We start from the raw sequence: 70,795 nt of genomic DNA, 5'->3' as shown, positions 1-70,795 counted from the left end.
AGGGTGCTAGGAATCGGTCCAAAAGCAACTATCCATCGACAAACCAAACGGAAAGCATAGGGAAATAGAGCTCCATAACTCGATAGGCACTTTATTTTACTCGGATTATTTCGCAAGCAATCAAAATAAATATTATAAAAAAAATTGTTGAAAAAATATGATATAACATCTGTAGCCCCTGACTCACTAGTCAACGGTGAACCAATTAATGTAGTGAGACAGAGGAAAGGAAAATATCATATAAAGAAGAAATTTAATGATGACTTAGCCTTTTTGTTATTCCCCTCGTTGAGGGCAGAGATGGCCAATGTGGGAAAAAGGTCGTCCATCAATGTCAACGAATGCACCAGTCGGCAGTGTCTGGAGCAAGCCAGCGGTGAAAGCGAAGACACCCATCAACGATGGCGGAGTCCACCAACAGTATAAGCAAAAACACGAGTCGGCGGCGACAAAGACGGTCGACGGTGAAAGCGAAGATATCCATCAATGGTGGTGTGACCATCCACCCGTGAAGACAAGGGCACCAGTCAGTGGCAGACTAGGCAAGCCATCGATGTAGACGTAGATTCCCAACAATAACGGCAAAAGTATAGTGCCGACGGAAACTTCATGTTGTAGCCCCGGGTGTGCAATCGGCGACGCGACGACATCAGGAATCGCCGGATCTTGTGGATCGGCGTAGACATGCAAGCAAAATAGCCAACACACTAGCATTAACCAATTCCCGATCAGAAATAAATTAATCTAATTGGTAACAAGAAATTAATTCTCTATAGATGCAACGGGCAGTGCTGCTCCTGGGCCCTGGCGGTTCATTATGTCACATGCATGCATGTTGATTGATCTAGACTGTGCGGCTCTGCATGCATTGCTGATGTATGGCCGTGTTTAGTTTCCCCTATTTCTAAAATTCCATCATATTATATCACATGAAAACTTTCCTACTCATATAAAATTTTAACTTTCTTTTTAAACTTTTAATTTTTTTCAAACTTTAAACTTTTTTCAGAATAAACACACCCTGTATATCGATGGTAGATGGCTGGATCACGCTAATCCAGCGACGTCAGAAGAGGTCACGTGCTGGCCGGCTGGTTGTTGGTGGTCTGGTGCAGCTGTCATCAGGACGTCCGGGACGTGGATGACGCCCGTCCTCGTGCAACGTGCAGCCGTGAGGACGGCTGTGGCAGCTCCATGACACGCGAGCGATCGCATTGACGCGCACGCGAGCGGCCGGGCAAACCACGCGTTCTGCATGCGGCGTGGGATCCTGACGAGAACGACGGATGGGCGACGCAGGCGTACGATCTCGCTAAACAAAACCCCAGGACCAAAATCCCCAATCAATCTGTTGTTAAAAATCTATATCTATATATGTATCTATAACTATATCTATATATACCTATACCTATCTCTCTTCTCTACTATTATAAAAATTGAAGATATTTTTGTCGAGTTTTTCGTACATCGTCCAAATCTTATTCGGATTCTTGAGCGTCTCGCACATATAGTAGTTCGTCTGATTCCGTCAGATACGACCCTGCATGGTGATTATCGGGACTCTGTCTCCGATTACATTAGGCCAGATGCTTCCTTTCAACGACCAGAACGGACAGAACAACAGATAAATTGGATTGAATGGAATTAAGTAAAAATCAAAGAGCAATATACATAGATCAAAATGACAATCAAATTATTTCCATGTATTTTATTTTTTTCATCTGATATTGTTCGTTCCCATCTTATCTCTACTATTATAAAAATTAAAGATGTTTTTACCGGTACTTTGGTATGTTATCCGTACTTGAGTAGATTTTTAAGTTCGTTTGCTTTTGGAAATACAAATCCGTGTTTAAGTCCGTTTTAAATTCGTTCGCTTTTGAAAATACAAAATGAGTCACATAAGAAACCTCCTTTTAAAATCTTGCATGCTAATTTGGGACGCTTTTGGAAATACGTAAGGATTCGTAACAAATCATTTAAAAAAACTTGCATGCTAACTTGAGATAAGAGTCGGACTCTTAATTGCAACTCATAATTTTCTAAAATATCCTAACGAATTTTTACAGTGATTTTTCACCCTAGCTAAACCGTATATCAATAATAATACTAAAATAGCCTTCACCCATTGCAACGCACGGGCATTTTTTCTAGTGTGTATATATATATATATATATAATTAAAAAATACATAAAGCTTCCGCTAATAATTTTCGTCCGTTTCTTCTTGTTTTTTTACTTTTTTCCGTTTTATTTTCTTTTCGCCGTCCTTTTTTTTTGGTTTTCGTTTCCTTTTTTCGTTTCCGTTTCTTATTTTTTCCGATTTTATTTTCTTTTGGCCGTCCGTCCTTTTTTTATCCGATTCCGTTTCCGCCTTTTTTTCCTTCTTATTTTATTTTCTTTTCTTTTCGCTTTTTTTCGATTTCATAAGTCTTCCGCCAATAATTTTCATCCCTTTCCTTTTTTATTTAATTAAAAAATACATAAGGCTTCGCCAATCATTTTCGTCTGTTTCTTTTTTTTTTACTTTTTTTCATTTTATTTTCTTTTCGCCGTCCGTTCTTTTTTTCTTTTCGTTTCCGTTTCTTTTTTTCGTTTTTCCGGTTTTATTTTCTTTTCGCCGTTCGTTCTTTTTTTATCCGATTCCGTTTCTGCCTTATTTTTTTTCCTTTTTTTTGTTTTATTTTATTTTCTTTTCGCTTTTTTTCGGTTGCATAAGGCTTCCTCCAATAATTTTCGTTTGTTTTCTTGTTTTTTTTTACTTTTTTCCGTTTTATTTTCTTTTCGCAGTCCGTTCTTTTTTTTCCGTTTTCGTTTCCATTTCCTTTTTTTTCGTTTTTCCGGCTTTATTTTCTTTTTGCCGTCTGTTCTTTTTTATCCGATTTCGTTTCTGCCTTTTTTTTTCCCTTTTTTGTGTTTTATTTTCTTTCCTTTTCGCTTTTTTTTCGGTTTTTCTCGTGTGCCGAACCCTAGCGCCGTCGCCATGTTGATTTGCCTCCCCATGTGTTTCCTTCTCTAATTGATTGCAAAAATTGATTCCCCACTATTCTCTCATCATTTTTCCCTCAACAATTTTGGTGATTTCGATAAAAAAAAAGGGAAAGAGGAGATCGAGTGATCAAAATCTCTCAGCATTTTTTTTGGAGATGAAGAAAGATTCAACCCGATTTGATGGAGAGGATCGGCTTCATCATCATATCATACAGTCACGGGACTATGCGAGCTCGATCGGATTAAATTTTGGAGATCGAGAAGATTACACACTACTCTCTCATCATTTTTCCTCAACAATTTTGGGGATTTTGATTAAAAAGGGAAAAAGGAGATCGAGTGGATCAAAATCCCTCAACAATTTTGGAGATCGAGAAAGATTCGACCGGATTTGATGGAGAGGATCGGCTCCATCATCATACGAACATGGGACTATGCGAGCTCGACAGGATGAAATTTTGGAGATTGAGAATATTGGACCGGATTTGATGGAGATGATCGGCTTCGTTATTGTACGGGCACGGGACTATGCGGACTATGTGAGCTCGACCGGATTAAATTTTGGAGATCGAGAAAGATTGGATAGGATTTGATGGAGATGATCGGCTCCGTCATCATACGGGCACGGGACTATGCGTGCTTGACAAGATTTGATGGAGGGGATCGGCTCCGTCATCATACGGGCACAGGACTTTGCGAGCTTGACCGGATTACCGGATTTGATGGGAGGATCGGCTACTATGCGAGCTTGACCGGATTATCGGATTTGATGGGAGGATCGGCTCCGTTATGGTACGGGCACAACATTGTTAGAGCTGGGCCTACAGTTCCACTTGTGGGTTGAGCAGAAAAGAGGTAGGCCGAGTAGAGGGAGTGTTAACAACTAAATTTGGTAATTTCACTATCGGAGATGAAGATAAAACCGAAGCAGAATCCAAGATAAAGATCGTTCCGGAAATAGAGCAAGAATCGGCTAAAGTCCGAATCGGCCGCAACCAAAATCGGCAGAGTTCGAGTCGGACAAGGTTAGCTGATTAAGCCGATTCCGACAATGTGACTCGATACACGTTGTCGGGTTGAGTTGATAAGCTTCATGTGGACTGCCATGCACGGATTAAGTCCTGCGAAGGCAATTGTATCTATTAATTAGGATATCTTATGTAATTTCCTTAGAGATGAGTTTAGGCAAAAGTCTGCCGTAAAGACTTATGATATCTTAGAGTTTGTTAGAGATAAGAGTCATGTCCGACATGGACATATTTTGTAATCTCGGGTATAAATAGCCCCCGAGCCCTATGTAATCAATAACACACGTTCAATACAATCCCGGCGCATCGCCACCCTTTACTTTCGTTTTGTTTCGACGAGTTATTGCTTTCGGGTTGAGCTGCATCGATTTCGATCTTCAACTAGAGGTAAAACTTGTTATGGTGGCTTGCGTTCTCAGGATTAGTGCTTCCATGTTTATGTAATTCGGCGAGTTATCATATGTTCTGTATAATCTCTGGCAATATTGCTATTTAACCCTCAATCGGCTAGCATCTATCGCTAGAAGGCAGCCGATCAAGTTAAATACCAACGTTGATTGAGATTATATAGGATATCTACCACCCTATGAAACAACCAACAGCCTGATTGTCTAGATATTGTCCTTCTTTTCATACTTATAGCTGCATCAGTTGAGTTTAATCTTATAAGTCGTGATTAGAATCTTAATCTCTAGCCTGCTTTTGGTTGTCGATTAGGGTAGTATCGGGGTTTCAGCCGATCTTATCTGATTTAACTCCTTCATATATTATGTGCTTGATTGACATGTTAAATCCGCCCTTTATGTTAAGATCTTGTCGTATTCATCTTTATTAAGCTTTCTGTTTGATATATTTTACTTGCTTTAATATCTTAATATAGAGTTGTATCGGAGTATTAGCCGATACATGCTAGATTTATCTGATCGGCTATGCTATAAATATTTATAATCTTCTCGTTAATATATATTTCGATCTAAGTGATTTATACTGTCTCGGCATGGTGACCGATCTATCCCAATCACTTGATTTAAGTATATATCAATAAAAGTATTATATATCATTGATATCTACAGCCGATCGAATAGATTTAGTCCTTTTATGCTTATTTTATGATTGTCGATCTATTCATATATGACATCGGCTCAAAGATAAATGATACGTCATCGGCAGCTGGCCAATCGCTATCATTTATGAATTTAACCGCGATTTCTTTGTCTTTATTTCTTGTTGATTACAAGATCAAATCAACTGGAACGCTCACGAACCTAAAAGCAAGATTTTGGACCTGCACTGAAGTTAAGCAGATCTTCCAGGCCTCGTGTTTTTTGCATCAACAGGGAGATAGCGGATAGGGCTAGGGCTGGAGCGAGAAAGAAAAAAATGAGCGTTCGGTCCAAAACCAAGGGAGTACAATGTATAGGATAAAAAAAACGTTTTTACCCCGTTGCAACGCACGGGCATTTTTTCTAGTAAATACAATAACATAACAGATTGGAGCAACAAAGTGAATTGAAGATTTGAGCCACGAAACTCATTGAGATTAATCTCAACACTTCTTCTCAACCTGATTCCATCACACTTCTTGATAGGAAACTCAGCGTTCCCCTACCAGGCACGCCAACTGTCAAAACAAGATTTTGGCAATATAAAGAGGGTAGCGCACGAGACCTAAAAGTGGATGGATGTGGAGACAAGGATTTAGACAGGTTCAGGCCCTCTCGATGAGAGGTAATACCCTACTCCTATTTGGGGATTTGATCGAGAGGTAATACCCTACTCCTGTTTGGGGATTCGAATCCGACGGGTGTATTATAGATTTGACGATCTAGTTGTAAATCCTCTCGCCCTAGATGGCCTCCTGCCCGCCTTATATAGGATAGGGGACAGGATTACGAGATAGAAAACTTAACCAATACGATATCGGTTTTCTAAATCTACTTTACAATATTATCAAACCATGACTTTCGGCCGTTCCTTAATATACAAGGAAACGTAATACCCAAGTCAAGTCATAATCCGTAAATATTCCATAGATATAAGTTATCCCCTATAATTAGTCGGATAACTATGCCGTGTGGGTATGGGGTACCAATAATCTCCACAAACCCGGATAGATAGATTTACCACCATAAACCTAATCAGTTGAGCTACGCTCACTTTGCCTTTACTCATCATCTTTCCATATTTCATGTTCTCTCAAGTTTGTTCAACAAACAGAGTTTTGGGTGCAAGATTACTAATTAAGGACGCATTTATGTATTACTTTTATCTAATATTAATTAATGATTTTCAATTATTTATGTTGGGGCCATTCACTTATATAAACTTGCTAGGTTATTTTGCATGATTGTAATATATATGTATAAAGTTTTCTTCTTTACCACTCTTTATATATGTTTTTTACCTTGGGGTTCACATGCGTACTCTTACGATTAATTCTTACAATTGACATCTTGTTTGTAGCAATAAGGTATAGTAAAACCAAATAATATTTTTCTTTTGTACGAGTTGTAGAGACACTGCTTGAAAAATGAATCGCGAACAACCTCTTCTTTTTTTACAAACGGGTAAAAAATAGCATCAATGCCTTATACAAAAAGATTTGGAAGATGTCTAACAATAGCATGCCTATGGAAATCAATTTTCATATGTGGATCTCTTAACAAACCCACTTGCAAAAATAGGTTCATTTTCGTAAACGGGCTTGTTAAGACAACCGCATATGAAAATTTAGTTGGTTTGCTGCGCGTCCACCCCTTCTCTCTTTTTCGTGTTAAGTCCTCCTCTCATTCTTCTCAGTCCACTCCATCCTCATTCCCTCCCCTCTCCTCCCTCTATATCAACCCCTCCCTCTACTTCACTCCGGCGATGAGTGGCGGATCCAGAAAAAAATAGCAGTGGGGTCTGAGTAAGCTAGATAGAGTTACAGTCCCCCCTCCCATCTGCATATAGTAAAAAATTTTAGTGGGGTCTTCGTGGGGGCTCTCATAGTTTTCACGCCAGTAGTGGGGGCTCGAGACCCCGCTGCCCCCATGCTGGATCCACCCCTATGTGAGCATCTGGCGTGTGACGATAGGAGTGACCGGTGTGGTGTGTTGGCGCTGTGAAGAAAGTGAACAACGTGGGAGGGGCGACGACGACGATGGCTACACACTGCAGGAAGGTGGCCGGGATTCGGGCGGCGGGGTTGGCCCCCGGCTTCGAGCAGTGCGGATCCTCTGGCGGCGGCATGGGGAGGTGTGGATCTGTCGTCACCAGTCTTGAGAGCGATCGCCCCTCCCCCCCTAATCCCCCACGTGGATCCAATGGCGGCGGCCTGGGGAGGGGCAGATCCACCATCGCTAGCCTCATGAGGGGCGGATCCACCTTCGGGGTGGTCAGGGACGACGGATGTGGCTCTCCCGCCTCCTCTCTGGCTTCGCCCTTCTTCCCCTCCCACCCTTCATCTGTGTGACAGATTTACCGATGATGGCAGCTTCATCTCCGCGACAGCGATAACGCTGGTGACAACTACCTGTCGGCTGCTCACTGCGATGATGGCGGGCGGGGTCAGTGGTAGGGGTAGTGCGGAGGCACCGCCACTCGAACTAGGGTTTTGCATTTTTGGAATTGTTTACTTTATTTAGGCCAGTGGCATAACTGATTGCGTGCGAAAATCACTTTTCACGTTCGGTTGTGCTGGCCGCTTGAAATATATTGATTGTAACGTACACGTGAGGGCAAGCGGCTGCTCTACCTGCTTGCGTAGACCTCTTATTATGGCTATTTGTGAAATAAATATATACTAAAACTCTTTCTGTAGGACTGAGAGAAAATATAAAAAGTTTGCTATCTATGGCTGGAAAATTAGTATAAATTAATTTCTGCTTGCATTATTCTTGTTCCTACATTTTTCATATTTTTATGAGTTTGATCGAAATTCCTCCTATCAAAATGCCAACATAGTTTTGCCCTTTCCGTAACCATATACATGCGGATGAACAGAAGGTTACCTCCGTTCAAAAATAACTTTATTTCTCAACCATCTCATGCATACCAATACGAAAGAAGATTATTTATCTTTATCAAAATATAAATCACACAATCTATATATTGTCTTCCATTTTATCTAGTCTCAATGTATTTTCTCTTCACTTACACAAACTTCAATGCAATGATTATTTGAAAGAAGATCTTATTTTAGGATAAATAAGATGATAAAAACAAATTATTTTGGGACAAATTGAGTAGCTCACATATACAAATCCTGCCCCTACCGGTACCGAGCAGATCTGGCACAATAATTTGTGCATATGATTTGGTAGCTCCCACGCCCTTCAAGGATGGTAAATGTCCTATTGCCTATTATCGTTAGGCTGCAGGGTTAGCAATTTGCTGGGACCTGTGCCGCTGTGCGGCTGTGCTTGCACCTGCAGGGTTAATTACACTGACTTTCAATCCTAGCTAGCTAATACTCCCTCCGTCCTATAATATAAGGGATTTTAGCATTTTGCTTATATTATTTGACCACTCATCTTACTAAAAATATTTGTGTAAATGTATAAAACGAAAAGTTGTGCTTAAATTACTTTGGATAATAAAGTAAGTCAAAACAAAATAAATAATAATTCCAAATTTTTTTGGATAAGGCGAATGGTTAAAAACCGGAAGTAAAATGTCAAAATCCTTTATATTAGAGGACGGAGGTAGTAGCTATCTATACAAATCAAACGCATCATATTTTAGAATAATATATAAACTGAGAGGCGAGCGTATAAGAGTAAGGATAACAATACAGCCAGTTGTTTACTGTATAAATCTTTATAGCCTATCTCTTAGCTCACTCATATAATGGTTAACTCTTCACTATAAATATATGGTGCACATGTCTGTCTCATATATTTACTTGGTTCCTGTGCCTAAGCCGGCTATAAACTTATAGCGCGCTTCTGATCTCTCTTCTCGCCTTTCTCATCCACCTCAGCATTTAGCCTTCTTATACCCTCTATTATACTTGCTCTATACGCTCTTGGCCAATATATTTGTTCGAGTTTAAGCTATGAACTTAACATGAATGCTGCTCGTATTTATGGCTAATTATTTTTAGTTGTAGATAGTGTATCTGTTGATAGATGTCATGAGATGTCTATTGTGATTTCGTTAACCTCAAGATATATAGAGGTTTATATTTGGAGGCGTACATTAGTACATATAATTGGGAGTGTTTCGAAAAATAAAATATACATAGTAGAACTTTGCCCTGCTGAGTGCGTGGTGCGATGCCTATTTATATGACCATCCCGTTCACATATTTCATCAAAAGAACATAACACTTGTAAATTATCAAACTAGCAACATGTCGTGCCATGCCGAGCAAGAGCTCAGCACGCCGGAAATGCTTCAGGGCCACATCGAGCTCCACCACCATCTGTTCGGCTACCTCAAGTCCATGGCACTCCGGTGTGCCGCCGATCTCGGTGTCCCCAGCGCCATCCACCGCCGGGGAGGCGCCGCCACGATCTCCGACATCGCCGCCGACACCGGCGTGCATCTGGCCAAGCTCCCTCACCTTCGCCGGATCATGCGCGTGCTCACCGGCGCCGGCATATTTGCCGCCAACGACGAACCATCGTCGCCGGCCGATCAGGACGGCGACGCCGCCGGCGAGACCGTGTACACGCTCACCCCGCCGTCTCGCCTCCTCGTCGGCGACCATGCCACATGCAATATGGCCCCAATGATGCGCTTCCTGGTGCGCCCAGAAGTCGCCGCCGTGTTCTTCGGCCTAGACGCGTGGCTCAGGGACGGCGACACCGGCGCGGCGACGCTCTACCAGGCGGCGCACGGCGGCGTCTCGGCGTGGGAGATGACCAAGAGGGACAGCTCGTACAGTCGGGCCCTCAACGAGGCCTGCGCCGGTGACACCAGCTTCGTCATGGACATCGCGGTGAGGGAGGGCGGCGACGTGTTCCGCGGGCTCAGCTCGCTGGTCGACGTCGGCGGCGGACATGGAGCGGCGGCGATGGCCATTGCTAGGGCGTTTCCGCACATCAAGTGTAGTGTGCTTGACCTCCCGCAAGCGATCAGCGAGGCACCCGCAGATGGCACGGTGAATTTTGTCGCTGGTAACATGTTCGAGTATATTCCTCCAGCAAATGCCGTCTTCCTCAAGGTATATATTTATTCATTAATTCATAATTATTTTCTTAAATAACAGTTGTTTTTTTCTTAACTATCTTTTAATTACTTGGGTGCATAATTAATCATTGATGAATTGCGTGTATAATTTTTAAGTATGTTCTACATTGTTGGGGAGAGGAGGATTGCATCAAGATACTTCAACAGTGCAAGAAAGCAATTCCTGCCAGAGGTGACGGAGGAAAAGTGATAATCATAAATGCGGTGGTCGGGTCTGGAGAACCACAAGACAATGCTCTCAAAGAGACGCAAGTGTTGTTTGATGTGTACATGATGGGTATAGGTGGCGGTGAGCGTGAGGAGCATGAGTGGAAAAAGATTTTTTTTGAAGCAGGATTCAGTGATTACAAAATCAAGCCCATTTTAGGTTTTATATCCGTCATTGAGGTCTACCCATGATCGAGACAGAATGATGGCAAAATCCCAAACAAATTATGATAAAAGTTCAAGCAACGTACTTAATAATATGATCCACATGTCGACAAATATAAGGATTCCCTATCTTTTTTAGTAATTAAATATATTGTAAAATAAATCGAGGCAATGTTTTTCACGATGATGACCTTCATTGTGTTATGAAACAAGATATGTGATCTAATCCATATATATAGGATGGATCGGCAACTGTGGATGTCTTACGCATGGTGGTTGTGCCGTGCCCCATGCCTTTTGTAACATCCCAGGTTTTAACTATAGTCTTAGTCACGCTAATGACTTGATCACACTGGCTGAGGGCGGTGTTGATTGAGCTACGATGCTGGTTAGGACCTATAAATATGTTGATTGTTGTTCTATTCTGGATATTAAATGGTTTTTCAATCGTTTTCTTATCATTTATTTATTAAGTCATATCCATATGCATCATTGATTTATTGTTGTTAGAATAAACTGTGGGAGCGGGATAATTTAGTCTTGGTTCATTGCCACGTTGCTAACCGTGAACTATAGTGCACATTAGTAGTCACCGAGAGATACACATATGCACAATAAAAATCATAATACAAGTTACAACACTTTATTCACAAATGATCAGTGTATATCTGCATACATGCATGCATACATCCATATTATGCTTTGCATATGTTCTGTAACATACTCATCAACTCGTAATTATTATATACAAATCAATAGAGGAACTGAGAAAATGGAAATAAAACTAGAGCAAATCATTTTAATCCCCGCAAGCAAATAGATGCACGGTTAAATCGTATAGAAGCGTAAATTTATCTACCAAAAATATATAGAGAATTGGTAACCTTGCAAAACTGACTATGAGTTCTAGAACAATTACAAATCAATCCCTAATCTCAAAGTAACCTTCAATTTTAGAGACTCTGAGGGACTTAAGTGCAAAAGTGCCAAATATTCTAGATCTGACCACTTGTCTATTAAAAACAAATTAGTGAAAATCTTCCAATTATCCCACCGAGTAAGCTCTGTTGAGCTATCACCATTCCATGAATGGAATAGCCATGCTGATAAGGGATGTTAGGTCCCGGCAACAACCGACGAGATGAAAAACTGGACCCAAAACTGACGTACAACTCACACACTTGAGTGATGAACCCTAGACCTAAGTGATGAACAGATGCAAAACTCAAAACTAAAAATTAATCTAAAACTAAACCAGCACTCGACACGATGATGCAATCTAAAATTCAACAAAGCAAAATCTAATAGAACAATGCAACGGCTCAAATTGTCTTTGTCTAGGTAAAGAATAAATATTTTTGTGTGGCAATTTTCTGGTTATGGGAAGATAAATTACCTAACGGGCAACCGCGCTCTGATACCAACTGATGAGGGATATTAGGTCCCGATTTTCCGATAGGTATTAATAAACAATCGATTTGGGCGAAGTCGCGACACAACTCGATCCTGCTTCTGAACGAACACGCTACTGAGCCCCGCAAGCGCAGCACCACGTCTCCTCTGGTTATAACCCGTGCCGAAACCCGGTTGACCTCGCCGAGAAGGCTAATCCCTGCATGTGAATCGAAGAACATAAGCAAGAATAAGATAGGTTGCAACACAATTGCATATGAATGATCAAGCACTCGAATTTGGGTTTCCACAAACCGATCTAGCGGTGAAACTGTTCTTAACAGATTAATCTAAGCAAAACCCAACTCTAAACGATGACGGCTACTGATTAAGTATGATTAGGGACGTCCTAGGGTTGCCCTAGGGCGCACACCCTTATAGGCTAAGCCCACGACACAATTACAAGGCCCAAAACCCAAATCAGATTCGGACTGGATGAGATACGTTGCTTGTTTTGCAGATTCCCGGCAGCTCGGTAGGAATTTTGACGTGGGACCAAAACCATCTGAAAGTAGATGATGAGGACACAACTAGCTCGGATATAACCATGACTATCTTATGTATTAATCAACCAAAGGTGCATATGTTCTATATAAGATTTACTTGTTATATATTTGAACAAACATTGCTACACAATAAGTTTTGTGTGTTTTTGTTTGCAGAGGTACTTGCTTGGGCGAAAGAAAAAAAGACCGAGCTTAAGGAATGCATGGATGATTGAAGAAGTTGATTAGGGACCAAACCAAGACCTTCTCCAAGTCTTCTTTCATCTCACCACGTCACTTTTGGTCCATAGAAGACAAGAGATAAAGTTCTACACGTTTTGGATTCGAATTCAGGCCTCTTGACAGCATCAACTTCAAACGGACCTAACCGCTGATTTAGAAGGAATTTCGGGGCCCATGAGTACTTGTTGGAAAGCTTATGGAGTCTGATGAGGACACAACTAGCTCGGATATAACCATGACTACCTTATGTATTAATCAACCAAAGGTGCATATGTTCTATATTAGATTTTGCTTTGTTGAATTTTAGATTGCATCGTCGTGTCGAGTGCTGGTTTAGTTTTAGATTTAATTTTTAGGTTTGAGTATTGCATCTGTTCATCACTTAGGTCTAGGGTTTATCACTCAAGTGTGTGAGTTGTACGTCAGTTTTGGGTCCAGTTTTTCATCTCGTCGGTTGTTGCCGGGACCTTGAAAAATTGAATCGTCTCGTCGTCAGGTTTTCGTTTTTGTGATTTAGAGAAATTTTTATCCAACGGTTTTGGAGTTGCTCGATTTCTAGAACTCCTGCCGTACTGTGTGCGCGTGAGGGGAGTACTGTGCGCCTGAGGAGACTCCGGATCACGTCAGATCTATCCGTGACTGTCCGTATTTTTCTCTATCTAGAATTGTTAAGTAGCGGATTTGAGATATTTTTATAAAAACGAAACCTACATGATGTGAGCATTCCATTTTTGAGGTGATCTAATTTTAGTTTTGCACTTTGCATTTGAATCCCTGTAATATTCATATTTACATTTGAGTCCCTGTTCGAGGTCAGTGGTTAGTTCTTGTTGAAAAAAATAGTAAAAAAAGAAAAGGTCGAAAGGTGCAAAGAAAAAGAAAGAAAAAGACGCACCAAGAAAAAAGAAAAAAGGCAGAAAAGTGCTTAAAAAAAGCTGCACCAAGAAAGAAAAAGAGAAAAAAAAAACATCATTCATCCTTTAAGTATGTTTTGAGAGTGCAGAGTTGTCCATTGATTCATATCTAGTCCTTTGTGTTGTCAGGTACTTTCTTGAGCTAGAGTTGAGTCTAGAATAGGCCAGCACATTGACTAGTACTTTAAACTATTATTCAACTTTGCTTTTTCTGATTAGCACAATTGCGTCCCTTTGCTACTATATATTGTGCCTCCCAAGCTCCACATATATAATTCTGGTCAGCACTGCTTTGATCATTGCAATCACCACATCACGTCCTTCAAGGTGTCACGAACTAGCCACCGGTTGTACCGTCCTTACCATTGCTGGTAAGACACTTGTAAGAGCTTGGTAAGGTGCTCCATTTGCTTGAGTTGTTGAGAGGCATCACTACACCGCGTGGCAGATTATTAGGGATAACATTTACTGTTTGTTGTTGTTTTTTGTTTGCAATGATAGGTATGAGTGGCGCTGCCAACAAGGTATCAATAATTGCGTGCCCGATGATCCTTATGCTAAGGTTAAGTTTAAAAGACCATCTTTTTCGGGTTATTATGATGCTGAGAAATATTTTGAATGGGAGATGATAGTAGAGCAAAAATTTAGTAGCCACCTTGTGCCTGAGCAACATCGAGTTCGTCAAGTTACTAGTGAGTCTAAAGATTTTGCTTATATTTGGTTGGCTGGGTTAGTTGCAGAGGGAGCTTTACCTACTAATTAGGAAGAACTTAAGGTAGCTGTGCGCGATAGATTTGTTCCACCATCTTATCTTAGAGAATTAAGCAAGAAACTGATGCGTTTAGAACAAGGGAATAAATCTGTACAGGATTACTATGGTGAGCTACAAAAGGGATTGACGCGATGTAGCAATGGTGGAGGGAACCGAAGATTCTATTTGTCATTTTTACTCGGAATTGAGGTGCGAAATTCAGGACATAGTTGATAATAAGGAATTTAAAACTGTCAACCAGTTGTTTCAGTTTGCTATGCTTGCAGAGAAGTAATTGCAGGGGGTGATCAACAGGTTAAGAACAAGGCGAGCACACACACGCCGCGGGCGAAGCCATCTTAGAGGCTACCCGAGCCTATCTCTTTCTGGGCGCCTCCACCAACGAGCAAGCGACCAGTTGCATCCGGAGTTTTTACAGCGCCAAAACCACCTCCCCCACGACTTGCAAATTCAGGTAAAGGTTCTTCGCAGGTATCCACCAAGAGTGCCTCATCTGTCGCTTCGACGGGACGCACGCCCAGGATTCAAGCATGCATTCTTCCTGCATGAGGTAGGTGAGTCACTAGTCAAAATCTCCCCAAAATAAACCCAACCATGTCTTCCCTTCACACCATGCCACCAGAAACAAGCATAGGGGACAGCCATGGCGCAGCAGCCTCAGCCACAACAGCAATAGCAGCAAGCAATTCATCTGGAAAACCACTTCAAAAGAGAGAAATAGCAGAGCAGTAGCTAGTAATCCGGCACCACAGTTACACCATATCTCAATAGCAGCAGCCATAGAAAAACAACCAGGGTGAGTGAGTAGAAGGAAAAGAAAGGGGATGCATGTGTTTCAAGAAGAGCAAGGGGTTTCAATTTAAGGAGGAGAAACAAGTAGCAGAATCCAGAAGAGCAGCAGTAAACAAGAGGAGGAGAGCAACACCCTGACCAATTTCAGAAGAAGCTGTAGAACCAGAGAGTCACATGATCATCAGTCTTCCACAACCACAGTAGGACCATCAAACAAGGTAATCTGGAAAAAAAATTAGAATGCGAGAGAAATCACATCATGGCATGATTCTTGGTTGATGCATATATTAGTATGTTTAGGAGTTGTGTGCATGCAATTAGTTATATCCACTAAACCTGAAAAAAATGAACTTAGTAGATGGCAGCCGTGTTGATATGTGCATATACTGGTACTAGGTGGCGTTATATTACTGAATATGCATCCTTAGTTCAATAAGCAAGACATAGTTTTTATGAGTAGTTGGACAGGATAGTATCATCTTAAATTTAGTGTATTCTCAGAAGTATAATTCAAGTACAGATCAGTCATCTCATTTCATAATTAGCAACAATAATTATCCCAGATAAGTTATAAGTGCATTTTAGTTAAGGGTTTATATATGTGCATAGTTCTTGAAATCAGGATTCAGGATAGACCCTATAGTATGAACCTTGATTACATAAATAATTAGAACTAGTTATAACTTGACTGAATTTAACCTTAAGAATATAGTAGAAGTTCAGGAGGCACTGGTATTTCAGAATAAAATATAGAAGATCATGTAGCAGCAGGTTTTAGTAAAAATAATAAAATTGAGCAATTAAGGATACCAAACAGAAAACCATATAGGTTTTTGCAGTAAATAATCTAGGGAGGATGTTAGAGCATAGTATTTGAATCATGTGTGTATATATATTTAGTTGACCAATAGTTTAATTCCTGTCCTCATCAACCATTGTAATAAAGTAATTTATAAATTGAGTTATTAATAACTAAAGCATATTGAGACGATAAACAGCACATAAGAGGTAGTAGCAGTAGATCATATATAGGAATAAATTACCATCTATTTGGAGTCATGATAATGTTTCATCAGATTTCACCATGATTATCAATGGAATTTAATAAAGGATAAACCAATGCATGCATGTAGAGTAGTTATTAACTGAAAGCAATACTGAACCGCTAGACCTTATGGGCAAGTATGTGCATAAGTATAACTTCAATTCTTCAGTTTAAGTGCAAATTTAGTAGTAGCTCATGAAATTATTTGAAAGCTGTATGATATCCATAGAGACCTGATCATGTTAGTATTTTAACCATTTCAGTATTTCAGTTATATATTTTTATATGCAAGCATATATAAGGACATAATCAAATTAGTGTGATTTTAATTTCAGTAATAAAATTCATAGGTCTATTCATGTTAGCATTCATTCATCATGAACATACAGGCATCATCCATGTTAGCAATCCAATTTCTCTAGAACTCTAGATCTAGTAAATACAACCCTGAGTATAACACCATCAAGTGAATCATTAGGACGACAAATTCACAAACATCACCAGTACATCACAGTTTACATAACAACACCATACAAGAGAGGGCACCACACTAGTATATCACAAATAGGAATCAGATACGGGAGGATGGAATAGGTTGCTCACCTATGGGGGAAAGGGATGCAGCCACCGGAGTTGCGTGCGCTGTGTTTCCACCGGCCATCTCCACGGCGGCTGCAGCAGCAAGAGACCGGTGGCTGGGATTAGCTTAGGGGCAGAGAAGCGAGGAGCCAAGAAACCGATTCAGGCCGGCGACGGTTGCGGGGCGGCGGCTAGAAGGGTCGCCGGAGTGGGGCGTGGCAGCAGGCGCAGGGGAGAGCGACGGCACTGCCTGGGAAGCAGCGGCGCTGGGTGGAGCGTGAGGGAGAGGAAGAGAACGAGAAAAAAAAAAAAGAAGAGGAAGAAGGTGGGTTATGTTTTGTTGGGCTTTTGCTTACGGGCTGCATATGGGCGGAAATTAAAGAAATTGAGTAGTAGAACTTGGAATACAAAGGAAACCATTATAGAATACTTAAATTAGTTTAAAATCTTCGAAATAAATTCTTGTGTATCTTGATAAATTATTGCAGTCACTGTTTATTCATTTTATCATATTGGTAACTTAGTTTATGGAGCCTCAATTTAAGTACATACAAATACAACTTTTAGTTTACATTTAAAACTAGATCTTTTAGTTCACATTTAAAGTTTGTTATACAAATCACAATTTTTACCAATTAAATCATACAAATATATTTAACCATATTCTACACAATAAGCTATCTAGATGGGTCATGGAGTGAGAATCAATAACCATTATTATCATAGACCAAGCATATTAGGTTTAAACATCTCATATGCATCACATTAGCATTGATGTTCTTATAATTAGCTTAATTTTGTTACACTATTTCAGTTGGGCATTTATCTCAGATTTCTTGGAGTTTCTCTATTGATTTATTCGTTCTTCGATTGTGGGTATCTCAGGCAAGTCCAACACCTTTGACCAACTCTTGTTATATTTTCGTAATTGTAATCTATATGTATCACATTGCATTAAATTATACTTTCTATGATTAAAATAAATATGCTGATGGATTGGATTGACTGGTGGAGCAGTCGGTCATACTACAGATGTATTCTGAGCTTGCCATGGTGGTGGGGGTTCAGTTGCATATATTTATCATCATAAGGTTAAATAACAACTGTTATATGGCATTCAAGCGCCATAGCGATCGTGTCGACCATATGACCTGGAATGGGACAGGCTGGCTTAGTAGTTCTTTCTTAATTGATGTGCTCGAGTGTGTCCCGATCTTTCGATGAGAGGGATAAGTCGATTGGATGGAGTGACGTTGGCGATCCGACTACAACTATCCAGGGATGTTGCACCTTAGCAATCGTTACACCAACTCCAGAGGCGGTCGTGAATCTCGACAGATGCACGATCAGCCCAACCACGAGGGTATTTGTTCCTGCAAGCAATCGAGAACCAGCAAGAACAAGATGAACAAGCAACTAAATTTGCAAATCAAAGATGTTGGATTGAATCAACAGAAGTAACAAGTGGGGTTCAGTAACAAGCAATCCGGCGATCCAATCGATCACGGGATCAACTCGGCAAAGTAGCGACGCTATACTTTGATCTAAACAAAACCCGATTATTCTTGGCGGCGGAGAAAGCTATAAGAAGAGGAAGAGGACGACCACAGGGGTGCTGGGGTCGTTCTCTAACCCTAGAATGCGTCCCTAATAGACCCAACTTGATACACGGCCCATTGGGCCTAAAGAGGTGGCGCAGCATCGTGCACAGAAAAGGACTCGGTAGTAAAATGAAGATTGCAGATACTCCAGAACTGATATGGATATGAGGCTGGATCCATTTGAATGTAGACTTGACAAGCTTTCCATGAAGTACTTGCACGCCCAAATCAGAGTTCGCATGGAGTCATGGCGGCTGTCAGAAGTTGGTGCTGTGCTGCAGTCCGAATCCATCCCACGCTAATCCTCTCCCCATTTGATCCTCTCCATTGTTCCTGAGTAAAACAAGAGTGCACGTGTCTCCAGGGTATAAATAAGAATCATATGAATTCAAGAATGAACGCACCTGATAGTTGAGTTGACGTGCACGAGCGCGGGTAATAGGACCATGAAGTTGTATTTGTGGAGGCGTGGATGTATCGTTGGTGTTGATGTCCTCATCATTAATGGCTTTATCCTGCGGGCTTAAGGACTTCCAGGAATCCCGTGAGCGTAGGCTAGCGATGAGGGTTGCCGTTGTTGCGGAATCCGATTAGATGATGTGGATCGCCGTTGTTGCGGGATCCGATGATTTGCCCTTGTTGTGGGAATCACCTGCAGAGATAATTGTCAGATGGGATTGATGAAAAGCTTGTGACCTTAGCCTTGCCGGCATACACCATGAAGTGTGCTTAGGCGTTGGCGTAGTGGCGGTGTAACGCGGGTGTTAAAAAAGTTTAAGGCGTCTATGGGTACAACGACACACCTCTGCAGAGTGTATGAATAGTGATATGTCACTCTCTGTTTCGGGTAGAAACTGCGAACGCGACAGGAAAGGAACCTATCGGAGGTTCTAATACCTGTGGTGCCTTATATGCAGTAGATTTTTTTTAAATTACTTAATATGAGCTTTTACTACACTATTTTATGAACATGCATAAAATTCCTTGTTGGATTATGGGATTTGGAGATATATTATTCCTTGTAGTGTTGAGCTAACAATTAGGTGAAGAGAAGATTCTACAAAATTGATCAAGTGTTGCATATCTCTACATCAACTTAATGTTGAAGGTGATGAAGATCTAGAAGAGCAAGGTACTGTTAGTGTTATTATTTTGGTAAAAACAAATTTCTTATGGTTTTTATTTAATGGGTTTCGCTAAAATTGTTTCTGCTATGCTACTCTGGTGTGCCCATTTCTTGTTAAGTTGGTTCTTACTAAGGAATGAGCCGTAGACCGGTATTCTACCTCGGAAGTGGAATACGAGGGTCGCTTCAGCAAGCGAGGGTATGCGGCTGCCGATACTTCGCCGGTTTTCGCCGCCACAATCGTCCATCCCAACAGGGCAAGGGGAGGAGGACAATGGAGGGGAGGGGAGGGGAGGAAAGGAGACGAGTTGATGTGGGAGAGGAGAAGAATGACGCCATGGGGGAGAGATAGGCAACTGATTAGATCGTGGGATGGAGGGCTGAGAGAACTTAAGGAAACATATCTAGATGAATCAATTTGATGGGCCCCACATGGCTAGAAATACAATTTTTGTGGGACAGGGCTTTGGAGCTAGAAATGCAATTTTTTTGGGACAGAGAGAGTAGCCAATACCCCCTTACGATGCCCTCCTGGTGTTTCGAGAGACCATCCCTGGTTGCCGAGTTCCTTACGACAATCCGTCATGGCCATCCAACCGGGGCTAAATACGGAGGAGTATCCTCCCAAGGAAAGTAACTTAGGACTATATACTAACGTGGAGGAATACCCATGCTAAGCTGTTACCATCAGCGGCCCACCTCTACTATCCCGCAGCATAGAACCCCAAATAATGATATTCAATAGTCTAAGCACCTCGCTTATGCTACCAAATACTACTCTACTATCATCATCATGACATAGAGCAATCATATAAATGAACATTATACCCATACCATTGCATCTCCGAGTAAGCTAGCTAGATAATTATATCTCGAATAATATATCGAAAAGCTGGTACTCGAATGATCAGAATGAAGTAAAGTACCGTAAATATATTGAGAAGAATATTCTATAAATATTACAAGTCTTACAAAAGAAGGAAAAGCTACTAGAGCTATACTCGAACTCTTCCGAAGACTCTAAGGACTGAAGACTCGATTCTATTTCTATTCCACTATACTCTAGAGACTATAGTAAACTTGAGAGAATATGAGAAGCTCTTGCTTGAGTGTGTGATGGAGTGGAGGATGAGAGAGCTTTATATAGCCTCCCAGTGATGGTTGTTGTGGTTGGAATGGTCAGAAATGCCCTCCAACCGTTATTGGGGAGTGATCCAAGCCATCCAGAAGAAACCCTACATCCAACGGCGCTTGGGAGGGTTCGGCAGAACCATGGGCTGGGCTTTTCTGGCCCATTTTCGGCAGGTGGCCTCCTCTTTTGCTCCTTTCTGTAGACTTATGAATTTTGGGCTATTTTGGTCGTGTCAATTTGGTGTTCTCAACCCACTTGTCTGCAAGTCTGATTCTCGACAGCATCTGATTGATCGATTGTATGTTCTGCTGCCGATTCTCCTCTATTTTGTATTTATTCTCTGCAAGAGGTTAGAATCTTAGTGCTAGTGGAATATAACTTATTCTAACATAAATATGCATTTCAAGCATAACTAGTTTTCCTTTATTTTAGTAGTATTGGCGGGTGAAACTGATCGATAACGACTGTCAACACCAATCCGGTACACTCGGTCAATCGTAGGATAGGAGGTATGCCTTATCTGTAACCTTGCCGTCATTGACACGTTGGCCCAATGAACCATGGGCCCACCTGTCAGTGACAAAGGTACGGTGCCTTTAAAGGCAGAGTATCTCAATTTGTTGCCAATTGGCTAGACCGGTGCTCCTTGCATTCAACTCTGAACATTATTCGTTCCAAAAAGCATGCTGCTAACATGCATGAGTATTATGACTGGGTGATACTTCCTTCCTCAAAATAAGTGCAGCTATATAGTTCAAATTTAAATTACAAAGCTGTATTTATTTTGGGATGGAGGGAGTATCAATTAATGTCCCATACTCCAATTAGAACCAGTCAAACCAATGCAATAATGTTAACAGATCGAATGTTGTGATGCGGCCACTATGCTGTTCGGTGCTAGCCTACGGCCCCATTAGGTAGTGTTCTGTGAAGTGCAACTCAACCCTGAGAATATTGTCAATTACTTATAAAAGGTCACTAATTGTGGGTGTTGAGGAGTCTCCCATATCAACATGGTTGCTCTTCACCGCATGACAGTTCTGATCTCCTCTTGAGCGATCGACCTATGGTGAATACAACAGAGATATGGACATGTAAATATATAACATGGCAGTGCCATGCATAGAACAGGCAGTAATCAGTACAATCAAGTAGCTCCAACTGATAGGTAAGTGTGGCATAACATCAAACACAGAAGAAAGTACTAATTAAGCTACTAGATCTCTTATTACACTCACAAGTACTGTGCACTTGCGCGCGTGCACACACACATACACCAGAAACAACATACATAGATTAGCTTACTGGGTTGCTTCTTTCACGGATGGCACTGGCACCCATATAATGCTTCCTCTACCGAAGAAGTGGCAGGCAGTGGTCTCTCCTGGCTTCACATCCATAAAATGGAAGAATGGGTGGCTAGTGTCCCAGTCCGACGTGTTTTGGTGGCACACAGCCAATAATCCATCAATGAGCGGTCGACCAGATTCACCGCTGACCAGTGACACCTGATATAACCTGGTTTGCTTGGGCGTGTGACAGAAGAACACCTTGTAGGGGTATAGCATGTCATGGCAAGCTAGCATACTCTGGGAGTTGGGCACCGGTGTAGCAGAGGCCCCGATGTACCTTAGCGACGGCACACCTTCCATTGGAGCTCCAGGGGTCAAGGCCCGGACAAGCTTTGTGCCTAGCGAGGACACAACGACATCAAGCAATGACTCGATCGACGTAACGCATTTAGCCTTCTCGCCATGGACCATTCCTGTGTGCTCACAGGCCTGCAATGTCGCTGCAATGCCATCGGCCATGGTGGCTGACACAGGCGAAAACATGGTGAGGATGTCAGTGATGTTCTTCATGGAGAATGGGATGTGCTTTGAATTGTTCCGGTGTAGAAAAATGGAGCTTTGTCTCGCGGACAGAATACGAGTGATGAGAACTGATCCAGGTGCTAGATTGTCCTCGAAGAAGTACAAATCTTTTGCTCCTTCCGGAAAATGAACATGACCATGTCCGTGGCTGTGAATATACTTATGCTCCTCTCCTAAGCAATTTGTGTTGAGGTAAAAATTAGTTAATTATAATGAAGTCAACAATAGCTGGTATAAAATTTAGATTGCTATAACCCATTGCCTTCGTACAACAACAATAACCACTACCAAACTTTAGAGTTATCCTGAGGTTGATTATATTTTATATTGGTCTAGCAAGCGAACTACAGAAAAATGTATTTTTTATGGGTTTACTTAAAATAAAAAAAATCATGGATGGGCCATAAATCTATCATATAGAACTCCCAAAGCTAAGCTCTAAACCCTAATTTCCCCTCCCTCTCACATCCACCCACGAAAATACTTTTTTGACAGTCAAATTTATTTTCCTAACCTTTTTGCACCCACTGTTAGCTCTCAAGTTTGGTAGTGAACATATAAGTTTGTTATTAATGTGTAAACTACCAGGATTATGAATATACATACTCACCTATCTTATGGTCATCCTCATCGTTGGTTTGGTCTTTGTTGTACAAGTAAAACTCCCCCCTTTTTTCATCATTCCAATCATTGGCTTGGTCTTTGTTATACAAGTAAAACCTGTCCATCCTATGGTCAACCTCATCGTTGGCATGGCCTTTCTTGTATAAATAAAATTTTTCCATATTTTGGTCATCCTTGTAATTGGCCTTGCCTTCATGATACAAGTAAAACTTCTCCATCTTTTGGTCATCCCAATCATTGGCTTGGTCTTTATTGTATAAGTAAATTTTTTCCATCTTTTGGTCATCCCCGTCTTTAGCTTGGCCTTTGTTATACAAGTAAAACTTTTCCATTGTTTGATCATCCTCTTCATTGGCATGGCCTTTGTTATACAAGTAAAACTTTTCCATTGTTTGATCATCTCCTTCATTGGCATGGCCTTTGTTATACAAGTAAAACCTCTCCATCTTTTAGTCATCCCAATCATTGACCTGGTCTTTATTGTACAAGTAAAATTTTCCCATCTTTTGGTCATCCCCGTCTTTAGCCTGGCCTTTGTTATACAAGTAAAACTTTTCCATCGTTTGATCATCTCCTTCATTGGCATGGCCTTCGTTATACAAGTAAATGTTTTTCCTCTTTTGGTCGTCTCTGTCGTTGGTCTTGCCTTCATGGTACAAGTAAAACTTTTCCATCTTTTGGTCATCCCAATCATTGGCCTAGTCTTTATTGTACAAGTAAAATTTTTCCATCATTTGGTCATCTCTGTCTTTAGCTTGGTCTTTGCTATACAAGTAAAACTTTTTCATAGTCTGATCATCCCCTTCATTGGCATGGCCTTTGTTATACAAGTAAAACTTTTCCATTTTTTGGTCAATTCCATTAATTGTATGCCCTTTGTTGTACAAGTAAAGCTTCATCTTTCGATCATGCCCATAGTTGGCGTTACCTTTGTTGTACAAGTAAAACTTCCTCATCCTTTGGTCAGCATAGTTGTTGGTCTGGGCTTTGTTGTACACGTAAAACTTTCCCATATTTTGGTCATCCTTGTCGTTGGGTTGGCCTATGTTGTACAAGAAAAACTAATTCATGAACAGATCCTTTTATGAGCAAATTAAATCTTGACATGGAAAATAAATTGTAGTAAAAGGATTAATACTTACCTTGAGCAAATGCATTCAAAGAAAAAAAAGGTTTCGCAATAGCGGTGTGTTGTGCTGTTATTAAGACTATGATTATCTAAAATTTCAAATACGGTTGATATAACTGAAGCACAACCAAAATATGGTATTTTTGGATGGAATCTTTCGTGTCAGCCTATAGGCTTTCCAATTCTTCAAATTTCTTCTTTGGTTAAATGTGAAAGATTAATGAGAGGGGAAATTAATTGTAGGTTACCAAACTAAATATTCCATATCAAATATGGCTTCTTTTTTTTTTCTTGTTTCTTACTTATCCTTAATCATTTTCTCTTTATTTGTGACATTATTTGTGACAGTTGTTCAATACTTATGTGGGTGGAATTTCTTAGGGGGCGCTTACATCTAGGTTCGAAGATTATCATAAGGGAGATTTTTTTTTCCACCCATTGCAATTATGTTTTCTCTTCCAACTCTCTTTTACCATCCTTTCGGTACGTAGTGTGCATTTCTGTTTTCCCATGGCCATTAACTTTGATGCAAAAAAATCCATTATATTTATACCCTTGTAATGCTTGAAAATGTTCTAACATAGAATAGCACTTGAAATTAAAAAAAAACAGTAACAAAATACCAATAAAACCAAATACTAGCCACTAAAAGATATTGTTATAAAACTATAAAACTGGAAATTCTATTATTATTATTGCTTTTTAAAAATGAACAATAGAATCATTTGGTTCTTAAATGTTTTGCAAAATAGGTTATACAGGGGAATTTTATTCATTTACTTTCAGAAGTTTCATAGCTATGCAATACTTACGTGGATATGCAAATTATTTTTTATTTAAATATTTTATTTTAATGTTGCGCATAAAACCATTCTCACTAACTCAAAATTTTTAACCATAAATTTGTATACAACCTTCAAAAACATAAAATATATAAAACTTCTAACCACCGATTTTGGAATTTCTAACAATCTTTAGTCCCATAAAGGTATAATGGTCTTTTTGGGAGCTAAGCTTTTGGTCAACTGACGTCAACCAATGATATTATAGGTAAAAGATAAATTAAAGGAGTGCTAACAGAGTAGTGGTAAATGAGATCAGCACAAAATTTTGATGGCGAAAAATAGAATACTGTTGCAGCGAGAGCTAAATTAAAATTTTTCTATATAAATAACGATCTAATTAATGGTAGCCTTTGAGACAAGAAGAAATATTTATACCTTGGAGCGGCCCCAACATGTCAAGAACTGCTTGGGACATTGGAGTGTTGGGGAGGGTTGCCTCCCAGTATGCCTTCACCTCCGCTGGATTTGCGATTGCTCCTTCCAACGACGAACCCGTAGTACGACCATCTTCTCCAGCCACCACGGCTACCTGAATCTGAATATTCTTAAATGTTAATACTCTTTCTACTGCATGAGTGAGTGGTCACGTCATTTATTAGCAGTAATATTCCTGCATAGCATCATCTCGAACTATATAGTTAGTTCTTGTATTGTGTTAATTAACTACTTGGAGTTTGTTTATACGTATGGATATGTCAAGCTATATATATATATATATATCTATGTATATATTATATATAGATATATATGTATATATATATATATGTATATGTACATATACATGTACACATATATGTATATATGTATGTTTATATACATATATATCTATATATACATACATATATACATACATATATATATATGCATGTATATATATGTATATGTATATGTATATGTATATATATATGTATATATATATATGTATATGCATGTATATATATATATATATATGTACATATATATGTACATGTACATGTGTGTGTGTGTATATATATATATATATATATATATATATATATATATATATATATATATATATATATATATATATTAGTCTGTGTGTGAGATTAATGTCAGACATTAATTACAGACAATTCGGAGAACCGTATTTTCTGACGACGATATATTACTGATGGAGAAATCGTTTTTACTCCCGGTTTATAACCCCTGTAATCCCTGTTTTCTAACCGGGACTACGAATCCGAGACTAAAGATCCCTATCTTTAGTCCCTATTCAAATACCCTAAAGAGGTCAGCAACAGTCCTGGTTAGTTTTCTTTTCTTTTTTTACTTGTTTTTATTGCTACTTACTACTTAATCCCTAACTGATTTTCTCCCAAATCGAGTGAGATGCATATGTCCAAATCAAAGTAACATCCCAAATACCACAAATCTAATACATCACAGATTATACATCTCAGATCCATGCAATGAATCACATATTCTCAAAAAAGAAATTATACATCTCAATTCATACAATGAATCACAAATTCTTAAAAAAAATAAAGAAAGAAAGTGCAGCCACCGGCCAGTTCAGCCGCTGCCGCCTCCCCCCATCCCCTCCTTCCCGGCTGCCGCCGCGCCACCGCTTCGCCGCGCCGGCCGCCGGCCGGCCCGCCCTCCTCCTCCTCCTGCGCTCGCTCAGCCATGCGAGATAATTAAGGATGTGAAGGAAGGAAAGAGCTTAAGGCTAAGAGGAAGGAAAGAGATAAGGATAAGAGAGAAAAAGAGAGAGGAGTTTGTGTGGACGAGAGAAGAGGATAAGTACTAGGGGATTATATAGTGTGTTTTGATCTTTAGTCCCTGTTAGTAACACCAACCGGGACTAAAGTTCGGATCTTTAGTCCCGGTTTATATTATCAACCAGGAGTAAAGATCCCGGAGGGTCCTGACAGCCCCTAACAGCATGTGAACCGTGTGAACCGGGACTAAAAAAGATCCCGGTTCGTGTTACCAACCGGGACTAAAGATTATATAGTCCCGTTCTGCTTATAAACCGGGACTAAAAACCATCTTTAGTTCCGGTTTTTATTGTAACCGGGACTATTGTGGTTTTTGGCTGACCGGATAAAGATGATAGTAGTGTATTCTTTCCTACTGTATATATCCAAGTGAGTGAGTGAATTTAAGACTCACCAGAAGGAACAAGATTAGTGGCAGGGGGCCACCGGTTGCTTTCATTTTCGCTAACAGCAAGCTCTAGATAGGTAGTCTTCTTCTATCTTGTTGCTTTTGTTCTCGGTTTGGCCAGCGCTGGGAGTATTTATAGAGGATTACCCCAGGGAGGCAGGCAAGCATGGTGGTCGCGGTGCGCATACAGATGCACGAGAATACGACAGCAGTGACCATCAAGCACATTCATTATCTTTTATCTTTAGCGAGTGATTGCGGAGAAAGAGCTAATTAATCTCAGCTAGTAAGGCTACTTGTGCTAAAATATGTTTATTTAGGTTCTAAGTTTTAGATTCGGCTTGGGTGCTCGTATTTATGGTTAATTACTTTTCTAAATAGTGTTAAACGATGTGTTATTTAATAATAAGGACGTCTATGGTGACTACATTAATTTTAAGATTTGTGTGCTGGCTGAGTTTTAATTTGGAAATGTGCTTATAAGGGTTGGGCGTATGTTCATATATATATGGGTGATTGTGCATACGTGTATAAAAGTGCGTAGGTCTGAGCTATGTTTCGGGAAAAAAAATCCACCCCTGCTATTTTTTTCTGAGTACACCCTAGCTAGTTTATATCACCCTAGCTAGTTTATATTCTGATTCTGATCATCAGGCGTGGAGTGTGTTTTTTGAATACCAATTTATATAGTTATGTCACAGATAATTTTGATTCTGAGTCCTTGTTGCCATTTTTTTTGAAAACGGAAAGATCAGTACGTGAGATAATAAAGAATATAATTATTAAATATGTATGGCTGTTGACTTTAGTTAGGGAAATGTCTTAAGGAGAGATAAAGTACAGTGAGGGATTGTTGCGAAGAAGGCTAAATGAGAGGTAGATTATAATTTGTTGAATGTAAAAGCCAGTGAAACAATTAAATGATCAATATAATATTATGATTGGTTGGGATTTTGGGGTAGTCAAAAAAGTAACTATATTTTAAACATAAAGCAAAATGTAGTTATAAGTCGAAACAAAGAGAACAATTATAATATATTTTATTATTAAAGATACTTTAAACATTTTAAAAATTATTTCATATTTCAAACAACTTCTTTTAACAGTTTGAAAAACGTTCAAACAGAAATCGACGAAGTAGCCAAATCAATCTCCAAACCAAAAACCTTAGATTAACATGTTGTCCCTCCGTTCCGTATTACTCCCTCCATCCAAAATGATCATCATATATGTTTATATATCAAAACTCCATACACACATTCTCCCACAATACATGCATCTATTAAAACACCATGCCAATTACACTCCAGCATGCACACATTCTCCCATGCTGCATTAATTATATTTCGATGAAATGCGTGATCATGATTAATTTAAGGAATTTTTTATTCCATTATATAATGATCAATTTAGGGAGGAGGAGTACTTATTGTTAGAATAAATGGGCTAGGCCCGATTTTTCTATTAAAATCTCAAGGGCCAATAATAAATGTTAAAGATAATAATACCACCCTGGGAATTAAAAGTGGAGTATCTCAATTTAAATAGAGAGTTATTGGAGGCTCCCTGTTGACCGGTTGAGATGGGGATCGGAAAGCCACACGCGCGTGCGTGCGCACCGAGCCGAGCCACGAGGGCGAGGCGTGCCGTGCGTTGCGTTTGCGTCTCTCTCTCGAGATCCTTTTGCAACGGCTCAGAATCCAACCCCGCGAGATTACCTCTGTAACGGGCAGGCGATTGAATACTCATTGATCACATCGTTACTGCGGCAACGGGAGCAGATCCTTCTCCTGCGGGCAGGCGATTGAATACTCATTGATCGCATCGTTGCTGCGGCAACGGGAGCGGATCCTTCTCCTGCGCTATTAGGACGACACAGAGACCCCCGATCAGATCTCTCACGCATTCTTCCTATCGTTGTTCTTCCACTGTTGTGCCTGTGCTGCTTCTGTTCTCCCCGGTTTTGATCACTTGCGCGCACGAGTGATCGGAACAAGCAGGGCCTCCGAAACCACACCTTTGCCTGAGATCTGCACCGGGTAGGCGGGTGATCAGGTTTTTAGGGAGTGCTTCTGCACGACTGCTCTCTCTTCCTCACCGTCGGTTCTGTTCGGTCTACGCCGCGGTGATGTCTACTGGTGGCAGCGTCAACGGAGGTGCGCCAGGAGCAGGAGACGCACCGATCGACAACACCAACGGAGGCAATTCTGCCTCACAATCCAACAGAGGGGCTTTTACAAGGTATAACATTCTACTGCTACCTCTGTTTTTGTTACATCTATTAGTCGCAATGTTATTGCGTTGTCTCAAATGATGTTGATGCTTATTTTATCTTAAGCATGCTCCTGGTTATGTTTAATTTTATTACTAGATCACCACACACGGTTCATGTCATGTTTATTATCTTAATATTTTGAATTAAAATATACCGATATATGACCATATTTTCAACGCTTATATGTCTTTTTTTTTTGCGAGGACTTATATGTCATTTTGGCTCTGTTACGAGTCAAACCACATTAAATTTAATCAAATTTAACGGGTGGAGTAGCAAATATGTTTAGCAAAAGTACATGTTTCGTAAAATTATTTTGGCCACGAGATCGAATGGTACGATTGAAACGTTGGAACTAGCTAGATTAATTTACATTTGAGATCAAGGTCCGACGTCACGTGATGATTTCATCCAAACAACTCCTTGAACAAGTGATATGACTAATATATAGACAATAACTAGTCCGACATTATCAATTGCTGGCCCGGCCTGATTTCCATGCCAGCCGCAATTAACAAGTCCAACATTATCTGTCTGCTATTATTGCAGGCGGCAGGCCCGGCTTTTCTGCAGTTACTGGCAGCAATTAGCCCTTGTTTAGTTCTCAACTTTTTCTTCAAATTTTTAACTTTTTCATCACATCAAAACTTTCCTACACACAAACTTTCAATTTTTTCGTCACATCGTTCCAATTTCAATCAAACTTCCAATTTCAATGTTAACTAAACACACTCATGCATGAGTCCATAAAAAAAGTACTGAAAACGATATACAGCAAACTGTAGCAATAATACTGCTGTCCCATAAAATAAAATTTATATCAGCAATTAAAATTTGTCGTAAAATACTACAATTTCTTCTTCACGTATCTCCTATCCTCAACTAATCATAATTATTCACATTTAATTTCGTCCTTCTAACCCATCTCAATTTATCACAATCGATCATCCTTAATTTAATTCCGCTTCGTTTTCTAATATTCATGAGATTCTTTAAAATGCTTATATATTAACTTTTGCTAACAGATTAGTTGCCGGTCATGCCACATTAGCTGGAAAATATGAAGGAAAATATGTAGTGCAAAGCTAAAACTGCCATAGGATATAAAAGTAATAGTTTTTATGTTATGAGTAAAAGATATACTCTGACGTGAACGAATCTGAGACACTCATATTAATCTCTCTAAACACCGTAGAATCGGTGAGAAATTAGCCATGCCACGTGAGCCATATTTTTCAAAAAAAAATCCTCATATTTTGTGAAATAACACACATGCCCAAATTCGCGTGTACTGTCCGATCTCAATGAGGCAGGGATCCAGCTGTACGCGTGTCCCAGCGTGGCAGCTGTTTCCTCAGCGTAGGATCGGGGATACTAGAATGAGAGGCTCAGATTTTCTCTACCGATGCCTCGAAGAAAAAACCCTAGCGCTGCTCCTCCCTTGCCCTTGCGGCCCACGCCCGACGCGGCCTCTCCCTCGCGCAATCTAGCGGCGGATGCACCGTCTTCTTCTCGGTGCGCCGCCTCCGTCCCTCCTCCCCTCCTGGTGCGCCGCTCTCCCTCCCCTCCACGCTGTGCTTCCTTCCCTCCTCCAGTCTGTGCCTCTTCTTTCCCATAGTTGAGAATCAGCGAGTCATGGTGGAATCGACGCGACCTGAAGGTGTTTGTCCTGCATCTCAGCCCTTGCCCCGGTATGGATTTGCTGCCGCCGCAAGTTGCCGGCATTGATGTATTACCATTGTAGCCTGACGGCCTTGCGTTGTGTTGGGTTACTGTTCCTCCGTCATCATCGTCCAAAACACCATCGACGTCTAGTTAGGTTGCCTAATTTTCTCCTGTTCAATTTATCTTTGGCTAATTGGCTCCTGTTGGTTTTGCTGTCTTGGGGTAAGGAGAAGAAGAAATAATTGGGGTTACACCAGTAAATTTTTTTTCTTTATTAACAGATACCTTCTAGATGTTTGGTAAAATTCTTAGAAGCAAATCTAAATTTATTCTCAAAATACATCGTTCCTGCAACTTTGTTAATTATAGTGTCCTATTTTTTTATTTCTGTTAACTTGTGCGTATATAACTTCTCACTAATAATGATATAATATTAAAGATGACACATCTATGTCATTTATCAGAGATGTACAGGTTAAAGATTTGCACATGGACTTAGCTTCATAATGAAATCCAACATTGGTACATGTATGTGCCAATTGTTTATGTAATCTTAACAAATTTGGTCTACAGGAAATATGCTTCAAAAAAAATCTTATTTTTATTATTCTCGGTTACACTGATTCAAGAATGTAGATATGAAGTATATGGCATGGTAGTACATGGCAGTTGTGGTTTTCTTTCCCAAGATATATACTTCAGAATATACAAAGTTAGTTGGAGAGTACAAGTTTTAATGTTCTGCTTCGCTGCCCTTTTCCTTTAGATGTTAATAGTGAATTCTGTAGTACACTATTCCTTCATTGTTTACCAGGGAGTAATATTTGGTGAACAAGTCGGCGAGTTTTCCTGCAGCCACCATGTGCTTTTAGCAATGGTATTTTCCTGCAGCCACCTTTATATGCTTCTGTTTGGAGGTATGGATATTTTCTTATTGTCTTCTCTGGATGATATATATGGTCTTAAGAATTCTTATCGGATTTTTTAGTTGTAGTTTCATGACAGCATATTATGTTTATGCTATGAGTAGGTTTTGCCTCAATTTCCTTCCCTATGCAACAAATCATATTTTATTTGTTAATTTGTTATGCTCTATATTTGTACATAGCGGAAATACATATGCATTGATGATATCCTTTTTCTACAATCTTATATTGGCAATAGTGCTGCATACATCATGAAAAATTATCTGTAGACCTGACAACTTGGCGTATTACCACTAAATTTGGATTATGCAATTCATTTTCTAAGACAGACGAAAGGGTCGTTAGGACTAGACTGATGATTGTGCTGATTTTATGGTAATGATATGATTTCATGGTGTAAGTATGTTAGCCTCATATGTGGAGACTCCATTATTCTACGAATCATATTATAACGACTAAAATGGGTCAATGTTGGGTCTATAAGTCAAGACAAATCACAAATTATGTTGCACAACTAGCGAAAAAAATCTCTCCATTGAAGATCTCAATATTGGTAAGAAATTTACTAAACCACAATTACTAAATTTCTAAATCAGTTCAGACTCTATATATAACAAGCTAACAATTTAGATAAAGACATGCCATATGTTCCAACAGGGACGCACTGGAATGTTATTTTTCTTCTGTACAAGCGTTATTCCTGTTTTTTCTCTTTCCAGCTCTGTTTGGTTTTGGAATTTTCTAATGACCCATCCTTCAGGATTGATTGTTTTCTTTGCAAATATGCCTACAGAGTTTTCATTATAAGCTGACTTTAAGATATGATGTCATTATTATTTTTTGTTTAATTGATTAAATGTTTATGTTTGCCCCTTCTTGGAAGAAATAGATATTTCAATATGGTTTTTTTGACGAGTGTTTTCTCCTACCTGTCATATATACTCATCAGGTAGCAATATATGGATGACATCCAAACATGCGCTTAAACATGATTATGTAAGAGTTACCTTAGTATTCATAGTATTCAGTGGCAAGGAGGTACCACTTCATGTACTAAATTGTTGCAAGTACATTATGTGATGTGGTGTTGTTTTTATTGAGCTAAGCACTAAAATTTTCTTTGCGGTGCAGTGCTATATATGTGAAAAGATTGAATTAGTTTATGATGAAGATATCTATGAAAAAATATTGTAATTCTCTAATCACCTAATGATTGCCGTTGACATTGTTTCTTCTATAATCTATACCCCAACATTATGTAAGCACCATTGTCCTCTGATTGCTACTTTTATGTAAATGTGCATGTTTGTACAGACAATTGTCTGAGCAAACAGATTATATTTGCATTTAAATATTGGTGATATATATTCAAAATGTGTATTCATATGTAGGTATGCTTCTCACATAATGCTTTTATATAATGTGTAGATATAATGCTTAAAAGTTGCAACTATATATATACGTTGTTGTTTTGATTATGATATCATGGCTTCAAACATTTATTCCCACGCACTCAGCGTAGCGCGTGACTCTTTCTAGTTCTTTTTATATTAGATAGTTTTCAGGTTTGCACTATCTAACAAATGACAAAGTATATTTTTTTATATGCGTTGGTTATATGTTTTTTCCGTTGGTAGTGATATAAGGTTGGAGAGAGTATATATTAATTAGAATCCAATGTCAATTAGGCTTGTAAGGAATTTTAGATAGATATGGCATATCCTAGTACAATGAATCGACAGGTTAGGATATATCACATCTATCCAAAATCACATGTATTATGGGACGGAGGGAGTATATCCTTACGAGGCTGCACTGTAGCACCATGATAGTAGTGTGGCTGTGTTTAATTCAACACCACAATTGAAAATTTGGTTGAAATTGGAACGATGTGACGAAAAAATTGAAAGTTTGTGTGGGTAGAAAAGTTTTGATGTAATGGAAAAGTTAAAAGTTTGAAGAAAAATTTTGCAACTAAACACGGCCGTACTACCAAATGAATTCCCGTCGCTGCAGCAGAGGATCACATCGGGAAACGCCGTCGCTGCCTTGCCGCCCATGCCGCAATGTTAGCATCAGATAGACTAGTGTTGTCTGGTGCAGGTGGCAGGACGACCTCAATCAGATTGACAACGGGCTAAAAACGTCGCCATAGCCTCCTCCAAATTAGAAAAAGAAATTGAAAACGTCGCCGTAGCTAGCAAGCACTACCAGGCAACCTTTGGCCACGACGTACGAACTGCTAATGGAAATGACCAATAATTGCAGACTGCTGTTGCACGTCACAATGGCTCGCCCGGCAGGCCAACCCACGCCACCCCGCTTAGGCTGTGTTCTTGGGCGAGTGATGGGCACCAAACCTCTCGCATTGATGGATTCATGCACGATTAATTAAGTATTAATTAGAAAACTAAAAAATGGATTAGCATGGTTTTCTACAAGGCGGACTCTTAGATAAAAACATTGTGATTGTTAACGGTGTTAGGTAAAATATAAAGAGAAGGTAGTGCTAGTAAAGCATTTTCTTGGAGAACTAGTTTGAGTGTCCGTGCGATACAACGGTGAAGAAAAATATGGTATTCAGTAAATAATCATGGTAGCTAGACCCTTCCAATAATCGCTGACTGTTGCTAGTCACGATTGAGATACCGCTGGCCACAAGCATTATGTCCATTCGAACCATTTTCCTGTTATTATGCTTAGAATAAGGCAAATTTTGCTAAGAACATCGTGACTTTGTGGTTTTAGATGTAGGACACAGTAAAAGTTGATCTTTGGGGAATACCCTCTCAAAATGTGGATATTTAATTTGCTGCTAGTCACCACGACCATTAAAATATTTATTTGCAGTTGAATAGTGAAGGGAAATACATGGAATGTCCGAAGTAACCCTGGCCCTACCGGTCAGATTGTTCTTCTTTGTCCCCTTTCATCACTCTTTCATAACTGCAGCGATATGGACACAGCAGGCGTGAACATGCATCATATCGGATGATCGAGGCGAGGGGCGCTGAGCGCGACTAGTACCGCTTGGCACAGTGCAGCGGCACGGCGCGGCCACCCGCTGGGTAGATCCGCGCGGTTGCGCGACGAGAACAACGGCAATTAATGAGGCAGAAGAGGAGGACGGACAGTATGGCGTACGTGGACGGCAACTGGGTTTTCTTCTCTGTTGATTTGAGGGGGCAACGTACGTGACGATGTGGCTAGCTCGGCAAGATTAGGATTCAATCCGTTGCTAGGCCTTCTACCCTCGTGTTTTGCTTAGGCTTAAACAAGACTAGGAGAAAAATCTTTGTAGTTACAAAACCCTTTTCTTAATTTATTTTTGATGGATTTTTTTCAGGCTAAAGAAGACTCCTCTGTGTCTAGTGTCGACGCTGCACAAGAAAAGGGGAGGAAAGGGAGGAAGAAGAAAAATCTAACCGGTGAGGCCAGGGGTACTTTGGACCTTCCACGTATTTTCCTCCACTGTTCAGCTGAAAATAAATATTTTAATGGCTGTGGTGTCTAGCAGCCAATATCCACATTTTGCGACTGTATTTTCTCAAAGATCAACTTTTATCGTGTGCTACAGCTAAAATAACAAAGTCACGATGTCTTCTAGTAAATTTGTCTTAGAATAATGTTTGTGCTGCCATATATGTCTGCAGCTCCTAGCCCTCTTCCATTTGTCCGTATAGGGATATGACAAAGCTCCGTAACAAAATATCAACTAAATAATCAATGCAGCAAATTAAACTGTGGAAGAGATTAATCATCACCTATAACCAAACATGTTTGATCAATTCGTTTCCATCATCTATAAAAAAATAGTACTACAAAATTTCAAATGTTGTCTTGCTGAATCCACACCTGCGCTAAAGGAACCTGTAGTGAATCCGATCCAAAGGAGCCATGTGTTCTGTACCAAATATGCTGAATTTTGGTTGTAATTCTTTTTTTCTGAAAACAATGCTTTATTTATTGCTCTACCTGCCTTAAAAGAGTACATTTTTTCTCTAAACCTTCATGTTCATTACCAGAGTTTCAGCTAACCTGTAACAATGCAAACATTGTAAACATTGTTATTATAGTACCATAATACCGTATTCAAAATGATTGTGATAGATGTTAGGAATATGACTTACTGTGATCCAAAAATAAGCTAAGACTGTTGTTGAATCTCTTAGTTAAAAAAACTAAGCCAGACATTAACCGATCATCCTTCTTCTCCCATTCTTGCAACAATAAAATGAGCAGGGGATCTTAAAAATTTCAGCAAGCTTGTTTATTTTTTTGTATTGAGACTCTAACACAGGATTTCCGCCCGCGTCCCTCTCCCCAGGCGACACCATGCACCGACAGCCCCGCCTCCTCCTCCCCTCCACCTGGCCGCCGCCCGAGCAGCCACCAGCAAAGCCGCGCGGCGGCAAGGACGATGGTGGCGGGGCCTCCTCTCTTCACTCGAGAAGCGCAGCGGGGCACTGGTGAGACCCAAGTGAAGTGCCGCCTCGGCGACTGAGGCGGCGACGGCGGTGCCCGCTAGATCCGCGCCGCTCCGGCCAGATCTGGCGGGGTGGCGGCTGGTGGTGAGGAAGGCGACGGTGGCGGAGGTGGCGACGGCGACGGTGATGGCGAGCTATGTCGGATGTTGAGGACCGTCGGCGGTGGGGATGGATATGGCGCTCTGGGGATGGAGGTGGTGGTGAGGCTGGCGATGGCGGGCCGGATCCAGGCGCGCCGGAGGCGAATCCGGCCCCTCCCCCCCCTCCCCCCCCCCCCCCCCCGCGGGCGGATCTGGTGTGGGGAGAGCCCCACGTCCTCGCTGGTGGCGGTCGTGGCGGCTGGTGGCGGTCGTGGAGCCCTGCTATAAGCGGTGGCCGTGGAGGCCAGATCCGTGCCGGTGGGGAGTGAAGGAGGCGACGGCGGCGCCTAGTGATGGCCGTGGCGGCGAGGTGCTTGGCGGCGACGGTGGCGGTGTCCCCCAGATCCGCGCCACCTCGGCCGAATCTGGAGGGTGGCCGGCGGTGGTGGTCGTGGCAGCTGGCGGTGTCGGCTGGTGACGGCGGCGGAGGGCATGGCGGCGGCGTCGGGGCGGTTGCTGGCTGCTTTGGCGGCGGAGGGCGACGAGGCAGCGGCTGCATTGGCGGTGGCGACGATTTGCGAAGGCGGCGGCTGGCATTGGTGACTGGTGACAACGACAGCAGTGACGGCGACTGGCTTGCAGTGGCCATGACTGAGGAGGCGACAACGATGTCGGTGGATGCGACTGTGGCTGGCGACGTCGTGCAGACGGTCGCCGGAGACAGCAAGTGGAGGCGGGGAAGGAGTCGGGTGCGAGGTGAGGATGGCGATGGTGAGGTGGCTGGCCGTTCGGCAGCAGCGGCTGTGGTGGCGGTGACCGTGACTGCGGTGGGACGAGGCATGGCGGCCTCGGACGGCTAGCCGAGGGTGTGGCAGACGGCTGCGTCTGGCCGGCGCGACATGATTTGGAGGAGGGGTCAGAGACTGGCTTGGCACAGCTAGGCGCAGCGGAGGCTAGCTCAGCGCGAGAGGCGCGGGCGGCGGAAATGGAAGCCGGCTTAGCACGAGAGGCGCGGCCGATGGAAGGAGGCCGGATTGGCGCGAGAGGCGCGTCCGATGGAGGAGGCTGGCTTGGCGCGAAAGGCGCGGCTGGCGGTGGAGGAGGTGACCTCGGTGCAAGGTGGAGCTGTCGGTGGGTGTGGCGCGGTCTTCGGCGCACGAAGGTTGGCCGGCGGGGGGCGCTGGTGCAGGGTCCCACATGTCGGCAGAGGTTGAGTGGTGGTGGAGCATCGGTGCGTCAGCCGTGGATTTGCAAGTGGTGAGCGGCAGGTGAAAACCCAGCCCGGCCTTGGCCGGACCGACAACGATGGTCATTCCCCCTCCTGAGAGCGTTGTCGTGCTGTCTCACCCCTCAAGGGTGGTTGCCGGGCGAAAGCCCGCTCTTGGCTCTTTTGAGCCCCAACGGACGGCGGCGGCGGTTTTCCGTCGCTTCTCTTCTTGAAGACGTCATTTTGGCATACCCTAGGTGGGGCGATCTCGTCTGTGTTCCTTTGTTGGTCTAGCGGCGGCCGGTCTGGTGCTAGCCTTCTCCCGGGCTTGTGTGTTAGCGTTGTCGGTGTGTGGGTGGTGGTATATTTTTTTTCCCTTTTCCTGGTTACGATCCTCCAGGGTTGTAATCTTGTAATTTTTTCCTGCTCTATCAATAGAACTTCGCACTGTCTCGTGCAAGTCGTTCAAAAAAAATTCAGCAACAGGTTCTCACTACTTACCATGGGAGTAGATGGAGCAGTACCAAATTTAATTTATATGGCAGAGTGCTCAGCTGGCAACATGAGTAACATTATTACTCTCACGAATTTACATGGATTTTACCCGTTCAACAACCTTCTAAATGAAGAACCAATTTGTGTGGAAGAGTATTGTTATTAAAGAGGACATTAGGACAACCAAAGTTGTAGCTGCTAACAGGAAAGCGAATTACCTGTACATGGTAAAGGAACGCATACCTGCGTAAAAAAAAAGATCGATTAACAATAGAATACAAATCTTTTTGACGTGGCTATCGAAGATTGAGAAAATCAAAGTCATGTTTCATGTGATAATTGCAATGCAAGCACCAATTCTAGGTAACAAACAATTCGGGTGCCATATGGGCTTCGTTTCAATAGGCGATTCCCAATCGCACGTGCCAAAGAATTTTGTCACCTGACCATAACCTTTTGACAAATCATTCAGCCTCAGAGACCATTCCAAATTTTAGACATTTGTGATTTTTATACCACCCACCAGTATGGCCATGCCAAATGACATTCCACGGGATAAAGGTAGTTACCCGATACGACACGACTTAAACTCAGACATGAGCATCCATGACAATTTAAAAAGGGACTGTCTATAGATCATTTGACAAAAACCCCCTTACAAATCTTGCAAATTTTGGACCACCCGATTGCTTTAAGATTTGTGCAGGCAACCAAACCCTAAAAATCCTCTATCCTCTCCCGATTCCTCACGCCACCGCTCCTCAGCGCTCCCCCCTACCTCCGCCACCGCCGCCGCCGCCCGGCCTCGCCAGCTGGCTGAAAGGTGTCAACGGTGCCGGCGAGCCCCCCCTCCCCGGCTGGCCCCCTCCCCCTCCCTCTCCTCTCCTTTTCCTCAAGCCAGCGGCGGCGAGCTGTCTGTCGTCTTCCCCGTCGCTGGCGGCGGGGCGCCACCATCGGCCATCTCCTCCTACCACTCTTTCCGCTTTGCCCCCGCCGCCTACACCAGCCTATCGCCCGCTCCCGACCCCGCGGCTTCGGCGCCGTCGCCGCCTCCTCGCCGCCCACCCAATCCGCCGAGCTGCCGCCTCCCACGGCTATCCCTCTAAAGCCGGCGAACTTCCCCCTCTTCCCCCTCCCCTCCCCCCTACCACCCCCACCCCACCCCGGGACCCTAATTCATCGGCCCTCTGCCGGAGTTTGGGTTCGTTGGCGCCGGAGAAGAAGAGGTGGTCGCCAGAGTTGGAGAAGAAGAGCACGAATCGTGAAGCACATTCAATGATCCAAAATTTGCAAGATTTGAGGTTGTATTTTCTGTCAACAGAAGTTTAGCATTTCCGATTTAAAAACTCTGCAATCCATTTTCAGCAACGGGGCTGTGACGGGAGAGAGCGGGCGAGCGAGAGGAGCGCGGGGCGTTGTGGTCTTGTGGAGGAATAGATGCAGAGGAACAAACGCAGAGGAGCGCAGACCATTGGATGTCGTGGGAGGATCTTTCGAGCAATCTTACCCCTTTAGCATGCGGCGGCGGCAGGCACGACGGCGATGGCAACCTAGAGCGGCCGGCGACGCCGATGACGGTGCGGAGGCTGATGTGAGGAGGGCGGCGCAGGGGAGTGGGCTGATGGGGAGTCGACGACGACGTCTAGGGCAGTCGGTGACGTCGACAATAGCGCTGATGCTGACAGGGAGGAGTACGGAGCAGGAGGAGTCGGCGGCGGCGGCGGCGAGATGAAACCGCCCGTGCGATGGGAGGAGACCGAGCGCGATGCGCGATGGGGAGGAAATTGACGTGTTGTGCACGATGGGTGGTCTAGGCCGTTGGATACGGCGATCCAATGGCTGTGATTACGCGTGTTTGTCTGATGCGTCTGGTGTGTCAGGGTTCAAGATCACCACTACGTTTTTTTTAGTATAGATAGTTTGGGTTCAATTTTTCATGCCCTATTTGATTCGTTTTCTTGCAGACATGGAGTGTTCATGCCCTAATTGTGCATGGTCTAGAATGGATAGAAATACTGAGTTGCTACCATTATGTGTTTCAGATTGTCTTGAACCACCAGTGATTGGTTGGGCCTCATGCTTGGGGAGTTTTGTGTATATGGACTGAGTTTACCTATGGCTGGGTTGGGTAGATTTCAGGTTTTCAGTTTATATCTTCTCCATGTGTGTACATTGTGATCGAACCTTTAGTGTTGGAACCTAAATGATTTTTCTCTACACTTAGCATTACGTTGAATACTTCCTAATCAGATTAATTACTTCTGTTCAAAGGGAAATTTCCTCATCTATTGGAGAGTTCAAGAAAAAAGTTGCTACTCAAACTGATGAAGAGGAAAGCTAATTTGCTTGCATCACTTTAGCAGGGGTAAGAGCATCCCCAGCAGCTCCTCTATCTGGTCCTCCATCCTTAATTTGGCGCATAGGAGCCAAAAAATCACCTCCAGCAGATGCGCCATCCAGTCATCCAAAAGTAGAGCATGCGCCAAAACAGGAGAGAAAGGGCAAATATAGCGTGTCTCTCTCCTCACACCATATCACAACGACCGTGCTCCCGCCTCCATCCGGAGTTCCGCGACCTCTCCTCCGCAGCCTGCGCCGCCCTCGATCCGCAGCCGGCGTCGTCGCCGCTCGGGCCGCCTGGCGCGGCTCGCCGCCGCCGCCTTCCGTCGTCGCCCTCGTCGGTCCCGCCTGCCTCCTCCACCCCTAGGCCGCCCGCCTCCTCCCCGGCCGCCGCGTGCTTCCTCCCTGCCCAGATGCGCCCTCGCCGGTCATCCACCGCCGCCCCTCAGCTCGCCCAGATGTGCCCTCACTGTAGAGAAGTAGTACTCTAGTAGAGAAATAGTTGAGTAGTGAAGTTGTAGTTGAGTAGAAGTAGTACTAATAGAGAAATAGTTTACTTGCATTGCTTTTATATTCATTAAGCACATAAAAAATGCTTCACTCATTTTAAATATATATCAATTAAAAATTACCCATTAAAAATATATCCGTTAAAATTTACTCATTCAAAATATTATCGTGATAAATAACACCATTAAAATTAAGTCATTCAAAATATATCTCTTCAAATACAAATATAAAGTTAGTTAGAAGATATTACTAAAATATAGGATGATGGGATATGGATAATAGGATATAGATGATCTGTTGCAGTGGAACGAGATATGGATGAGGAATCTTTTTTGGATGATAATCCATATGGGTATTTGGAGGATCAAATATAGATGAGCTGCTGGGATGCTCTAATTAAGTTGTTTCACATTCTCTAAGAAAATGCTTTACTCGCACTACCTTCTCTTTATATTTTACCTAACACCGTTAACAATCACAATGTTTTTATCCAAGAGTCCGCCTTTTCGATCTGGTCTTTTACGCAGATCAGAAGGGGTAGTAACAAACTCTCTTATTTGATCGAACTTTACATTACTTATAGGCTTATAACAAACATAATATACACAACGTACAAGCGATGGACTCGATGGTAAACTTGGTAACATCAACTATCAGCGGAAGATGTTTGATCAAGTTGGCGGCGTCCTAGAGCCGAGTGCTCTTGAAAGCTCTCTGATAATGGACTTCTCCTTGGCATCTTTATCTCCTTCGAAATGCCATTTTCGGGACATCTCTTCAGCCTAGTTTCAGAATGTGTGGGACAACAAAACTAAAAGAGTTAAGAAGGCCAAAAGTACACTGAGAGATAGATAGAAGAGTAAGTATGTAGGAAGAAAAGAAAAGCACAGAATTTCTCTTACCCAGCTTCTCAATGGAGCTATTTGTTCTTTGATCATGTCGGCTCGTGGTTGCACAGCATCTCTTCCTTTAGTTCTGACATCATCTACCTAAAAAGATATGTCAATGCATAATGTTAGTAGAAGAACATAATTTAGTATGTGCGGTTGGTGTACGTATTGGAGTGTAAATTATCATCTACACCAACATCACAAAGGAAAGTTAATTGCCATCTTCATTGAACTGAAGAACCTATTTTTTATCTTTAAGGTCACCCCTATATCTACCTTGGATGTAAAAAGTTTTAATCACTCAAGCATATGGCAGAGAAAAAATAAGGGCACTAGGAGCATAGCAATTATTATATGAATAATGACAAATATAACTGCAGTATACAGCTATAAATTTAACATCAATCATGAAGTACAAAAAAGATAGATGGTAAACATGCACGCATGCTCTAGCCTTAATATTCCAATTTACAATTTGAATTAATTTATTCCAATTAATTGTTTGCTTAAAGCCAGTTCGTTGACTTACTGAATGCAACTGCAGCTTATCTGCTGTGTATAATAGGACAGCCGTTGATCCTCCAAACACCAATATAGTTGCAGCAATAAATGCCTTTCCAACTGTAAAAATCTAATAATTAGAACAAAACCGAAAACACATTATAACTCAATGTTTTTTAGCAAGAAAGTATACTCTGCGAGTATCCAGCGATTACAGCCTTCAACTTTTCAGGGTCCATGGGAGGTGGGTGCCTATCACGCCGTCGCTCATTGGCCGTTGAGGCAGAGTAGTTTGGCTGCTCATTTGGAAGCTGCCATCTGCAAACAAAAACCACTTAAGAACAGTGAAAAGAAAATACATAACCAAGTTCAGCTTTGCTGTATATGCTTAACAATACATGAATTAATTTCTAGGAGCCTGAGAGCATAGACGCTCAGGTAGCAATTATAAACAGGAAAGTGTTAGACGCTACAAACATCATATGAATATTTTTCTTTTACAAGTCCTGAAGCTGTGGTGAGAAGATCAGGTTTGCTACATCACCAAATTATAATGAATTATTAGGCTGATAGAAGTTTATAGTTCACTTACAGACATACATGTAGTACATTATGTCCATGTAATCAATATCATCCTTAACTGAACTTAAATGAATGCTTCTCCACATATGCAGAGCAAAAAACATGAGGACTGTACAGGCAAATGAGATGTAGCAAGATGATCTATGCCTTTGATCACTTGGTGTTGAGCCAGCAAGAGTGGGGTAGAAGCGATGCCAGAGCGTGCAGCGTGGTCAGGCCATGATCTGGGATACTGTTTTGTTTCCCTCCTATTTTGAATCAGCTATGTATTTTCCCATGGAGAGATGGAAGTGGAGGCAACATGGATGACTCTCTATGAAATGCTCTATGCAAAGTAGATATCTTGATTAAGCATCTATACGGTGACAGTTGTCCAGTATACAGACATGGTGGGTCTGCATTCTATAGCAAGTTTGAAGAAAAGAAAAAGGCATTCTGTCAGAGGGATGTCTGTATGTGGTGACCTCTGGGGATAAAACTTACTTCTGGGATCATGTCTGCCTTTTTTTCCCAATTTGTCGAAAGAACTGCTAATAAAAGTACGTTAGTTAAAATACTAATTTCAAATTAAGATCTAACTAAAAGAGGAACTCAAATTATAGCAATACATTTTGTATCAAGCATTTTTTCTAGCAATTGTGTATTTCTTCCGTTTTATAATGTAAGTCATTCTAGCATTGCCCACATTCATATATATGTTAATGAATCTAAACATATGTGTGTCTAGATTCATTAACATCTATATGAATGTGGATAATGCTAGAAAGTCTTACATTATGAAACGGAGGGAGTAGCATATTTTGGGAAGTGTTCTATCGGTTTAAACATACTGTTATTCTCACAAGAAAAAAAATTTTCAAAAATATGTTTAATCGATTAATCAGCTAATCAAGTTGAGAAAACATGTCAAAAAATCAATTGATCCGGTTCTGCATTATGAACTAGCCCCGCCGAAAATCATACATAGCTCAAAGCATAAATTGGCAAAAAAACCACACTACAGAAATGTTTTCATCTACCTCCAAGCATAAAAGCTCCTAACTTTTCCTGGTTCAGACCTACTAAAAAATTACTTCCTCGATCAAAAGAGCACATTGAATTCACTAAAAAAACCAATCATATCAGCATATGCACGCACACGGCAATTTGCTTCTCGTGTATGAATGATCATGATCAGATACAGATTAATCCAATTAAGCGCATCGACATACACTAAAAAAAAATACTTTGTCGATCAAAAGGCGCACATTGAATTCACTAAAAAAAATCGCCAATAGGCATATGCACGCACGCACGCGGCAATTTGCTTCTCGTGTATGAATGATCATGATCACATACAGATTAATCCAATTAAGCGCATCGACATACACTAAAAAAATTTACTTTGTCGATCAAAAGACGCACATTGAATTCACTAAAAAAAATCGCAAGTAGGCATATGCACGCACGCACGCACAATTTGCTTTTCTCGTGTATGAACGATCATGATCAGATACAGATTGATCCAATTAAGCGCATGGACATACACAAAAAGGCCTCAAGAATTCAAAACTAAAGGAACAGCATAATTAGAGCAGAAGAACCAATCGGGTAAAAATATTACTACTACCTTTTGGGGCCGAAGGTCGCCTGAGGGAGAGAGACGTAGGAGCGGAGCGGGTTGAGCGCGTCGGGGGACAAGCCGGCAGCCTCGGCGCCGCCCCGCGGGACGGCCCAGCGGGAGGACGCGGAGAGCGAGGGCTCACCCGGAGGCGGCGTCGCCTTGATGGGCACGGCGTGGCGGAGGATCTCCGGGAGCACGTCGGGCGACGGCGACGTCGACCCGGGGGCGGGGGCGGGGGCGGGGGCGGAGGCGGGGAGCTTCTCCGCGAGGCGGCCGGCGGCGTGCTTGGACTCCTGGAGGAAGTAGGCGCCCTCCTTGGCGGCGAGGCGGCCGGCTAGGAAGCTCATAGGCGGCGGCGGCGGCGGCGGCGCAATTGATCGAACAGGTGGTGTGCAGGGAGGTTTGAGACTCGGGACGGGGTTCTCTTTTGTAGGTGTGTCGTCCGTACGCAAGGAGTGACGTGGATGGCTGCATAGCTACATGCAAATCCATACCCATAATACTAGGAGTTTGCATTACAAAAATCCATCTACAGTAGAGTTGTTTTCGAGAGCTCAAGCTTCCAAATTCTCATGAAATTTGTCGATTTGAGATTTTTTTTTCACCGAAGGAAATTTGAGAATTTTTAAAATTTTTAGTTCAAATATAAATTTAAACCTCAGTTTATTAGTCTTAAATGTGAATAATATGACTAAACCCAAATCTCCACAAGGCATGGACAGTGTTGTAAACAGCCATATGAAGTTTCATGTTATTCAGATGTAAACCTTTTTTTTTTTTGAGAGGATTCAGATGTAAACCTTGTATAGTGGTTTTTCTGTTTATTTTGTTATCTATAACAGATTTATGTATTTTATTAAATCCATTCTATAAATGGAATATAAAATGGTATATATGACATTAAGTAATCTAATATTTGACAGTCTTATAATCAATAATCAGCAGAGCTGCAGAGGGCGTCACCAAATATACATATAGTATGTGCTGTATTTTTTTACTACTAGACGCTGAGATGTTGAGATTTCCATCTTTTTGTGTGTCCCCGTTCCCAAAATGGTTCCTGATCCTAAAGTCAAAAGTAAGAACAAATTCTTGGGAAGGAAGTTGCTTAAATCTAAACACCCTTGTACAAGGTATAGCAAAAAGCAGTGGCAAATTCTCTGCCTTGGTCAACAAGTCCTGCCATATCAGTCAACTACAGCTGCATTACAAAATCTCAACAGGAGGATCAGAGCGACCAACTTCTGAAGTGACAATTGCTTGTACTAAAACTACTGGCATGCATAAACACTCCTGCTAGTCTGATCTATATACCACTTGCTGCAAATGGGAATTTGCTACCCCCTTTACAAGTAACAAGAGAAGAACAAGGGCATATGCAATACAAAATAGCCCTGATAGTGAACAATTTGTTTTGTCAACACTGTCAGTTGATTCTTACTTCTGAAGTTTACTCATTAGAGCAATTTTGCCATGCACTGTTTACAGAAATTTTTAACACAGAGACAGGAATCTTCCTGATACGGGCACCATGCCAAAAACATAATGCTACAAATGGATGTTTCCCAATGGTCTCATGGATAAATACAACATATAAAGAACAAGATAAGTGTTCCTCTTGCTGTTCATTTTAACTTCCTCAATTTGTATAAACTTACAAGTTACAACAATGTTATGTACGGCTCGTATAATACAAGACTACTCAATCTTTTGCCACTTGACTCATCAAATGACTGAAAGAAACCATATTGAAGATCACATACTCAATTTGCCAAAAACCTGCATCCTGAGTTGTCAAATGATACAAACAAGACAGCCTTCAAAACTAGAATGGTGCTGCTAACATTGCTCGGTAAAATGAAATTGTTTCTTTTTGTGACAGATGCTGATGATGTACTCCCAGTAACCGCATTGTTCAATTTAGCTGTATCAAAAAATCTGGCAGCACTGCAGCTTGGATGCACACTTACCTTGGTACCATCACATAGGAGATAAGAAAGTGCCATGGTATTGAAATCCAAAACAAATTTGTCTGATCAGGAAGCCAGGAAATGCTAGTTGATCATATTAAACTGTGCTAGAGCCATCATCAGAAAGTGCAACTGTTTCTGCTAGCAGTGAGAGCCAATCACCCCCTTTGCAATTTGATTCCAAATGGTACTTTAGGGAAAAGAGGAACAAACCCATCTGTCTGCCAAAGCACCAAACATTGTCTTCTAAAATTGCTATAGGCACAAGACAGTTCCTAAATATCTCAGTTCTCTGTTCTGCACATACAATCAAGACATCGAGGATGTCTGAATATACTCCTTGCAACTGGTCTCTCATGGACTTGCTTAGTTTGCTGTATGAGTTTTCTTGCTCTAGTTTCAAATTCATTCCACTCCATTGTGGCATTCTTCAGAAGTATGCTGGCTAGCCGGCGCTTGTTTGGTCTAATTGTAGGAAGGTCCCCACCACCATAGTACATGCGATATCCTTGGACAAGGGAAGAGAACTGGCTACCTGGGTCAGTCATGGCAAAGGCATCGGCAGCTGCACATGCAATAAAGTCCAAGGCTGCTAACTGCAAATGGTATGAGAGCACAAAAAATTATCAACTGTAACCAGATTTAAGAGATACTCCCTCCGTCCCAAAAAAAAGCCAACCTAGACATGGATGGGACATTACATAGTACAACGAATCTGGACATTACATAGTACAACGAATCTGGACATGAGCATGTCCAGATTCGTTGTACTATGTAATGTCCCATCCGTGCCTAGGTTGGTTTTTTTTTGGGGTGGAGGGAGTACTCGGGTAAATTCTGAAATTGTTGTATTCCTGTTATGTCCAGTTTCAATTCTTGTATTTGGATTTTATTACCTGAATCACCTTTTTGGGGGATATGAGTATTTCCTAGTAAGCATTGCACATGGACATTCTATTGTTCTCATAAGTTCTTTGTTCACAACGTCAGTTCTCAAATGTTCTTCTGTTATTTGACTGCATAGATTTGATCTATTAACAAACTAACAAGCTGCCTGAATTTTCTATTTTTTTCTGATTTTTACATACCCGGGCCTTATGAGTCAACCAAGCACTTCTTTCACTTAATTATAGCTTATATTCATGTATGGTTGTATCAATGCCGTCTATGTCTCTATGCATCTTTTATACGTATATTACATGCAAGGGGCCAAACGATATATCTTAAAAAATATTACCTGGGATGAAAAGTTTCTGAATGGTTCAAGTTCCGAGGAAGACAAAAGAGTTTCTTTAGATACTAAAGCAGGGTATAGACGGCTTATGGCTGCCATCCTATGTCTCCCACCATAAATTTCAGCACCTGCAATGTATACATTTGTGCTGTGCTTGAAACCAATAGCAGCAAGCATAAGCACAGCCTCTTCAGGTGCAAGGGGGCATTTTCCTTCAGATCGCAAGAAAGCAGCTGAGGGCAACCTAACATAATAGTGAGACTTTCAGATATAGATACTGTTTGAAAGGGCAAGCAATAGATTAATAAGCTGGAATTGAACACCATATACTTTTTGCCACTCAATAGGGTTAGGACCAACATATCAGTAAGATATCTGTGTGGCAGAAATACAATTTGAAATGGCAAAGGGAATCAAGATTCAAAATCAGAGGTAAAGGATAATTTTCCTATTTAATAAAAGTAACCTGGTTTGGCATGAAAGATTTTTCAAAGTTGGAGAGGAAGAGATAATTTTTACATTCATCTGTATGCAAGGCAGCAAAATAGTAAACAGAATAATTAAACGGCATACATACTTTGTCGTCTTCCTTAGTTCTGTCAAGGCTGGAAAGTGAATTTGACGATACATCTCTAATTCCTCTTCCTCATCTTTTCCACCACCAAAGTAACACATAGAATATGCAACCATATCGATCTCGAACCTGAGATGAACTGCTAGATATTTCGATGTTTCATTCTTGTTCCCCTTGAGAACAGATTTGCTAGCAAAATGGCCTAAAAGATTATCCTCCAAAGGTGATGGATGGGGTCTATGACCATGCAACCTCTCTACAAGTAATGCACCAGTTTCTTGTATTTTGTGTACGAAATGAAGAGCATGAAAATTACATCTGCAACGCAGTCTCTGTAGAAAAGTAGATGAACATATACAGTCAGAGCATGCAATTAACTTTGAAGTTCCAAAGTCCTATTCTTGCGTGTTATATGTACTTCAATGATGCTGCTAACTTGATATGTAAACAATAGAAAATACACAGCTTGGAAAATTAACTAATAAATCCTAGCTTATTTTTTCATCTTGTAAACATGTCAGATAATTATGTTTATGCGGTGTCATAAAAATCTTTAACAAAAACTAGGAACAGTACAGGGCCAAAACACTCCCATATATGACTTGGAAGCTATGAAAAAGGTCAATTATATGTACTGTCGAATTCCACTGCTGTGTAAAAGTATTGTGCAACCTAGAGTGAAAAAAGAAATCAAATGGAACTAACAGAATTTGATATTCAGATGGCTTTGCAGCTAAAACGATAGCAATCAAAAAATAGTAATACCTGAAGTTCAAAAGGTATTGGATCAAAAGACAAACGGTTACCAAATCCTACTAAGTGGACAACTCTATTCTTCAATAAAATTGGTAGTATCTTTTTTACATATAAGCTTGGCTTTGCCTCTTTCATAACATCGGTATCATTAACCTACAGAATAATACGAGTTAGATAATAAATAATGAGGGTCAAAATCATAGCTCTACCATTCTAGAGCTTTTCACTAAACTAAAATAACTTACAAGGCTACCAATCGCCTCCAAGTCTAATGATTGCAGCTCCACAGGAAGCTCCTTCACAATCCGAATATCAGATTTCAAATAATTGATAAAATAATCCTCCTGATATATATCGCCAAACTGGCTAAGGAATAGAATTCAATTTGTCAAATTATTCAATCATGGGTACAAGCTACCAGAGCATAAGAAATGAGATAAAGTTGTTAGGCAGATAAATAATGAAATGTACCTTTTGTCCAGCCAAACATTACTGTACAAGAATTTGGGAATGACAAGAGTTGCATTGAGCAATCGAGATATTGTAACAGCATTACAGATCTGTTGTTAGATAAAATGGAAATGAGACTAATTAAATAAGAATACATAATAGTTCACAGAAAATCCAAAAACTGGATTGTAGTTTCGTTCAAGACTGTTCAAATCAACCAATCAAGCCAACAAAATTGAGAGGTATTTAAAATTACACAAAAAAAATTCTGCTAATTTTAGCACTACAATGAAAATCAATTACTCTAAGCTTGCATTTACTATCAAATATTTACTCATTAAAAAATCTTGAATTGATTTATGCCATTTTTTCCAATAAAGTTATTGAATTTCTTGGCAAGTTGCTTTGGCGCTATATGCCAATTCTTTTATAAATTCTGTACAAGCTCAGTTCTGAATATTACTGTACAGTTTCTGAACAAGTCATACTTCATGATTTTTGTGGAAGAGAATTGCACTGAACGTGTGATTGCTTAAAATAAATGATGACACAGGTAATAAATAACCTTCTTTTGTTAAAATTTAAACATATGATATAATTATTCTTTCCATCAAGGGACTACTTACCGCCACCCTTTGCTGGTTTATTCCACCATTTGCACTAATCATGATGTATCCATTGGTCCCCTCTTCAATTTACAAAAAGGAGGCAAGTCAGAATAACAAAGAAGTGAATCAAAAAGTGTAGAAACAAAATATCAACATTAGCATGAGAGTAAACTATAACAATAGAACCAAGCAACATAAACTGTATTACCTGATGGCTCCCAAGTCCTTTTGTCAGAACAAGGTCGCCACATAGTAGCATTTATTGGCTCTTTCCACAAATCCTGGGGTTCTGGCCTCGTCTCTGCCTAGGCGATTAGCATCATCCATTACAATCATCATAATTCAGTGAATATGTGAACCAATTTTGAAATGCAGCAAAAATTTAGCTGCACATTTATGATGTTACCTCTGCCAATGCATGGGCAGCTAAAGCAAGTAGCCGAGTGAGCATGACCTGATGAGGTCTCTTCCCCTTTCCAGCACCACTGACTTCTTCCTTCAGATATTTGAACAGCGAAAATCATGTCACCGTTCCAAAACAGCAAAAATCATGCCACTTCAATTCACACTATATCTATCAACTTATATCAACTTATATGTTCATGCTCTTCACAAAAAGGCGAACAATCAAGCAATGTTAACTTTGAATTACTATGTTTATGTAGCTTGATACACATATAGGGCACTAGCACTATATCTATTTTTCACGATTTTTTGGTACCTCATACACCTGAAATAGCTCCACAAGGCAAGCTACATTGCGAAATTCCACACCCGCACACGACCTTAGTTAATCTGAGCAGCTGAAATTGCTAAGCTACCGAGCCGTCACGCTTCCACTCCCACTAGACTACCACTACCGCTAAAAGGGAAGCGACGCCCTTACCAGAGTGGACAGCGACGCGTTGGCGGCGGGCGAGTGGCGGCGGCGGAGGCGGAAGTGCGGGCGCGCGGCGGGGTCCTGGAGGCGGGAGAACATCCACCAGTTCATGACGAAGAAGAAGGCCACCAGCGCGCCCCACCCCAGCAGCCCCCGCGGGCGCCGCAGCCCCCTCCGCCGCCGCCTCCCCCGCAGCACGGAGGTGGCCGCCGCCGCTCCCGCTCCCACCCCCGCCGCCGCATGCGACGACGGGAGCAGCGGCAGCGCCGCCGCCGCCGACGACGAGGAGGAGTCGGGCATATCCCTCCAGGCGCCGGATTTGGATCTCGAGTGGGTGGGTGGGTGGATTCGCGGAGAGGCGACGATGCGGCGGGGTGTGGTTTGATCGGCGTGCGGCGCTTGATTTGAGATGCGGGGTTGTGATTAAGGCAGGTTTATTAGTAGTACTATAGTTTAGTGATGGAGATTTGGAATGTTGTGAATTTTTTGTCTGCTTTTCTTCTCAGCCTGCAGATCGGAGGGAGGGGTTCGTGCGTGGCAGCGAAGGAAGGAAGCTGCGGCCGGTCACGTGCGTCCAGCCAGCGTGCGCATCAGTGCTGTTCTTTTTAGCTGAAAATTGTTTTTTTTACTCTCGGCTGCTCCGTCCGTACTTGTAAAGAAGGTCGTTTAGGACATTGTTTAAGTTAAATCTTAGAAATATAAATCATGAATAAACTCCCGAGTTTTTAAGTTTAAAAATATAAAAATTATATGAATAGATTTATCTTGAAAAATACTTTTATAAAAGTATACACATATCACTTTTCAATAAATATTTTTATAGAAACAAGAAGTCAAAATTGTATTTTGGAGACCGTGTCGTTGTCCTAAACGACTTCCTTTATCAATACGGAGGGAGTATTTATTATACTAGAGTAGACAAAAACCCAATGCAAGCACCGATAGCTCTTCTCTCTGTACACGATCCTCTTCAGTACCGCACCTGCACTAGCAGCGGCTTATTGGTGGACCTCATCCCACATGTCAGCAGCAGCTACTACAGGTACAGTACTACAGACAATCCCTACTGCTCTTCTCTACCACTATTTTACTCATAGTTCTCTTTACAGAATTAGTCGATCAATGTTGATGAAATCGGTTGATTCACACTACGTATTCTGTTCATACAATTTCTTGATTCCACATATGGTTACCAATAGGATGGATGAACCCATCTACGACCGCGCCACCCCACATCCATTCAAGATTTGAGATATTGATCATCGTCTCGCAATCTATTAATCTTCCTACGTCTCATCTTTGTGACTATGCTACCTGCCTCACCTCGTATAGTGCAATGTTGTGGTGAGATGGTAAACTACGGGCTGTGCATGTCATGCAGGACGCGGGCATGGATGTGCCTCTCTCCTCAACCTGAGCTAAAGTTGCCAAGCTAAGGGAGAGTGGGGTGGGCCAACACCCTCCCATCCGATTTGGCCAAGAACCTCCTCCCCCCACCCTTCTCTCTCCATGGTGTATACAACCATCAAGCCTATTGGGAAATAGAACATGCCCAACTGTCCAATGTCCACACACGAGAGATATCAGATAGAGGCAACGTAGCTGACACCTCACCTTCTTCGTTAAGCATTGTCTGATAGATCGTCCCATCGCTTCAGCTTCGCATCACATAGTAGCTAGCAGTAACCATCGGCGACAACACACGCTACAAGTGGGGAGCATCTACATGACTCCACCCTTCGATCGGCGATAGCGTTTTTCTCACCATCAAGCACGTTAGATCGGACACATCATCGGCTAGAGTCTAGAGGTGACTTCTCTCTCCATTCTCCCTCAATACAACAAAATATCATAAATGCTTGACCTTTAGTTTTCTCATTTATTTTACAAATCTGACAATCAGTAATCCCTAATCTAAACAAATAGACAATGTAGGCATTGATTGTTATGGGATTTGTCCATTTGCCTTGTAGCTCCCCATCCCCCTCCTCCAAAAAAAAACCTAGATCCCAGCTTCGCCCTTGTGTGCCGGTACATCTTCTTATATATTAATCTTTTTTAACATAGTTTATTAGTTAACTACCACTCTTATTTTATAAAGTTATATATTTTTATATTGATAGATTTACTGTTATGTTTTGATATATAGTGATAAAACCGCTGCTCTGTTCTCAGATAAGAGGTACTATCTGAGAAGTTCTTGTGTGCCATGATATTCAAACAAGCCTAGGCCCTCAAATGCACAAGTCTTTTAAGTCTTTAACTAAACCGAGGCAACAGTCTTCATCTTGGATACATGTATTGAGTTCATATTCAAGGAAGTTGACTACGCTAGGTGTATCATATGTGAGAGCTCCATACCACTAAGACAACGCCCGACGAAGACTAGATTGGATCATCCCAAAAATTAATTGTACTTGTGTGATACTGATATATAAAGGTAACATCGGCTTCGGTCAACAAGAGTAGAGCTATTACCTGTCAGTTAAGAGCCTAAACCTGTATGAAAATTCGTCTCTCTTGTTTTTTTTACCTCAATCTCGCATATACCATGGCACCAACGATCCTCATAAATAAGGAGTGGATTCTAAACTCTCGAGGGAATATAACACCATTTGTTAACATAAGTTTTTTGTCTTTGACAACGCACTCTCTTCTTCTAATCATAGGTAGATAAACATGTTATATTATCTTTATTGAACATCTTCATGCAATATGTATTTTAGAACTGCTTCCGCCAGACCGTCATGTTGTGCTGAGCAGAGCACACCTTAACTACATGCCAGGATTCTCTACTATAATATTATTAACAGTCGCTGGTATATTGGTCTGTTAGTGTTATAGTGATAGAGGATGTGAACCTCCTGAACTACACGCATTCTTGATCATTCTGAAAACATGAACAGTACACCTAAGTGAAGCTCACCATGAAAAGCGTGTAATTTACACACACAAAAACACAGTAACAAAGGCCCCAACTTCCAAGTTCCAACGAATGCTAAATAAAATCTGATCTCTACGTGATGAGATGAATGCTAGTAGTACTTGCACAAGTGTGTGAAGACGACGAAGCTGACGCAGCTGAGGAGCGCCAAGAACCAGTAGTACTTGTCCAGCCGCGCCTCCCGGGGATCATCGGAGAACCACCCGTGATCGTGCCCGCCGCCGCCGCCCGCCGTCGCCATCTCGAGCGCGGTGATGAGGAACGCGCCGACGAAGCTGCCGACGCCGAAGACGCTGAGGTAGAGCGCGATGCCGACGGTCCTCATGGCGCTGGGGACCTGGGTGTAGAAGAACTCCTGCATGCCCACCACCGTGAACACGTCGGAGACGCCGAGGAGCACGTACTGCGGGAGGAGCCAGAATATGCTCAGGCGGCCGCCGGACGAGGACGACGCGGCGGCGCGGAGGCGGCGCGCCTCGACGAGCGCGGCGACCGCCATGGCGACGATGGAGAGCACCATCCCGACGCCGATCCGCTGGAGCACCGTGATCCCCTTGCCGTGGCCGGCGACGAGGCCGGCGAGCGGCACCACCACCGTGTCGTAGAGCGGCATGAGGAGGATGATGGAGACGGTGATGGAGCTCTGCAGCATCGCCGGGGGGATCACGAACACGGCGCCGACGCGGTGGTCCATCAGCATCCCCTGCTTGGTGAAGAACGTCATCGGCTGCTGGAAGATGACGGCGAACATGAGCAGCATCGTCCAGATTGGGAGCAGCCTCACTATGATCTTGGCTACACTTGGTGCTGCAGCCTCTCCCATGGCCGCCTCCTGCTTCTGATCAGCCAGCTTCAGTGGCTTCTCCTGCAACCTGCATTTCAAAAATTCGCCTCTCATCCACAATTCTACAACCAAATTCCTAGTACTTGTTCCGAATAATATCAGAATTCAGGTGATTTCTGCAACCTGCATTTCAAAATTTCACATCTCTCATCCATAATTCTACAACCAAATTCCAAGTAAATGTTCCAAATAAGAGCAATTTTACAGTCCTTCAGCAGGGACCATAAAGTACCATTTTTTCTTTTGCAAATTTGATACCTCTTATTATCTAGGTACTATGAGGTATCAAATCCATAATATCTCCTCAAGGACTGTAAAATTGCTCTCTAAGCAAAATCAGAATTCAGGTGATTTTAAAGTTTATCGAAACAGAACAAAAATCTTACTCTAGCTCAGATACGATGTCAGTGTCATCGTCGCCGTCTCTGGATGGCAGGGTGATCTTTCTGGCGCCAGTGACACTTGCGAGAAGCGATTTCAGGGCTTTGAGGACGCTGTCACGACAGGGCTTGCGATGAACAGCTCTGGGTTGCCTCTGCTTGTAGAGGGGGGTGCAGCAGAAGAAGGCGGCGACTGAGACGGCCATGACGGCGGCCGGGACGGCGAAGCCGAGGCCCCAGCCGACGGTGTCCTGGACGTACGACATTGTCGTGTTCCCCAGCAGGCTGCCGCTGCAGATGCCGAAGTACCACCACTGGAAGAAGAGGCTCTTCACCTTGCTCCTCTGCTCTTCTGTTGCTGGTGTTGCGCCATTGTCGCCGCCGTCGTCGTCGTCGCCGATGTCGAGCTGGTCGGCGCCGAAGGCTTGCAGCGAAGGGTTGTAGCCGCCTTGGCCGATGGAGATGAGGTAGAGCGGGAAGAAGAGCGTGGAGCATGTCATCCGTGTGTGTAGCAGTGCCCATAAAGTTAGGCCTATTAGCCCCTGGTGATTGAACAGTAATACAGTATCAGTAAGATGAGTTACTACAGTAAAAGTCACTAAGTTGTTTTCTTTCTTCAAGTGTTTATTACCAGGATATGTTTTGTAATTGAATGGCTGATTCTTTTTACTGAGTATATGTCATAGTGTTGGTTGTTACACGTTACTACTACTGAGTTACTACTGAATTGTTCTTTAATTGTGATGTCTCTGTCCTGGATCATCAGAAGCTACAGCAACTGTCTGCATTTGCAAAATAGCTCCTGTCCTGAAGCAATTTTGTTCCATGCTACTAGTAAGCAGTAACTAAAAATGAATCAATTATTGTACCCCACATTGGTGCAACCTCCTCCATCTCGTCCTAATTGGCTCTTACTCCAATAATTTGTACAAAATAAGGTTTCCTGACTACAACTACAAGGTGCAGAAATGGACAGATTGATTCATATTTCCTAATCCAACCAAAGTCTCTGACTATTATAAAACAACCCCAAAATAGGCTAAAATCAAACAACACAAGAATTTAAGTCAAGAACACATGACCAATACAGCAAACTGGACAAGGGACGAGAAGAAGATGAGATTGAAACTTATTGGCTGTGTGCCTGTCCGTAGATACCGAAGATGTAAACCATTTCCCTTATTAAAAAAGTCAAATGGAGGATGAGAAGAAGAGATTGAAATTAATTGGCTGTGCGCCTATCCGTAGAGACCGGAGACGTAAACCATTTCCATTATATAAAAAAAAATTCAAACAAAGGATGAGGAGAAGAAGAGAAAGATTATCGGAATAGCTTACGACGACATAGAGGAGGGAGGAGGCGGTGATGGTGGAGTAGCGGTCCCAGTAGGAGTCGGCGAGGACGGCGGTGAGGAGCGGCAGCATGGACGTCACCCCGCTCCACGCGCTGACGCTCTTCGCCGCCGCCGACGTGCTCATCTCCACCACCTCCGTCAGGTACGTCACCAGGTTCGACGCCACCCCCTTGTACGCGAACCTCTCCACGCTCGCCACCACTGCACCACCATACACGAGCTCAGCCTCACCATGGATCACCATGAAACATCGAGCTCGATCGCTTGCATTATTATTACCTATGATCATCACGCATGGCCTGCTCAGCCTCGCCGTCTGCGGCGCCGTCGCTGTCACCGGCGGCGGTGGCTTCTTCCCCGACATGACGGATCAGAGAATCACAATTTGTGGCGGCTCGACTTTGGCTTTTTCTTCTTCCTCTTTACCTACTTATAGACTAGAGAGGTCGTCGTCGTCGTCTTCTCCACCGATGGCGATGAACCGAGATGGCTTCAGGTAGCTTTGAGCATGCATCATTACACAGCGCGCACTGGGGGGAGATGCAAGCCAATGCAAAAGCCATCAGCTCTCTCTCGAGATTCAGAGTTTCGATCTACAGCCACTGACTAGGAAGTGGAATCCACCACAAACAACACCCAGTGACTAAGCTCTCTCTCTCCATCCTGACCCTTTTTATGGAATAAAAATGCCTTCTCTTTTTCTTCTCAGGGAGAGACGATGGATGGGCATTTGTGGATGTTGTCATATGGTGGCATCTCCACAAGAGAGACGTACAAAAAAGGGTGAGGAAAGGCCTTGGTAGCTTGCAAGTGCAGAACACCCCCCAATAACTTTTAAGGTGAATGCAACTGATCGTATAAATTGAACACATGAAAATGTCTGAACTTTGATGTTGTATTCAGGTTCTTGTCGAAACAATGAATTGACCGATGTCCCGGAGCGTGAATTGACCGATGTCCCGGAGCTTTTGTTTACACCATAAAATTAGATCTTGAGATGCACTTGATATTTGATAGTACAGTGATAAGATATGTGTGGTTTCAACCACGATATCTCATGTTCAATTTTCAGCATGCACATATTTTTTTCTTAATCATTTCATAACTTAGGTTTCTTCTTAATTGTCCTCATTTTAATTTGATCCGGGTTTTACAATTCCATTTTGCACATTTCTACCCGAAGGTTGGTGGGGAATGGGGGATTTTGGGACAAAAAATTAAACAAATTTTGACAAAACTTTTTTAAAGATAAAATTTTCAGGTGAAATAGTTCTGTGCTAAGGGATCTGAAATTCCCAAATATTCGTAAATTTCCAATAGAAATTCAACCCCTGGTGATGGTTTGATCTGAACCTTGTTTTTTCTTCAGCTTTCCCGGTGTATTTTCCTCAAATGTACCAAGAGATAGTGTTCATTCAGTGAAATGGATCGCTAGGAGTAAGTTTCTCACTTCAATTGACAGTTTTGGTACCTCAATGGACTGCTTACTTGCGTAGTGCTCTGAATGTGACTGCTGTAAAAGAGGCAAAGCAACGGAAACTAAAGGCAAAGTGAGCACTACGTGTCTAGACAACTGAAGCTAAAATGGATGCATCGCTTTCCTGTTTAATCAGGCAACATAAGGTTACCAGGGATCTGAAATTATACACATAATATAATGTAGCAACAAACTGGCCAAATTCCAACATATTACATGAAGTAGCTGACTATCTGAATCGCATGGAAAAGGAATAATTGCAACATGGATTCACTTTTGTAGAGATCTAGACTTCAAGATTAGGAGAAACATAAGATAAATATAGGTAATTTGCAATGCCGTCCTATTGTGGAACATCTTTTCGATCAGAGTTTGTCTTCTTTTTTTTTTTTTTTGGCTAAAGGAGCACTACGCATGAATAGCTTTTCCATTTATTTAAAAAAGAAACGGAGATGGTGATATGTAAATTGATACAACATGTGTGTTCTCAGAAATAAAGATACATTCGTACTACCAATTATTATTATTATTGACAAACATAAAATGATTAAATTTTAAAACTTAATTTTGGAATTGACTTTAGGTATTTTCACAGTATCTTTTCAGCAATGCTTTTAAGTCTCTAAGGACATATATATATATATATATATATATATATATATATATATATATATATATATATATATATATATATATATATATATATATATATATATATATATATATATATATATATATATATATATATATATAGTAAATTTGTTTGGTGCTCCATGGTGCCCGGGCACCATTGTTGAAATTGAGTATATACCCAATTCAAATGAGTATGAAACTTTTTCAATTACTTAGATATTAACATTAACTACTTTACTAACTAGTTCAAAACAAGTTTGAACTGAATTTGAACTTGTTTTTGTTAGATTTTGATTCTAGGTATATAACATCCATACATATAATTAGTTAGGTATGTAATCATGGATTGTGAAATAAAGTTAAATTTGAGTTGTTTTGTTGATAGGTATAGGTATGAATCGAATTATTATAACTAGGTATATACTCACAATTTGAAAATTTTGAAAAATTTGAGTGATTTTGTGCATTTGATACCATGGTGCCCGGGCACCATGGTGCCCCATATGAGTGTCCTATATAGTAAATTTGTTTGGTGCTCCATGGTGCCCGGGCACCATTGTTGAAATTGAGTATATACCCAATTCAAATGAGTATGAAACTTTTTCAATTACTTAGATATTAACATTAACTACATATGTATATGTATACATATGTGTGTGTGTATATATATATATACATATATGTATATATAGTAAAATTGTTTGGTGCACCATGGTATATACACACACACACACACACACACACACACACACACACATATATACACATATATATATGTGTATATATGTATATATATATACACATATATATGTATATATATGTATATATGTATATACATACATATGTATACCTATATGTATATGTATATATATAGGTATATATATGTATATATATACATATATATATATATATATTCATATATATATATATATATACATATACATATATATATATATATATATATATATATATATATGTATATATATAAAAGTTTAAGTCTTACCGAAAATTATTTTTTCTCTAATAAACCGTTACGACAGCTCTTGGTCAATCAATGGGGTTGTTGGCAGTTTTGCAATTCTTATTTAAAATTAAGTGGAAGGCTGAAATTTTTCCATTGTTATATATTCGCACTTTCATATTGCTTGTGCATTTTCAGAGGGGGTTCACTTTTCCAATTTTACGAGAGCAGACCATATGCTTCCTCAACCTTAACGAAAACGACAGAAATTTATCAAAACTTAGTTACTCGACGAACAGACGATCCCTATCTAATACCGAGATAAGTCCACATACGGTCAAAAAGTAATGGTATTTTTTGTGGGTAAAAGAACTCCATAACACATGAACTCGTACCTAATTATTGTTCCATTATCCTGGATCAAATTGCCAATGTATTCCAAGTGGTCAATTAATTAATTACTTTAGATGGGCAAAGGAGTCACATGAGGATAAGAGCAGGGAGGACAGAAAATCTCATTGATCTCTAGCTTTTCTACTGTTGACGATGATCGATGAGATCCCTTAGGCTATTGTTGCTTGCCGATGTGGAGGTCACTTCACTGATGGATCATCCTGCTTTTGATCAGTGTGTTGTTGCCTTTTCATTCCCTGGAGTACTCTGCATGAGTGTGTATGTGGTTGGTGGCAAATTTCAGCCACAGATGGCACATTGTTTCGGCAGAAGCGTTTTCTTACCGTGCTATAATAATTGAAGCAACTTGACATACTTTTAGAAGAACTTTTATTCTACATTTTTACTAGTTTGGGATACACAAAAGTGGAGAAAAAGAAGAAGTTTCTGCTTTGAGCCAAAACAGAGTTTTTCTATCTTTCCAGAATTACTAATGATAATTCATGTTCTGTTAAAGAAATTCGACCGCCAGTATACCATTAATCTTGACAATTTTTTTATTAAAAAACCCCATGAACACTCCAACAAGCGTGTAGAGAAAATGGTCGCTCCTTTCCAGTACGAGAAGTTACAATGATCTCTAAGGTACAGGTAGTAACGTCAGCCCCGACCGGTCTACATCAACAGTTCAACACAGATCCAACGGCCTTCCAACCTCGAGCACGGATTTTAACACAGATCCAACGCACAAAAATCTGACTAAAATCTAAGCAGAAATATGGCGACACAATTATAGCAAAATTGCTATGGCACCAAAAACGTAAACTTTTGATGCTATATAACTAATTTTGCCTAAATCAATTCAAGCCTTTCATCTTTTTCAATCTAATGAATTATGTCTATTTATATTAGCACATACCATTAGTAGTATAACTCTTTTTTACTAGACCAACAACTTAAATCACTGGGCACAGGTGTTCTGGTATTTTGTGAACTTCCTCTCATGTGGCCACTCCCCCACGGGCGACTCGCGTTGCGGCGATGCCGTCGCTCGTCTCCCCATCCTTCCTCCTCCGCCTCGCCGCTCCCCGAGCGGCCGCACGGCAAGCCGCGCGGCCATAAGGACAGCGGCGGCGGGGCTTCGTTCTCCCCCCGCTCGGGCAGTAGGGGAACTTGCTCGGGACGGCGGGGACCATCCTGCCACCCGGTTGGATCTAGGGAGAGGTAACCGGCGGCAGGGCTGAGCTACGGGGTAGCGGCGACTGGTGGTGGTGGCGGCTGGGACTGGAGGTGGTGGCGGCAGTGGAGGAGGTCGCCAGATCCGTGCCCCGGCTGGAGCTGGCGGAGTGGTGGATGGCGGCGGGGTTGAGTGGTAGTGGCGGTGTCTAGTGGTGTCAATGGTGGCGAACCCAAGCCATGGCGGGCAGCCAATGCTGCGTGGCACGCTGGCTAGGCCGTGCAACAATGATGGCGACAGTGGAGGAGAGCCTCCCTACCGGTGCTGGACGTGGCGGCTTGGTCCATGTGGTGGGTGTTTGGCCTCTTCCTAGGCAAGATCCGGTTTCCCTTCACTGGATTTGGGGTGAGAGCATCGTGCTTCGGTGGACATTCCAGTGCCGCAATGTTTTGACGGCGGGTGCACTATGATGAAGGGTGTCATTGGCATGGTGCGGAGGGTGGAAGGGCAACGGCGAAACGGTCTGGTGGCCCGAGGTGACGCAGGCAACGAGATCGTGAAGGAGTCAACGGTTGCTCTATCAGGGGGGGGGGGGGAGCTACGGTCTTTCGGCGGGCCCCGTTTCCAGGTCTTTGCCCTCTTGCGTCAAGCGGGCTAGTGTGGGGGAGAGGGGGATCCATTCTTCTCTCTCGCTCTCTCCCCATCCAATCCGACAACGTGGATGGAGCTGACGCGTGTTGGGGGTCGAGCTCCCCCATGATAGTCGACCGGCGGCATGGCGGTGGTGCGGTGGCCATGTGTCGAAAGCTTTCGGTGGTGGCGGCAGCGGAGCGTGCAGGAGTTTATCTTTTGGGAGGGGTGAAAATTTGAGCGAAAGCTTTGCCTTCAGGCCAGCAACAACGACGCCTGCGGGCGCCGTCTTCCTCCTAGGGTGTTGCCGCATTTTCTTGCCTCTCCCAGGTTCATTCTTCAAGTGAAAACCATTTCCCGGCTCCCCGGGGTAGGCGGCGGCGGCGCTCTTTGTGTCGTTCCCTTCTTGGAGGCGTCGTCTCGAAGATATCCTATTTCACTCTTGCAGCGGGTGTTGTTGTATACGCGCGTTATCATTGTTTTTTTTTCCGGACTATGGTCTTCCAGAACTATAGACTTACATTTTCTCCTACTATATCAATACATGAAACTCGTATTATCGTGCTTTTCGTTAAAAAAAGTTTAAATCATTTCTAATGATGATGATGATAATGGTAGTAAAATACTATTAAGTAGAGACCACTATAAAGATATCCCTTCTATAGGGCCGGTCCTGACTTTCCATGCCCCGGTGTGAAATTGAATATAGAGGCACTTATTATTATATAATAATAATTAATAGATACATATACTTTATACATATATGAATTATTTCCGTAAATATTTAAATTGTATTTAGAAATAATATTTATATAGAAAATATTTTTTTTTCTTTTCTTGCTACCCGATACATACTTTCTTAGACAATATAGCCTAATAATTGAAGAAAAAAATAACATTATTATAGTGGTTTAACTCATATAAATTACACTACAAACTTATAAATTTAAAATCTTACTGGTTAGTTGATCGCAAATGTCGAGATACGCACAACAAATGAGTCAGGAAACACACACTAGTGCGGCTTTCGTTCCTTCATCGGTTCGTCCAACTATCCGTACAACTGAATTAACCTAACATATGAACATCAGTACACGGCAAAAGCAACATATGAGACTACAGACAAATGAATCAATGATGTATTGATATTGCACTCACCTGAACAGAAACCTGATGATCAGTCAATCAGTCATCAGACAGACAGTGACCGTCCTGCCGGCGGCAAGCAAAGCAAGATTGCAAGGAGCAGCGCTGCAGCGGCTGCGGCGCCTGCACCACCTCGTGCCATCGTGCGGTGCGCCGATGCAGATCAGCGAAAAGCCGGAAATTAACCAGCCGCGGAGACGCGCAGAATTGCGTCGGCGCCGATGTGGCCGGCAGCCCTGGGGATTGCGCGCGATTTCGCCGTGAGGACGAGAGGAGAGGACGTGGGCCGCAGGCGGCAGGCGGCAGGCGTCAATCTCGCGCGGGCCAGGCCTAATGGGCGCCGGGGTGGGGCCCTTGCGATTTGGGGGCCTGAGCGGTGCGGCCGGCCCTGCCTAACACTTCTACGAGAAAGTTGCATATCGATGTTGCTGAAAAGAACGAGACCTGAACGTAGTGGCTTGTTTTCAACCTGTATTCAATATATAATCCTTCCGTACCAAAATATAATAACTTTTAGCACTAAAAATTTATCTTAAAATATAACAACTTCTTTATCAACATTTCCTTCATAACCAATTATAGCCCTCCGCCATTCACTTTTCCTACACACCTCCACTTCTCAACCAAACACAATATTTTCCTATTTAATTTTACCTACTTTCTTAATAACCGTGTCCAACTTTAAAACTTCTTATATTTTGGTGCAAGGTGGCTGCACTGTAGAGCACATCTAGAGCCGTTTTCTTGTGGTTGCACTGCTCTATTGTGTTTTGGATGCTCTAGGCCATGTTTGGCGAGCTTTAAATTCTGAGAACGCTATTGGCGAGAATTCGGAGAAACAGAAAATAAATAGCTTATGACTTCTAGTTTAATTCTTAGATTCTACAACTATAATCTCTCATAATCGTGATGAAAAACTGGTTGTTCGGGAAACTTTTGATTTTGAGAGAAGTTTCGAAACTGAAGTGATCAGAAACTTCCAAACAGATCCCTATTATATATTTGTGGAGTTCTTGGGGGAACATTTGGTACTCTCTTTTCATCACCTTATATATGCAGCCATCAATGGATGTGTTGCCAATAGGCAGTTCTTTCAGTACAAGAGTGTCATTTATTTCTTAAAATAAAATGAAAATCTGTGGACAAATTTATGTCTTTCGAACATATAGGCTCCTTGGCACTGCCTTTTGTAGTGCAACAGTGTTGGGGCGGAGTCGGAGCTGATGTGCCGATGTGGCCAATTGGGCAATGATAACCTTCAATGCCTTTGTTTTCCGTCTTGCAGAGGTGATCGATAGTTGAGAGTGCTCTATGTGAAAACCTTACCTGGTCTTGGACTGGTGTTAGTGATGTCGACACTGCGCCGTCTTCCTCCTTGGGGGCGTCACTAAAGGACTCTTTCTTTCTTAAGGTGAAAACCTAATCCAGTGTCCCTTCTTGGAGGCTTCATACTTTTTGTGCTCCACGGTGGAGTTGTTTAGATTTTTGAGGCAGTTGTTCGTTACAGAGAAAGTTGGAGCTGCTCATCCGTTTGGGATGAGTTTTGTGGGTCTCCTTAGTGGTGCTCCCACGGGTTTCTTTGGTTTCGCTCTCCCGTATGGTTTGTTGCCGGTTTTTCTTTAATTAACCATGTAATTGCAAGGTTTTCAGGCCCTGTTTCCTCATAAACTGGACCAACTCTTCTTCTTCTTAAATTTAAGGCCCCATTTGATTCAAAAAAAATTCATACGAATTTTAGTGGATCTCATTCCTATAGGAATTTTTTCCTATATAACCCTTTGAAACAAATGAATGGATCTTATAGAATCCTATGAAATTTCTATGGAATGCCTAATGCCATGCAAGTTTTGGAGGAATTCTAACATGAGGTAGAACCTTATGAAAACTTTCCTTTGAGTCTTTGTGTTTCCTTTAGTTCCCGCGTTTTTCCTATGGTCCAATCAAATAGTCATTCTTGTGTATTTTTTCTATATTTTGTAATACTCTGTTTTACACCTATATCCCTATCAAAATCCTGTATTTTTTCTATTCTTATATTTTTTCAATCCTGCGATTCAAAAGGGCCTAGAACAAAAACTCCATGTCCTCCTCCTCGAGGATTACCTTAAAAAAACACAGAAGACATGAACCACATTGCAAGGAAACAGCAGAGCAACAAAGCAAAACACGGCAAGATGACTTGACGAATGGACTTGCGACGACGATAGGCTCAGCTCTTCGAGAAGATGTAGCGAGAAACCAGTACGTGCAATTAATTTGTCCACGCGTGTCCAACACGGTCAGGAAAGAATTATGGGTAGTAGTGTCAAGCATTCGATCGATCTCGCACGCAAAGTCATCAGTGTCAAGCATTAGGCATCTCCCGTTCAAGTCTAGTTCTTTTCTGATAAAGATGAAAATGAAGATTAAGTTTTTTATGTAAAATAAGGTGGTATTAACATATGATTGGCTGAGTTTTAATTATTATAAACTTGAAAAATAAATTAATACGATATCTTAGAAGAATTTTCATATATAAAATTTTCGCACGAAACACATTGTTTAACCGTTTGAAAAATGTGCCACGAGAATATAAAATGTGCCACGAGAATCTTAATCTCTATTCAACTCTTGTTGGAGAAAAGAACGGAACCTCAAAAGCCCCATCAGATGAAGATGAAGATTTTTTTAGTGCACGTAAAATAAGACAAACCATTAGCGTACAATTAGTCAATGATTAATTATTACATACTTAATAATGTATTTATTTGATATTTTTAAAACAATTTTATATAGAAAGTTTTTGCACTGTTTAATAGTTTGAACACTGCACTAATGGAAATTCCTCGAAAAAAAGAAAGTGTTCTAACGAAAATCAAAACTAAAATCTGCATCTTAATTAAAAAAAAAACTGGACCATAATATGTATGATCATGACGTGTACTGCGTGACCGTTGGTGCAGAATCGTTTCCATCTTCAAACGGGAATATGGAAATTTAAAGGGAACTTACGTTTTGGAGTGCGCCTTTTGTACTTGTCCTGTGAGATAACCCAACTAAGGCCCTGTTTTTTCAGCTTGGAATTATTATAATCTAGATTATTAGAAGTAAGGACAACTTATTAAGTAGCTTATTATAATCTGGAGACCAGCTTATTATAATCTGATAAGCTCATTTAGGTGAGCTTTTTCCAGATTATTGGGTGAAAAATTACCCACCATACCACCCCACTCCCTCTTTAGACTTGCAAACCCAATAATCTAGGTTCTAATAATCTAGGAAAGAAATAAATAACCGCTTATTCTACTACAGATTACAACAATCTAGCTTATAGTAATCTGACTCAATAATCTAGATTATAATAATCCCAAGCTGAAAGAAACTGGGCCTAAATGGATGACTGGATTATATTGATTATCTGACTACAAAGTGAATGCCTCTTTTATTCAAAAGAAAGTTGTATGAATTTTGAAGGATTTTATTCCTATAGAAATTTTTTTTAGGTAGCATTTTGAATCAAAGGAATGGATAGAAATAAATACTATAAAATTCCTATGGAATGTCTCTTACCATTCAAATTTTGGAGGAAATTTAATATGATGTAGATTGTAGAACCTCATGAAAATTTTTCTTTTGAAATTTATCTCTCTTCTAATTCCTTTATTTTTCCGCAGTCTAATCAAATTGTCATTCTTATGTTTTTATTGTGTTTTGCAATTCTTTATTTTACACTTTTATTCTAATTTATAGTCCTATGTTTTTACTACTCCTACGTTTTTTCAGTCCTATGTTTAATTTCAAAGGGGCCCAAAAAGTTATTCTAAAAAAGTAATTTAAGAAACTTATACATAGAAAGCTACCGTGATGATGTTTTTACCATTAGGAATCGTTCCCGTAATAATCCATAATTCGTAAAAGGAAAAAAAAACAGGACAGCAAAAGTTAAGGAAAAAATAATAGTAAAACATGTGAATATATGATAAAACCGTTCGCGTTATCTCCGAACTTTTCTAGCTAGTCAAATAATATAAAAGGAATCTCCCTCAAGAAGTCAAGATCGAACATGGCTTCATCATAACTACTGAGCACTTGAGCAGTATGACAAGCGCACATCACCATCTTCTTTTCGGACTATCACTATCAACGAAATAAACTTCTACATTAAACAAATTTGGGAATGCGATATTGAAGAGAAGAGAGTGGCAAATACTAGTAAAAGAATCCCTGAAAAAGTTGGAGAAAGAACACAGTAGCACACAAAGACTTTTTCTCTTCTTCAATTAATTGCCCATCAAAACTCCGATTATATGTTCCTTCTTCAATTTTATATATACATACATATATATACATACATATATATATATATATATACACATATACACACGCGCGCGCGCGCGCACACACACATATATATATATATATATATATATATATATATATATATATATATATATATATATATATGTATATATGTATATATGTATGTATGTATGTATGTGTATATATATATATATATGTGTGTGTGTGTGTATATATATGTGTATATATATATATATGTGTATATATATATATATATATATATGTGTGTGTGTATATATATATGTGTGTGTATATATATATACATATATATATATATATATACACACACACACATGCTCCATCTATATTTATCGACACAGTTGAGCCCTTGAGATTATACAAAGCTAGCTGGCAGCCGCAGAAGCACGATCATGGTCATGGTCATGGCTCGTGCAGTAGCATTCCTCTTGTTGCAGTGCCTCTGTTCCCATGCTCTGGCTTTGTCTCCTCCGACGAGCAGCAGCGCAGCGAAGGCCGCCGACGAGCTCGCGCTGCTCTCCATCAAGTCGTGCATGCGCTCTACTAGCCCATCCAGCTCGCGGCTGGCCTCATGGAACACTTCCATCCACTACTGCGGCTGGCCGGGTGTCGTCTGCAGCAGGTTGCATCCCTCTTCCTCCCTCCTCTCCCCGAGCGGCCGATAGGTGGGCTCCACCTGTCGGGCTCATCCCTAACCTCTGGCCGTCCCCAACCGTCGGCCACGCCGCCCACTCCCTCCGCCGATCCCGCATCTCCCCTCGTCCCAACCGGCGTGGACCCGAGTCCCCTTCCACCTCGCGCCCACATCCCTGTCAGGACCGGAACTCTGAAATAGAGAAACAGAGCTAACTTTTAGATACTATGGTGGATTTGGTGGATGCCGCAAGTCTAGTTCTAGAGTTCTAAGTATACTACTCCTAAAGACAGAAATATATATCAGATTTTTCTCTTCTCATTACTCAGGCCATTGGCCACACATATAGTTTTACATCTCAGATTCAAAATAAAGTGAGCTATCACAGCTGGAAAGTGAGCTCCCTTCTGTTTCAGATAAAACGACAAAGTGAACTCCCTTCGAAACGGTATCTTGCCGTTGATTTCCTTCTTCAGCTGCGTGGCTTACTCCTAGCCCCTCAATCTTAATAACTGCGCTGCCTAGGTGAATTCTTCAGATGAGACTTAACTGAAACTCTAAATATTGCCTCAAGTCTGAACATTCTCCTCCATTTCTACTTCAGGTTCTGTCATTACCCCCTTCTTCAGTCCAACCTTGTCCTCAAGGTTGAAAATCAGGAAAAATTCTTTGGATGTAAGTAGCATCCTCCCATGTGGCCTCAGCTGGTGTCAAATTGTGCCATAATATCAACCACTGTGTGACTGGCTCATTGTTTCTGGGAACAATTCTTCTCTGGAGGACTGCTTGTGGTTCAGTCTTGATTTGACCCTCAGGACCTACAGCAGGCAGATTAGGCATAGGAGCTGCATGAGTTCCCAGGTGCTTCTTTAATTGGCTCACATGGAACACAGGGTGTATATTGGATTCTTCTGGTAGAAGTAGTCTGTATGCAACTTGCCCCACTTTCTCAATCACTTTGAATGGGCCATAGAATTTAGACCTTAGCTTGAGAGATCCCCTAATTCCAAAGGCAGCCTGTTTGTATGGTTGAAGTTTTAGGTAGACCATATCTCCCAGTTCCAATTTCCTTTCAGTTCTATTTCTATCAGCATAATACTTCATTCGTTTCTGAGCCATCTCCATGCTAGCTTTCAACTTCTGCACAATTCCCTCTCTTTCTTCTAAAGATACTCTCACTTCTTCTGACACGTTAAAGGAAATGGCAAACTCATTTATATATGGTGGAGAAAACCCATACAGAGCTTGAAATGGGGTCATTTGAATTGTGGTATGATAAGTCGTGTTATACCACCATTCTGCCATAGCCAGCCATGCATACCATTGTTGTGGTTCCTGATGTGTCATATTTCTCAAGTAAGATTCTAGGCACTGATTCACCCTTTCAGTCTGCCCATCAGTCTGAGGGTGGTATGCTGTGCTAAACCTCAGCTGTACTTTCTGAGCCTTGAAGATTTCTTGAAAAAAATTGCTAGTAAATATTCTATCCCTGTCAGTTACAATTGCCATTGCCACTGGCATTCCATGTAACTTACGAATGTTGTCCATAAAAATCTGAACCACTTGTTCCACAGTATAGGGGTGTGATAAGGCCAAGAAATGTGCATACTTTGTAAGTCTATCTACCACTACCAAAATTACATCCTTTCCCCCTGATCTTGCTAGTCCTTCTATGAAGTCCATGGATATGTGTGTCCAAGCCATATCAGGTATCTCCAGGGGATTTAACAAACCAGGAATGTGCAGATGTTCAGCTTTAGTAACCTGACAGGTAGGACATTTCTTTATATACTCCTCCACCTCTTTCTTTAGTTTAGGCCAGTAGAACACTTTCTTGATTCTATGGTAAGTAGCTCTCACACCAGAGTGCCCACCAAAAGCTGAAGCATGATATGCTTGTAGCAATTGCCCCCTGATTTCTGTAGTCTCACCTACATAAATTCGACCTTTATACCTCAGCAGATCTGCCTCCATCTTATACTCCCCTGTATCATCTTCGGTTCCTATCAAACTTAACATCTTGTGAGCAAATACATCTCCTTCGTAACTATTTTTGATGTCTTGTATCCATTCTGGAACTGCAACCACTATTGCTGCACAGTTCCCTGTGAGTTCTTCCCTGATGTTTGGGCTTCTAGACAATGCATCAGCCACTACATTTTCTTTGCCAGCCTTGTATTCTATTGTGTAGTCATACTCCATTAGTTTCAACAACAATTTGTGTTGGATACCTTCAACCAATCTCTGAGACATCATATATTTTAAACTCTGCTGATCAGTTTTTATCACCAACCTTCCCCCTAACACATAATGTCTCCATCTCTTCAAAGCTTCTAATATGGCCATGGCTTCCTTCTCATATACAGATTGTGCTGCAGCTTTGGGACCCAAAGATTTGCTAAAATATGCTATAGGCCTGCTAGATTGCATCAGCACAGCTCCAATCCCAATCCCACAAGCATCAGCTTCAATCACAAAAGGCTGTGAAAAATTTGGCAGAGCTAGAACTGGACTAGAACACATTTGCTATTTTAAAGTCTCAAAAGCTGCATTCTGTTCAG

The 70,795-nt window shown here is 41.5% G+C and overlaps 6 protein-coding genes, 1 long non-coding RNA gene and 1 pseudogene across 9 annotated transcripts; 2 read left to right on the top strand and 6 right to left on the bottom strand.

Annotated features, from left to right (window-relative positions):
* The first annotated feature begins 9,313 nt into the window (after window positions 1–9,313).
* On the top strand, window positions 9,314–11,032 carry LOC127775920 (acetylserotonin O-methyltransferase 1-like). The gene is made up of 2 exons (XM_052302233.1): window positions 9,314–10,169; window positions 10,292–11,032. Exons 1-2 carry the CDS (start codon window positions 9,354–9,356, stop codon window positions 10,592–10,594), a joined length of 1,119 nt encoding a protein of 372 aa, XP_052158193.1. The 5' UTR covers window positions 9,314–9,353; the 3' UTR covers window positions 10,595–11,032.
* A 3,585-nt stretch (window positions 11,033–14,617) lies between these two features.
* LOC127775917 (uncharacterized) lies at window positions 14,618–17,178 on the bottom strand. Its single transcript, XR_008018075.1, has 3 exons — window positions 16,874–17,178; window positions 15,365–15,448; window positions 14,618–14,974 (listed from the first exon to the last, which is right to left on the bottom strand). It is a non-coding gene; the product is annotated as an uncharacterized LOC127775917 (long non-coding RNA).
* A 1,181-nt stretch (window positions 17,179–18,359) lies between these two features.
* Window positions 18,360–18,828, bottom strand: LOC127777898 (uncharacterized; annotated as a pseudogene).
* Window positions 18,829–21,873: 3,045 nt separating this feature from the next.
* Window positions 21,874–27,401, bottom strand: LOC127777533 (BURP domain-containing protein 9-like). Its single transcript, XM_052304141.1, has 4 exons — window positions 27,317–27,401; window positions 25,556–25,715; window positions 23,193–24,248; window positions 21,874–22,755 (listed from the first exon to the last, which is right to left on the bottom strand). The coding sequence occupies exons 3-4, from the start codon at window positions 23,650–23,652 to the stop codon at window positions 22,010–22,012; spliced, it is 1,206 nt and encodes a 401-aa protein (XP_052160101.1). The 5' UTR covers window positions 23,653–24,248; window positions 25,556–25,715; window positions 27,317–27,401; the 3' UTR covers window positions 21,874–22,009.
* A 9,695-nt stretch (window positions 27,402–37,096) lies between these two features.
* On the top strand, window positions 37,097–37,603 carry LOC127775988 (uncharacterized). The gene has a single exon (XM_052302301.1). The coding sequence runs from the start codon at window positions 37,097–37,099 to the stop codon at window positions 37,601–37,603; it is 507 nt and encodes a 168-aa protein (XP_052158261.1).
* A 4,075-nt stretch (window positions 37,604–41,678) lies between these two features.
* On the bottom strand, window positions 41,679–45,288 carry LOC127775952 (uncharacterized). 2 transcript variants are annotated; one of them, XM_052302271.1, is made up of 5 exons: window positions 44,878–45,288; window positions 42,880–43,004; window positions 42,715–42,806; window positions 42,198–42,284; window positions 41,679–42,106 (listed from the first exon to the last, which is right to left on the bottom strand). In XM_052302271.1, the coding sequence occupies exons 1-5, from the start codon at window positions 45,216–45,218 to the stop codon at window positions 41,942–41,944; spliced, it is 810 nt and encodes a 269-aa protein (XP_052158231.1). In that variant the 5' UTR covers window positions 45,219–45,288; the 3' UTR covers window positions 41,679–41,941. The 2 variants fall into 2 exon arrangements, with proteins under 2 accessions (XP_052158231.1, XP_052158232.1); XM_052302272.1 differs by having other exon boundaries at window positions 41,679–42,077; window positions 44,878–45,280.
* Window positions 45,289–45,849: 561 nt separating this feature from the next.
* Window positions 45,850–51,849, bottom strand: LOC127777251 (O-fucosyltransferase 15-like). Of its 2 annotated transcripts, none has more exons than XM_052303818.1 (10): window positions 51,350–51,849; window positions 50,870–50,959; window positions 50,672–50,768; window positions 50,482–50,543; window positions 49,877–49,965; window positions 49,651–49,771; window positions 49,415–49,558; window positions 48,653–48,981; window positions 48,079–48,319; window positions 45,850–47,437 (listed from the first exon to the last, which is right to left on the bottom strand). In XM_052303818.1, exons 1-10 carry the CDS (start codon window positions 51,641–51,643, stop codon window positions 47,126–47,128), a joined length of 1,779 nt encoding a protein of 592 aa, XP_052159778.1. In that variant the 5' UTR covers window positions 51,644–51,849; the 3' UTR covers window positions 45,850–47,125. The 2 variants fall into 2 exon arrangements, with proteins under 2 accessions (XP_052159778.1, XP_052159779.1); XM_052303819.1 differs by having other exon boundaries at window positions 45,854–47,437; window positions 50,870–50,955; window positions 51,350–51,480.
* Window positions 51,850–54,146: 2,297 nt separating this feature from the next.
* LOC127775672 (protein NRT1/ PTR FAMILY 5.8-like) lies at window positions 54,147–57,571 on the bottom strand. The gene is made up of 4 exons (XM_052301952.1): window positions 57,146–57,571; window positions 56,850–57,067; window positions 55,518–56,053; window positions 54,147–55,159 (listed from the first exon to the last, which is right to left on the bottom strand). The coding sequence occupies exons 1-4, from the start codon at window positions 57,228–57,230 to the stop codon at window positions 54,379–54,381; spliced, it is 1,620 nt and encodes a 539-aa protein (XP_052157912.1). The 5' UTR covers window positions 57,231–57,571; the 3' UTR covers window positions 54,147–54,378.
* Between the last annotated feature and the right edge of the window lie 13,224 nt (window positions 57,572–70,795).

Source organism: Oryza glaberrima, chromosome 6 (genome assembly GCF_000147395.1).
Source record: "Oryza glaberrima chromosome 6, OglaRS2, whole genome shotgun sequence".
In the NCBI taxonomy this organism is placed as follows: domain Eukaryota; kingdom Viridiplantae; phylum Streptophyta; class Magnoliopsida; order Poales; family Poaceae; genus Oryza; species Oryza glaberrima.
The sequence above is the reverse complement of the archived record's forward strand: the minus strand, read 5'-3'. Positions and strand labels throughout refer to the sequence as shown.

Coding starts and splice junctions, on each gene's coding strand:
- LOC127775920 (XM_052302233.1), top strand. CDS start 9,354: ATGTCGTGCCATGCCGAGCAAGAGCTCAGCACGCCGGAAATGCTTCAG. Junction 10,170..10,291: donor CAAATGCCGTCTTCCTCAAG/GTATATATTTAT, acceptor ATAATTTTTAAG/TATGTTCTACATTGTTGGGG.
- LOC127775672 (XM_052301952.1), bottom strand. CDS start 57,230: ATGTCGGGGAAGAAGCCACCGCCGCCGGTGACAGCGACGGCGCCGCAG. Junction 56,054..56,849: donor CCTCCCTCCTCTATGTCGTC/GTAAGCTATTCC, acceptor TTCAATCACCAG/GGGCTAATAGGCCTAACTTT. Junction 55,160..55,517: donor GACATCGTATCTGAGCTAGA/GTAAGATTTTTG, acceptor TTTGAAATGCAG/GTTGCAGGAGAAGCCACTGA.
- LOC127777251 (XM_052303818.1), bottom strand. CDS start 51,643: ATGCCCGACTCCTCCTCGTCGTCGGCGGCGGCGGCGCTGCCGCTGCTC. Junction 50,960..51,349: donor ACGCGTCGCTGTCCACTCTG/GTAAGGGCGTCG, acceptor AAATATCTGAAG/GAAGAAGTCAGTGGTGCTGG. Junction 48,320..48,652: donor GAACTAAGGAAGACGACAAA/GTATGTATGCCG, acceptor CTATTATGTTAG/GTTGCCCTCAGCTGCTTTCT.
- LOC127775952 (XM_052302271.1), bottom strand. CDS start 45,218: ATGAGCTTCCTAGCCGGCCGCCTCGCCGCCAAGGAGGGCGCCTACTTC. Junction 42,285..42,714: donor ATAAGCTGCAGTTGCATTCA/GTAAGTCAACGA, acceptor ATATCTTTTTAG/GTAGATGATGTCAGAACTAA. Junction 42,107..42,197: donor TAGCTCCATTGAGAAGCTGG/GTAAGAGAAATT, acceptor TAACTCTTTTAG/TTTTGTTGTCCCACACATTC.
- LOC127777533 (XM_052304141.1), bottom strand. CDS start 23,652: ATGGAGAGGTTTTACTTGTATAACAAAGGCCATGCCAATGAAGGAGAT. Junction 22,756..23,192: donor TGAGGATGACCATAAGATAG/GTGAGTATGTAT, acceptor CAAATTGCTTAG/GAGAGGAGCATAAGTATATT.
- LOC127775988 (XM_052302301.1), top strand. CDS start 37,097: ATGGCCGTGGCGGCGAGGTGCTTGGCGGCGACGGTGGCGGTGTCCCCC.